This window comes from Taudactylus pleione, unplaced genomic scaffold (genome assembly GCF_031769625.1).
Source record: "Taudactylus pleione unplaced genomic scaffold, aTauple2 ptg001086l, whole genome shotgun sequence".
Taxonomy (NCBI): Eukaryota; Metazoa; Chordata; class Amphibia; order Anura; family Myobatrachidae; genus Taudactylus; species Taudactylus pleione.
In genome coordinates, this window is record NW_028285487.1 from 1,706,601 (window position 1) to 1,778,689 (window position 72,089).

The 72,089-nt window shown below is 44.9% G+C and overlaps 2 protein-coding genes across 4 annotated transcripts; one reads left to right on the forward strand and one right to left on the reverse strand.

Moving 5' to 3' along the window:
• The first annotated feature begins 21,882 nt into the window (after positions 1-21,882).
• On the forward strand, positions 21,883-22,333 carry KCNE2 (potassium voltage-gated channel subfamily E regulatory subunit 2). Its single transcript, XM_088461685.1, has one exon. The coding sequence runs from the start codon at positions 21,883-21,885 to the stop codon at positions 22,240-22,242; it is 360 nt and encodes a 119-aa protein (XP_088317811.1). The 3' UTR covers positions 22,243-22,333.
• Positions 22,334-33,672: 11,339 nt separating this feature from the next.
• Positions 33,673-52,970, reverse strand: LOC148453809 (uncharacterized). 3 transcript variants are annotated; one of them, XM_088461681.1, is made up of 3 exons: positions 52,889-52,951; positions 47,817-47,970; positions 33,673-34,354 (listed from the first exon to the last, which is right to left on the reverse strand). In XM_088461681.1, exons 2-3 carry the CDS (start codon positions 47,853-47,855, stop codon positions 33,902-33,904), a joined length of 492 nt encoding a protein of 163 aa, XP_088317807.1. In that variant the 5' UTR covers positions 47,856-47,970; positions 52,889-52,951; the 3' UTR covers positions 33,673-33,901. The 3 variants fall into 3 exon arrangements, with proteins under 3 accessions (XP_088317807.1, XP_088317806.1, XP_088317805.1); XM_088461680.1 differs by lacking the exon at positions 52,889-52,951 and adding an exon at positions 52,705-52,791; XM_088461679.1 differs by lacking the exon at positions 47,817-47,970 and having other exon boundaries at positions 52,705-52,970.
• Between the last annotated feature and the right edge of the window lie 19,119 nt (positions 52,971-72,089).

The window sequence follows — 72,089 nt, forward strand, 5'->3', positions numbered from 1 at the left end:
TTGTCTTTCCTCTCCATCCTTTATATGTATATTTCATACACCCCCTCCCTCTCACACTCTCTCTCCTTCTCTCTCTCTCTCTCTCTCTCTCTCTCTCTTTCTCTCGTCTCTCTCTTGTCTCTCTCTCTCTCACACACCCATCCCTTCTTTCAGTTATAAATGATCTTGTCTTGACTCCATAGGACTGCATGGTGCGATCGCAGTGTGCGCCATAGCGTACTGTAACGTACGCTGCTGCGGGTAATCACATGGCATGATGCATGTGCACGTTTGCAGCGTGATCGGCAAGGATGTAAGGGGACACATCTGTAGCTATACACAAAGAGCTCTTAAAGTGTGAAGCGGAGTACACACATAGGCGTGCGCAGATGCTTCGGCACTTCCCTCTCCGCCAGTTCATGGACAACCCCATCCACACCTCCCAACAGGAGGACAACCCCGTCTGCACCTCCCAACCCCCATCCGCACCTCCCAACAGGTAAGAAGTTTATGTCCCGGAGGGAGGGGGGACAGGATAGTCCATGGGCCAGCAGAGGGGGAAGTGCCGACACCTGTGCACGCCTATGAGTACTCACCATAAGATGGTGTGACCTAGTGCCTATGCATACATTATTTCACACGTCATATTGCTCATTACACATTATTCCACACACTGTAATGCCCAATACACATTATGCCACACACAGTAATGCCCATTACACAATATGCCACACACTGTAATGCCTATTACACAATATGCCACACTCCATAATGCCCATTACACAATTTGCCACACACTGTAATGCCTATTACACAATATGCCACACTCCATAACGCCCATTAAAAATTATGCCACACACCATAATGCTAATTTGCACATTATTCCACACACTATAATGCCCATTACAAATTATGCCACACACCGTACTGCCCATTACACATTATGCATCACACCATAATGCCCATTGCACATTTTTCCACACACTATAATACCCATTGCACATTATGCCACACATTGTAAAGACCATTACACAATATGCCACACACTATTATGCACATTACATATTAATCCATACACCGTAATGCCCATTACACATTATGCCACACACTGCAATGCCCATTACACATTATTCCACATACATTATTGCCTCTGACACCATTTTATGCACCAGAGTAAGGCTCTAATTATATTTAAATTACCTGCCCATTGTCAGGGGTCCCATATTTGTTGTCAGGGGATTCATGCTCGTTACCAGGGGTTTCATGCTCATTGTCAGGGGTTCCATGCTCATTTCCATGGGTTTCATGCTCGTTGCCAGGGGTCACATGCTCGTTGTCAAGGATCTCATGCTCATTGTTAGGGGTCTCATGCTCATTGTCAGTTGTTCCATGCTCGCTGTCAGGGGTTCCATTCTCAGGGGTCTCATGCTCGTTGTCAGTTGTTCCAGGCTTGCTGTCAGGGTTTTTCATGCTCACTGTCAGGAGTTCCATGCTCATTGTCAGGGGTCTCATGCTCGTTGTCAGGGGTTCCATGCTTGCTGCCAGGGGTTCCATGCTCATTGTTATGGGTCTCATGCTCGTTGTCAGTTGTTCCATGCTTGCTGTCAGGGGTTCCATGTTCATGGTCAGGGGTTCCATGTTCATGGTCAGGGGTTCCATGCTCATTGTCAGTTGTTCCATGCTCGCTGTCATGGGTTCCATGCTCATTGTCAGTTGTTCCATGCTCGCTGTCAGGGGTTCCATGCTCATTGTCAGGTGTCTCATGCTTGCTGTCAGGGGTTCCATGCTCATTGTCAGGTGTCTCATGCTTGCTGTCAGGGGTTCCATGCTCATTGTCAGGTGTCTCATGCTTGCTGGCAGGGGTTCCATGCTCATTGTCAGTTGTTGTCAGTTGCTGTCAGGGGCTCCATGCTCGCTGTCAGGGGTTCCATTTTCGCTGTTTGGGGTCTCATGCTCATTGTCAGTTGTTGCATGCTCACTGTCAGGGGTTCCATGCTCATTGTCAGGGGTCTCATGCTCATTGTCAGTTGTTCCATGCTTGCTGTCAGTTGTTCCATGCTCGCTGTCAGGGGTTCTATGCTCGTTGCCAGAGATTTTATACTCATTGTCAGGGGTTTCACAGGAGAAGATGCAGCTTTCTGCATCTTCTCCTGGCGGTGCCAGCATTCCCGGTAATGCTATGCGCTGTCCAGACAGATACTAGAGGTCCAGTAGGACCTCTAGCATCTGTCTTCTCAAAGGCGTGGCATTTTCAGCAGATTCCATGCCGTCGGCTAGTTCACATGGAATAAGCAGCCCCCAAGCCACCACACTCTCTAGGAACCACAGGGTCTGCAGGAGCTATTGTTAGCCCCTGTATACAATACAAAAAAGGATGATGGAGAAGAGCATTTGGCTGTGTGAATAGGACAATGGATGAGAGGATTTGGTGAGGGATGGAGTATGATGGAGGAGAGCATATGGATGGAGTGAGAGGATGATCAGTAACTGATCAACCATTAAGCTGATCAGACTGTAGGGTGCCTGGGCTTGGGTGGGCACCAACCCTCATTTTCCACACATTGGTGGAGGCATAGGCAATGTAACCATCTCTGGTTTTATTAGTGATGAATTATAATTTAGTTAACTCCTAACACCACTTTTGCTCCAGCAAATTGCCTGCCCATTCTGTGTCATCTGTTTGACAGCTACACCACTATAGATTGTAAGTTCACAAGCTGAGCCCTCTTCCCTCATGTACTCTCTTTGCTTACAGAACCTGCGCCACCATCTCCTCCTTCTTACTATTGTTTTGCAATCAGTGGCTCTGAAACTAGGGGTGAAGCTATACTTCTGTCATCTGGAGAAAAGTCTTAGCTTGGCACCCCCTTTCCCTACCTTCCATTTTACCACATTCTTTCTTATATGCTATCAGACCATCCAGATGCCCTTTATACACCACCACACTCCTTAAAAGTGGCGTAACTGGGGTTGGTGTCACCCAGTGCGCCTACTCACCCTGACATCCCCGTCTGTGTAATACTTGCGCATGCCAAAGGTGGCGTGGCCTCATGCCTGCAAAGTCACACCCCCAGTTGTATGCCAATTTGTGGGAGTGACCATGCATCACGCCCCTATTCTCGCCACGCTGGAAGCTTGCCAAGCACTCTGGGAGCTCCTGGCCAGCAGCCAGCCTCTCCGGGCTCAGTGTGGATGATGCGTGTGTCATCCATTACCGCTGCTTGGTGACACCATCTGAGGAGTTGAGACCAAAATAGCAGAGCAGCTCTATAGTTTTGGGGTCTCCCCCTCGGATGCTGTCACCCAGTGTGACCCGCACCTCCCCTCCTTCCTATGTCCTTATATGCCTTCACATTCTTCCACATGCGTCTTATATACTGTACGTACCATCAGACACATGTAGATACACTTTCAAACTCCACCTCACCATTTAGGGCTGCTTCAGAAAGTTCCTGGGCTGATTTTCCATCCCAATCCACCCCTGGTCTTGTTTACAGAATAATGAGGTATACCAGGCCTCAAGGCAAATAATGTAGCACCCTAGGCCTCTGTCTAATGGAGCCTTCATTAATAATGACCATGCCCATGCTGACATTTGGGGCCAAATTTATTAGCCTCCAATTTGCTCATTTTGATTTTGGCACAGGATTTAAAGCAGCAATAGTTTTAAAGGCAAAACCAGGTTAATTTTTGGAGGCTATTACATTTGGGACCTGGATATAGATTTCTTGACATAAATGTCCCCAATACTGTATCTCGTACTACTTCCATTTTTATAACTGCTTCATCTAGCTTCTAACTGTATTCATTTTTCCTGAGTGGAAATGGCAAACATTTGGGACATTTGCCATTTGCTCCAGGAAGGGGCAGCCTTTATTTTGTATGATGACTAGAGATGAGCGAGTTCGGTTTTCAGAGATCCGAACCCATCTGAATTTTGTAGATCCGAGTCGGATCCAAGCCGGCTCAGATGTTCCCGCCTTACTTGGATCTCTCAAATCGAGGCAAAACCATAGAGAAGAAATCTCGCAGCTTGCAAGCTTTTGTCTCTATATATAAGGGACACGGCGGGCGCCATTTCACTCCGGCTGTGGAGACTGAACAGGGAGGGTGGGTAGTGTAGGGCTAGGGAGAGGTGATGTGCTGTTCTGTCTGCTGTGTCCTGGGCTGGTGCTGATCCATTCTGGGCTGGTGTTGTTGTGCTGTCTGCTGTGTCCATCTGGGCTGTTGCTGATCCATCTGGGCTGGTGCTGTCTGCTGCGTCCATCTGGGCCCAAGTTCTGCACCCCCCCAAAAAATAAAAATATATATTTTTTTGTGTAATATATATTTGTCTGTGTACGTGTTAGGCTTAACCGCACAAGATCTAGCAAGTCGGCAACGCAACCTAGTGCTGCCTGACTCCAGTCATCAATCTGTGCTCTGGGCCCAAGTTCTGGAGCTGGAAAAAAAAAACATAGTATATTTCTTTGTCAATTTCTTTTCTGTGTGCGCGCGACTGCACGTGTGAATTTTGTAACCGCACCTTGGCTACACTATTGGTGCTTGTAACACTGCTTCAAGACCGCAGAAAATATGGAGGGCTGTCACATGACAGGAGAGCAAGGCCAAGAACCCCATGTTGTAGCTGCCGCCAGCGGGTGGCAAGGCCATCAACTTCCTCGTCCTCTATGAAGGCCCATGCCCAGGGCTTAAGTCACGCTTTCGATATGGTAAAGCTACTTTTACTGAAGTTAAGAAAAAAAAATTGAAAGGAAATTTGCCTTTAGATAAAAAAAAATGGCAATATGCCATTCACTCCAGGAAGTGGCAAGAAAAGGATAAGGCCTTGGCCTTTCTTTATGAAGACTGCTGGTTCTGATTCTGATAGCCCTTCGGAAAAAAACAACTGTGTGCCCTGAGAAATTGAAATCACAAATCCCAGAGGAGAGTGCAAGTGTGTCCGTGGTTGCCATGTGTGAGCCAGACCTAAATACTAGTATACTGGAGGATCCTCCAAGTTCCAACATTTGTGTGCCCTCTGTAAATGTGGGGAAGGGCAGTCAACATCTTGCAGATGTAGTCAGTGAGGATGCTTCTGTGGAACTGCACATGGAGGAGGAGGATATTTTGGTAGTTGAAGGTGCTAAGGATGATGAGGATGTTGATGATTAAGATATTGGTGATGCGGATATTGATGCCGAGGATGTCCTTTGTGTAAGTAAGACAACAGCTGTTGCCCATGGATTGAAAAAGCCTAAGCCCATTGTTGTCATGCCAGGGCAAAAGACAAAAAAATCCACTTCTCACGTGTGGAATTATTTCCACCCTAATCCGGACAACAGTTGTCAAGCCATATGTAACCATTGCAAAGCAAGAGTGAGTAGAGTGAGGGACCTAAACTACCTAGGAACCTCCTCCTTGTTGTGTCACTTGGAGTGTATTCATCAAATATCAAAGTGTATGTCGCCAAGTTCCAAAACTCAAAACGTAACAAGTCCAGTGTCACCTACTGCTCCCTCTCTGTGGGATCCAAGCACCTTCGATCTCCAACACCAACACCTGCATCATCATCAACATCCTCATTCGTGATCAAAAGTAATTTAAAAAAACAATTGACTATTAAACAGTCCTTTGATAGAGGAAATAAGTATAACAGCTGTCACCCAGGTTCACAGCGGATCACTGACGCCATGACGGCTGTGCTAGTATTAAATGGTGAAATAATAAAAAATTAGGATGATAGTGTGGAGGAAGTGCAAAAGGAGGATGAGGGGAAAATTTGTGTCCTATCTGACGCTAATGTGGATGTTGATGATAAGGATGTGGTAATGATAAAAAGAAAGCCAGAAAAGCAACATCTTGGTTGTGGAATTATTTTAATCTAAATTCTGACAACAGTTGTAAAGGCATCTGTTCCATTTGTAAAGCCAAAGTTAGCAGAGGATGGGACGTTAACCATCTAGGCACCTCCTCCCTGTTACGTCAGTTGCAGCGAGTTCATGCAATTTGTTTAACAAAATTATAATTTGTAAATTAATAACAAGCAGTCCAGTATCAGCTACCAGCAGTTTGGATCATAACATGCAATCTCCACCGCCAACACCCTTATCATCAATCTCCTCCTTAATAATTGAAGGTAGTCCTTCCAAAAAATGTTTTGTGGGGGCCCCAACAAACCAAGGAGTTCAGCCACGAAAGTGTCAGTCCTAGTGGCCTAGTGGTCAGTCCTAAAGTGCTTGGTTTGTTAAACTGTGCATGTCCTTTTTAATATCCCACATAAGAGTGGGTGGGAGGGACACTTCCATCTTGCACCTCTTTCCCTTACATTTGGCACAATTTGGGGCATTGCTGACTGACATTATTATAATTTATTAAACTGCCATCCTGTCTGCCACTGCTGTGTGGCAATGTTTCATAGATGTCTGATATTTTTTTAAACTGCCGTGCATTTGTGCCGCTGCTCTGTTGCTTACTTTAGCCAGCCAGCTCGCTGCAGCCTTTGGCCTCTATTGGTGAAAAATAGTGAAATCAATATTGTGAGCTGTGAGGTAGTTAGAAATGCCTAGAAATGCCTGGAAATCATTGTTATTAAGGTTAATAATACTGGAAATAGGAACAAAAACAGGCCCAAATTATGTGGTTTTAGATGTTTATATATATTTTTGGAAAAAATACAGATCCAAAACCAAATCCAAAACCTTAAAAACAAAACTCTAAGGAAAAAAATCCAAAACCAGATTCAAAACCAAAAGCAAAACACGGGTGTCGGCGCACATCTCTAATGATGACTAACATTCAGTGCCGGACTGGGACTAAAAATTGGCCCTGGCATTTAAAGCACACAGGCCCACTTCACGTCAGCATCTGGCTCCTGGCATCGACTCCTCCCCTTAGTATTCATGACTCCTCCCACTTCTTAGTCTATGCTCTTACAAATATAATTAATATTAGAACAGCATACAAGTTATACATCATTCTCCGTATTATAATATACGCACACTACAGAGCTCTTCCTGCAGCAGATTCAAACATGTGCCATAGTCAGATATTTGGTTGGTTCTGTTAGGTAAAGCTGGGACTTCATTGGTGGAGGTCACACACAGAAGAAAAGGGATGGCATTACCCAATTGCCCAATAAGCTCTAGCTTAGCAGTTGTAGAGGATTAGATAGAGTTCACAGTAGGAATTTTTAGGGCAGGGATGCTCAACACAGAGGAGGACACATCTGTGCACTAAAGCACAGCCATAACTACACATTTTGGTGTCTTGCTTTATGTTCACTTTAGGATTATGTAAGGGCATTAGTGATCACAGATGGATGGCACATCTGCGCGAACACCAGAAAAGGGGCATAATCTCATGGCATGCCAACCCCCCCTGTCCATCACTCATACAAGAGAAAAGGAGACAGCTGATGGTTGAATGAGTATAAACATTCAATCATAAACACCCAATCCACAGCATAATGTGTGCCCAGTGTGACTTACACAAGGAGAACACAGGAAACAGACATTTGGATAGAAAATAATAATATACAAAATTAACCTCACATTTACTACTGTATTACCTGCTCAGCAATATGAGGGAAAGAGCCACACTCACACTCCTCATCGTGCAGCGGACCTGACTGCACTCATGTGAGAGGGGCTACAGAGTGTGACACTGAGCCGGGATTCACACAGAGACAGCAGGCCTGATGCCGGAGCCTGCAGTGATATCACTGCCCAACCCCTCCCCAAACAGGCCTATACTACACAGCAGGGCCTCCCCGATTCAAAGCATGGCTGGCACATAGCAGGGCCCCCAATTCATAGTAAGACAAACAGTAGGGCCCCATTCATAGTATGCCACACATTAGGGCTCCTCATTCATAGTATACTACACAGTAGTAGTTCCCCCATTCACGTTATGCCACACAGTAGTAGTGTCTCTTATAACAAATTATTTTACACAGTAGTTATGCCCCATATAAGACATTATGCCACACACAGAGATGCCCCTTATAATACATTATGCCACACACAGTAATGCCTCTTATAAAGTCACACAACTTAGTTCTGTCCCACCATTGACTGAGATGGATAGAAGAAAAGAGAGAAGGACTGGTCCCAGCTCTAGATTGGGGGTAATAATTGGTTATGTAAGTGAAATTCCTATCAAGCAATATTCATATGAATAGGTGCACCCAGAAGTAAATGGTACAGTGAAAACGAAAAGAGGAGAAGTACGTCTCTATGGGGCACACTAAGAAGAATTAGGGGCCCATTAATCATTCTATATTTGCGGCTATATCCCCAAAAACATCATCGGGGGTTAACTGAAATTATTAAGTTTCCCCTGCATGAAGGAGGGACTGCAGCAGTTATCCCTCCATTCCCGCTGGCAGCTGTATCCCCGATTGGTTTCTATGGGGGAGCGATGCTGCCAAATTAACCAACATCCGAAGAGCGATGCATTCCAGAGATTGGCCCCTGCAGCTAATGCCATCTGAAGATGGCGTTGCCCGATGTAGCCTATGGGCTACATTGCGCATAATCAGTAGGCGGTGGGTTCCTCCAGATCCCTCTCTGGCACTGGCGGTCGTGCATGTGCAGTTAGTGGGACTGCACATTCACAGCAGCCCCGGCAGCTCTCTGGGCACATCGCAGGGACAGGCACCTTTCGAAGCCCCTGTCCCTGCATGTGCCGGATGATACGTACAGGCACTATGATCACATTTTGCATTGCAATCATAGGTGGTACTGTCATGCCCAGATCGCATTGCAATTGCCATCATTAATAAATGGGAGCATAAATGTAGTATTGCTAAAAACAATTAATTTTATGTTTGGACTAACCTCAATGAACATATATATAACAAATATAGGCATAATGAAATATCTGGGCTGAATGTAATTAAGCCTGTGGATCAGGAGTCCAGTATATTTAGAGCCAATTAAAATACAAAAATACTAGACAAAGTGTAAAGGCGGAAATGAGATATGTTCGGCATCCCAGCGCCGGCATCCCGACCACCAGGATACTGAAGGTAAGTAGCAAGGTTTGGGGGGAGGGTTAGGGTTAGGCACTAAGGGGGGATGGTAAGTAAAGGGTGCGGGGAAGGGGAGGTTAGGTGCAGGCACTAGGGAGGGTAATGTAAGCATACCGACCAACAAGTGTCGTTATGCTAACCCTGCGGGATGCTGGCATCGGGATTCTGACCACTGGGATCCTGACTGCTGGCATCCTGTACCTAACCTGGCGAAAATATGTGGTGGGTGTGACAAGGGGAATGAAACAATTGAAGACAAGATTAAAATAATGCCACACCAGCCTGCATACCATATGTACAATTTATAGTGGAATCCCATTCTTATATTACACCTGAAAATCTGTATAATGCTAGTAGGTATTTTATATTGTTAGAATAACAAGTACACTAGGCACGGGATAAATTCAGTATCACGACAAAAGGGATGCTGGTGATAAGAACACTGACACCGGAATCCCAAAACTTGTCAGAATCCAAGCGCCGGCATCCTAAAGGTAAGTAGCAGGGTTGGGGGAGGGTTAGGGTTAGGCACTAGGTGAAGGGTTAGGCACTAAGGGGGGAGGGTTAGGTTTAGCCACCGGGTTGGGGGAGGGTTAGGTTTAGGTACTAGGGGGGAGGTTAGGTTTAGGCACCAGGGAGGAAGGGTTAAGGTTTGGTTTAGGGAGAGGGTTAGGATACCGATCGACAGGTATCAGTATCCTAAAGGCCCCAATACATGGTGCGATTTGCAAACGATCCAATCTCGTTTGCAATTTCCCTTGAATTCCTGAACTCTCCCGGTCATACGATATTGTGCCCACACTCTGAACAACTGTCCAAACAACCAAACGATATAGATGGGTCGTAGACAACTGCAGTATGCAGTACTATCAACCATCGTACATAGCATTGTTCATTATGCACACACAAGGAACGATGCGTGTCATATTGTATACGATAGGTCGAAATCTTTCTGCAGGTTCAACTGATCAGCAACGAGGGGGGGCGTGCATTGGCATCATGATCATCCCTACACACAGCACTTTTTAAATGATTGGTCATTCCAATCGATCGAAAGCGGCCAAATCATGTAAAAAAAAAATCACACCATGGGCCTGATTCAGCAAGGATCGCAAGAGCTAAGATGCACGAAGTCGGACGATTTTCACGTTCTGCACATGCATCGCAGTGTGCGTATACGAACTAGACACTGCGATCGGGAATGAGATCGCAGTGTGTACGCAGACCCATTGCAGAGTGATTGAGAGGAAGTACCGTTTGTGGGTGGTGACGGGGGGGTGGTCCGGCGAACGCAGGCGTGTCAGTGCATTGGGACGGCATTGTAGGGGCATGCATAAATTAGCCACTGCAATACCATATGCAAATTGATCCCTCGTGGTGTACACTGAAGTTAGCATTTCCTGAGTGAGGTCTGACACGCCTTAACTGTGCATCTGAGTCCGCTTGTTTCGCTATGTTCTCAAAGTATACAGCTGTAAGGGGGAGTGGGCATCCTAATGTTAGGCTGCAATTGCAATGCGAATGCAGACATTTACATATCCCCGCTGATATTAGCTACTGCACTGCGTGCTTATAAGCAGAATAGCGATCCTTGCTGAATCGTGCCCCGTGTATGGGGGCCTTTACCCTGCCTGGATGCCAGCGTCTGGATACTGACCACCAGGATCCCGAGTGCCGGCATCCCATACCCATCCCGCTAGGCACACATCATGCAAGTAATGTGAAAAATATAAAAAAAGGAGTCAAGTCCCTGTTTGAATATATCAGATTGGCTCTGCATGAAATCATTCACTGATGTATTTGCAGCTAGTTCACAAATTTTGTCACTACATATACATGAGTATATACCTCCAAAAAAAATCAAATATTGATAAGTGGTTTGGTTTTTAGAGGTATATACTCATGTATATGCAGTGACAAAACAGGGACTTGAAAATGAAAGCGGGCACAGGCTCAGCCTTATGATAAAGGCAGTTAGTCAGTGTACATAGCTGAAAGGCATTGCAGGGGTTAACTCCAGTCACTCTCCCAGTGTGTGTGCCGTTACCTCCAGTCTTGTTATCTCTCTCTTTATGCTTCCTTACTGCAGTCAGTGCTGTGTCCCATTAGCAGCTGCAGGTGTCTGCTTTGAGTGCAGGGCTGCGTGGGGGTGGAGGAAGCATAAGGAACCATTTCACACAGGCGTCGGGACTCGGGAGCTGCAGAATGCTGGCTGAAGAACTGTCAGCTGACACCGTTCCGGTGACATCACAAAGGGGGTGGGGCTTAACGCATTTTTCGGCTCCGTATCCTCCTAAGCAGTTTCTTCAAAAGCAACGGCTGAACCGGCCCATCTGGCCATCGGCCCTTCTGGCATATGCCAGAACTGCCAGATGGCCAGTCCGGCCCTGCTAACATTTGTGTTTTTTCACTTTCCAGAAGCCTGTCATTGACATGCCACAAGTCGGCAACGTGACCTCATCACTGGAGGCCTTTCTCACAGTCTTTGATGAGGCTCACCATAACATAACCCACAGAGATGGAAGGTCACCGAGGAATTGGGGCCACGACGATGTTGTTGGAGCCGTGACGTTCATCATGGTGTTTATAGCCATATTTTCTTTCTTAATTGTTTCCGTTTTGGTGATTGCAGTCAGATCTCGGTCTCATGACCCATTGGAAGAACAATATATGAATACCTGCAATATGGTGGAGTCCGGCGCAACAGGCCCAGTCTATTTCCAAAGTGCCACTTGCCTGATACATGAAAACAGAGCAGCAGAGTAACTCAAACTGCGGAAATAAAGGTTGCTATGATAAAAGCATGTCTAATAGTCTAGAATGCATATTGCATATTGTGGAAGAAGGTAGTGCTCCGTGATAGGCAATATGACATGTCAAGTCTCTACTATGCAACCACATATGTATAATAAGCCACAATATATATTTAAGGAAGACCTTTCATTTACATTACAGCCTGTCTTGCCTCCTCATTAGGAAGGGAAGGGGGGGTGACACCACTCTCAGGGTCAGATGTACTAATCTCTGTAAAGTAATAAATCGGACAGTGATAAACTACCAACCAATCAGCTACTAACTGTCATTTATCAAACGGGATGTAGTCAGCATCCCGGCGTGCTGGATGCCGATGGTCAAAATACCGGCACCAGGACCCCAACAGCGTTGGGATCCTGGCTCCAGTATCCTGACCGCTGACATCCCGAAGGTAAGTATCAGGGGTTAGGGGAGGCAGAGCCAGCTCCAGGGCTAATGGCACCCTGTGCCGGCCGAGTGCCCTGCGCTCCTCATCGCTCGTGGCTGAAATTGGAGGCGTGGCCTCAGGGTTGGCTCTAGGGGGTGTTCAACCTGAGCGGTCAAACAGGGGCGCCCTCTATGGGTGGCGCCCCTGTTTGACCGCTCAGGTTGAACACCCCCTAGAGCCAACCCTGAGGGGAGGGTTAGGTTTATGGTTAGGTGTTAGAGTTAGGCACTAGGGGGAAGGTTAGGCACTAAGGGTGGAGGGTTAGTTTTAGGCACTAAGGGTGGAGGGTTAGTATTAGGCACTAAGGGGAGATGGTTAGTTTTAGGGTGCAGGGAGGGGGAGGTTAGGTTCAGGCACACCAAAGATGGAGGGGTAGAGGTAAGGGTTAGCGTTAGGGACCTTACCTTGTAGTGTCGGCATTCTGACTGTCGGGATGTCGCTATCGGTATTCTGACTGGCGGCATCCCAACCGCCGAGATCCCATACCCAACCCTTTTCAAACACAACCTGTAACATGACAGTTAAACTACCGGCCACTCAGCTCCTAACTGTCATGTTACCGGCTGTGGTTGAAAAATGACAGTTCGGAGCTGATTGGTTGATAGTTTATCACTCTCCAATGTATCACTTTCCAGAGCTTAGTACATCTGCCCCTAAATGTTTATGCCATCCCTTAACAGTAAATACACAATTATATGTATGTACGTGAAAGACTGAAATTAAAAAAGTTATTAATTGTGATTACAAGAATACTGGAGCAGGGTGGTCACTGTCAAGGAAGTGTTTAAGGGTTCCTTCCTCCTGCTTCTTATCGCCTTTAAGGACTGAGGAGCGCCTCATAGTCTGGCTGATAGTAAATATCCAGTGATGGTCACTATCACAGAAATCTCTGCACTTGTATCAGGTGTGAGTTCTGTTGGATGCAGTGTCTGGGTTCCGAGGTTCTGGATAGCCCATCTTCCCTACCACCTATACAGTGGCACAAATCCATCCCAGACGCCCGGGGGCAAGTTATTTGTCGCCCCCCCCCCCCCCCCCGTCACAGCCGCTGACACTGTAATGTAGCAATTCATATGCAGACAAGCTATAGATAGAGGAAATAATCAAATTAGTCTAATGTGTACTTAACAGGTATGTAAATATTCTATGTGGAATTATATTCCATTTTGGGAGACACTGTAAATGTAATCCACTGATAAGATGGGTACTATGAATTAATACTATTATTAATATAAACCAATCACATATAATTTAGTGGACACCATCTATATTGTTGGAGTAACAGTAAATAAATTCCTTGTAATTATTAATACCTGTACAAAGAAATCACCTGCATGTCTGTATTAGCAGCTGTAATGTTTATTATTCACATAGCCTATTGTACTACTAGGGACAGATATCCACCAACATGCCCTTGTAGGTCTAGGAACGTGTTTTACATTTTACTTAGGTTCAAACACTGTTTCCTTTAGTCACCTTAGCATAACATCAGCTACAGTATCTGATATGCCTAGTGTAATGAGTTTGCTCTTGGTGAACTGTTACAATTGTATCTAGACCAGAGTATTACATAGTTTAATTTTATTGTAGCACAATGAGAGAGAATCATACAAGAGGGATTTTCCCTAGGTATAATTCACGGTTCAACACAGTACTTGTATCCATCATATATTTCATTCATGTCACAGTGTATATATGAATGCTGTGGATTTTATCACTGGGATCCGTAATAAGTGGCTATATACTATGCTATTATCAGCAGGTCTCTGTGAGCTGCAAGGCTGCTGTATCAATACACTTTGGGCCTGATTCAGACTCGCAAGCGGGTCGATGGTCCCCCACTGCGCATGCACACACTGGAGCTGGATCCAGATTGCGCATGCGCGAGCCCCAGTGAGCGATGGCAGCTCCTTCGCTCCTGGGCTCACTACAAGACGGGCGGCTGTCGATATTGATTGACAGCTCGTCCCGTTTTGTAGACAGGGAGGGGAAGTGGCTGTGTAAACAGAGGCGTTCCCGAAGGAATGCCTGCCGTTTGGGGCCGGCCCTACTGACATCACCATTGATGTCAGTAGTGAGCTTCCGGCTCTCAGTAGTGAGCTTCCGGCTTGCGGCAGACGAGACCCTACCACAAGGGTCTCGTCGCAAGCCCGATGCTCGCGATGATCGAGACCATCGCAACCATCACCTGGGCGCTCGCAAAAACCGTGGATGGTCACCCATAGCTTAGCTAGCAGCCAGGAGGCCGGTTCCAATTTAAAAAAAAAAACGCCCTGATTCAGAGCAAGCGCTCTGAAAGAGCATCCGGCTCTGAATCAGGGCCATAGACAGACATATTAGTAAATCTATTATAATTTCATGTCTCACCGCTGACATGAAATTAAAATAGATTTACTAATATGTCTGTCTATGTGTATTGATACAACAGCCTTGCAGCTCACAGAGACCTGCTGATAATAGCATAGTATATAGCCACTTATTACGGATCCCAGTGATAAAATCCACAGCATTCATATATACACTGTGACATGAATGAAGTATATGGTGGATACAAGTACTGTGTTGAACCGTGAATTACACCTAGGGAAAATCCCTCTTGTATGATTCTCTCATTGTGCTACAATAAAATGAAACTATGTAATACTCTGGTCTAGATACAATTGTAACAGTTCACCAAGAGCAAACGCATTATACTAGGCATATCAGATAGCTGATGTTATGCTAAGGTGACTAAAGGAAACAGTGTTTGAACCTAAGTAAAATGTAAAACACGTTCCTAGACCTACAAGGGCATGTTGGTGGATATCTGTCCCTAGTAGTACAATAGGCTATGTGAATAATAAACATTACAGCTGCTAATACAGACATGCAGGTGATTTCTTTGTACAGGTATTAATAATTACAAGGAATTTATTTACTGTTACTCCAACAATATAGATGGTGTCCACTAAATTATATGTGATTGGTTTATATTAATAATAGTATTAATTCATAGTACCCATCTTATCAGTGGATTACATTTACAGTGTCTCCCAAAATGAAATATAATTCCACATAGAATATTTACATATATGTTAAGCACACATTAGACTAATTTGATTATTAACTCAATAATTAACATGCAGTGAGACTCTTGTGTTTTTTAATCACAACTGTCTTTATTTTTCTAAAACTCACCAGTTTATGTTTCGTACATGTGTGTCCTTATATTTCGCTGTTCGATAACAAATATTTTTAATAATGAAATAATAAAAGTCTGATTTTAATTAGTGCGCCACCTAAGACAACACTTTCTCTTTCTACCTTGTTATTATCCATGTTTAATTGTCAGTGGCAGCACCCCCAATAATGACATCACTGATAAAATCATAAGTGCATATATCAATTGTGTATTAATATGGGGTCCATATTTCAGAAATGGTGAAGATCACAATATTACAGGTGCAGTAATCAACTTCATTTTTCTAGTATATAGATAGAGGAAGGCAGCAGCTGATGGTCTGACATGGAGCTCTCCACTAGTGTATGGTGGCTTCTCAGGTGACGGGGAGAGGTGCCATGTATTGGGCAGCTGTGACGGTACACTCTGGGTATATAATTACAGCCCTAAGTGGGGTGAATATATTGTGGACAATGTGCCCCTTCAGAGCTGGAGCCCAGCAGTAGGTGCCTCTATTGTCTTTATAGTTCTGCCCCTGCACCTATACCTGATCTGATCACAATGTGCCGCACTGTGATATCACATTATAGTATGGTCCATCCTATAATGGTGCATGTTAAGATCAGTTAGAGGCCATAAGACAAGAACCTAAGTAGCTTACAGATAGGAGATTGGGGAAGAGCAGATGCTTATACAGTTTCTATAAGGCATCTTCCAATAATAAAAAGTATAAAATCAGGATAAAATTACCCCAAGACCACAACTCCGAGCAACCTTATTTACTTGTGGTCAAACCTACTTTTTTTGTTGTTGAAAAGTTAACAATGTGATTGTCTATCATCTGTCCTAGTCAGTAAGGCACTGCTTCCCAACTCCAGTCCTCAGGGTTCCAGCACTCAGAACAGTGCATGTTTTCCAGGTCTCCTCTCAGAGGTCCTGATCCTGAGTGCAATGCAAGTCTAAAAGCGGGCATTTGGTACTACAAATCGTCAGACTGCGCCGCGCCAGGCATACTGTGCGCACCTTGATGGATGATATGAGAGCAGACAGTTCGCTCTGTGCCAGGGGAGATTGCTCCAGCTATGAAATGGGCATTTCTGGGCGGCAATAGGACAGCTACGGTATGGACACACAGAGGTCTGTCAGGAGAGTATTGTGAATGTGTACTGTAGGCTGACTGACTTGCTTGTCCGAGGTGCGCGGAGCGAGATGGGAGGCCTGCTTCTGGTGGATCTCTTGTAAGCGCAGATACTAATGATGGTGGCTGCGGGTGGGAGAATCTGGCTGCCGCAGCCGTCCGCACTTGCGGCTGCTGTGCATCTGCATCAGGCAGAGAAGCACAAGTGAAATAATTAGCACCACCTGTGGACCTTTTAAAATGGGTCAGTAAGTAATGACTATACTTGTTCTTCAGAAAGGAGATATGGAAAACATGCACTGATAGGGTTCCCTGAGGAAAACACTGCGGTAGTCTGAACTCTCCACTAAAAAAATACAAGAGGCATATTTATCACATACCACATCTTTAATGCGGTTTTGATGTCATAATAATGACTAAGGGCCTGATTCAGCAAGGATCGCTATAGCGATCGCAATAGCGATAACGCACGCAGCAGAAGTGGCGGAACTAGAGAGTGGTGGGCCCAAGTGCAAGAATATGCTTTGGGCCCCTCCCCCGTGTGTGTATCTTGATGAAGGGGATGTAACCCCGAAATGCTGAAAATAAAACATGTTTGTTCACGGAGGTAGAAGTTTCTGGAGTGCCGCCTATATATACACATAATTACATTATGTCCACATAAAATACATTGGAAAAGCCAGATGAAAATTAAGTACATTAAAAAGTATAATTTACATAAAATACATTGAACTAGCCATTTCCACGTAAAGTACCACATTACCCATTGTGCAGTTCAGAAGGGTGAGACTTCACCTGCATCTCTCAGCCACAACCCCTGCATCTCTCAGTCACAACCTCATCCCCTGCGTCTCTCAGCCCCAAACCCTGCCCGTGTCTCACAACCCTCAGTCCCTGTGCCTCACAACCCTCATTCTCTGTGCCAAACAACCCCAGCCCCTGTGTCTCACAGTCCCCAGCCCCTGTGTCTCACAGTCCCCAGCCCCTGTGTCTCACAGCCCCCAGCCCCTGTGTTTCACAGCCCCCAGCCCCTATGTCTCACAGCCACAGCGTCTTCATCTCCAGCCCCTGTATCTCACAGTCCCCAGCCCCTGTCTCACAGCCCCCAGCCCCTGTCTCACAGCCCCCAGCCATGTGTCTCACAGCCCCCAGCCCCTATGTCTCACAGCCACAGCGTCTTCATCTCCAGCCCCTGTCTCACAGCCCCCAGCCCCTGCTCACAGCCCCCAGCCACTGTCTCACAGCCCCCAGCCCCTGTGTCTCACAGCCCCCAGCCCCTGTGTCTCACAGCCACAGCGTCTTCATCTTCAGCCCCTGTGTCTCACAGCCACAGTGTCATCTCCAGCCCCTCCCCACAGCGTCTTCATCTCCAGCTCTCCCCCCTCCCCAACCACCGCCAATACTGTGGGTCTCCTCCCTAGCCAACACTTACCTGCTACCAGTGGAGGATCCAGGGGGGGGCGATCGGAGCATTCTCCCCCCCCCCTAGCGTTTTTGCCTCTCTCTGCTCTTCCCCCTCCTGCTCCTGTGTTGGGGCAATGTATACAGATATACACAGCTCTCCAGTCCTCCTGACTAGGACACATCAATATCAGGGGAGCAGCGGCTCCTTTCTCTGCCCTGCCCCTTGTATCAGGTGCCGGCAGTACTCACCCCCCCACCTGAAAAACAAAAAAATAAAAATTTACCCACGTTCATAGCCACCACCCACTTGCAGCATTATGCTGCGATTCGCGGGTCTATGGGGAGGGGGAAGAGCCAAAATGATTAGCATTTATTAGAAACTGCATCATTGTAGTATCACCCACTCCCCCAGACCTGCGAATCACGTGATTATGCCACTGGCGGCGGAGCCTTATGATGGAACTGGCCGGCATCGCCCTCATCAACAACCTGCTGCAGCATCACAGAATAGGATCACAAAGTAAGTGAAAGTGTGTCTGTGTTAAATATGCCCCCATTTTTTGTAGATGTAGCCTTATGCAGTCAAGTGATTACTGTAAATGTGTAATGCAAAACATTATAAATAAAGCATTATAAAAAAAGTAATACCTTATTACAGACAAGAGTTGTAAAACAGTGGTCAAACAGATAAATTACATTATTCTATATAAACAACAGTCATTTAAAAGCCCCAAGGTCATGACCTCTGAATATATCACATGGGCAGAATAAAAAGTTCAGAATCTCTGAACAATGAATATTTAGATCTTATACTAATATTTGGGCTAAGATAAGATAAGGCTGGGCAGTTTATATAGCTCAGTGCTACATGTGACTGACAGAAGTATGGAATGACCAGCAGAGAGGAATTCATTGCATCTCATACAGTAAGTATTCACTATACATCTACATACTGTATGATATAGGATTCAGTATTTGGACAAGAATTAAAGATAGTTTTATATATTGCAAATAAATTAAATATACATCCAGAGATGCAATACGAATCTTAATTGAGTTTTTTTTATAAAGCAACCAAAAAAATAAACAGAGAAATTATTCAATTTCCGGGTTCCTTAAAGGTAAAACGATGGCTCCAGTCTTCAAAAAAGACCCCCAAAACATAATGGGACAAATGTAATAGGGTGAGTATTTAGAAAATGTGAGAGTTTAGCAGTAAACTCTCACACTATTATACTTGTTGTATTTTCAAAATGGGAAAACATTTGGATGAGACTTTAAGGTGGGTATTTATCAAAGCTGGGAGAGAGATAACATTGCGAGAGATAAAGTACCAATCAGCTTCCAATTTACATTTTGCAGGCTGTGTTTATAAAATGAAGGTTAGGAGCTGATTGGCTGGTAATTTATCTTTTACAATTTTCTCTCTCTCCCTGTTTTGATAAATACCCCCCTTTATCGTGAGAGTAGTTTAAAAAGTGTCAGAGTTTTCTCTCACATTTTCTAACTTCTCATCCTATTACTTTTGACCCAATATCGTTAATATAGACCAGGTCAGGATGCCACTTCTGGGGATTTATATTAACGTACTGTAATGTATACATCAAGTACAAAGTTACTAAATGAAAAGATTAACTGCGTGGTTATTGAAAATGTGATCATTTAGCTGGTGTTGTAGCTTTGTGAAGTCCAATTTTATCTTGATCAAATTTTCTTCAATAACAATATCTTAGTGTACAGGTATGGGATCTATTATCCGGAAACCCGTCATTACCAGGAAGTTCAGTTAAAGTGAACGTTTAATAAATGTATTATAAAGAGCACTGCCAGGGTCATTTTGTGGAAAGATGGATAATTCTTAGCTCTAATCTATATTAGTATTAGCCAGCAGTCAAAACTTTAATTTTTCCTATTGTCTATCAGGAATTAAATTACTTATTATATTATTAGTTTTATGGATTATTATTTTACTATGCAGTTTATTATTTTGGTCAATGTAAATTTGACTTCAAAGTGAAACATTGTACAGTGCAGGTCATGATTAGAATCCAGCAATAGCTCACAGAATGAACATTGCTTTATAGAAATAGTCATCCCAACATGATTAGTAGTACTATGTGGCTATGAGACTGCACCGTGACCTGTGGTTTTACATTGTGCCATAGGGCTATATACAGTATCATAGGCAAACACAGGGGGGGTTTCCGTCTGCCTGCAAACCCCTCTCCCCAGCACACACCATGACCACAATAGAAATAATACTATAATAGAATGTTACTAGTGCTGCATGTTCTTCTCATGATCACAAATGAAATGAATAGAACCACCTGTGGATCTTTTAAAATGTGTCAGCCGGTAATAAATATACCTGTGCACCAACTAGGACATGTAGAAAACATGCACTGTTAGGGGTGCACTGCTATAGACCATCTATAGTGTTAATTATTAATACTGTATAATAATACACTATCCAGTACATAAGGAGACCGATATGTACATATATGTCCAGGGCAGTGCTAGGTTCTTCTGCTGCTCCCCCAGACTCCCGGACTTGCTCCAATGCTCAGGAATGGAGCCCACATCTGAAAAAAAAACACATTCAGCTCAGGCAGGATGGCCCTACTGCCATATCTAATGGGTTACTGTGATCGCTGGTCCTGTATATGCTGGAATTATTACACACAATATACTTTGTATGTAACATATTAAACTGGATAAGTGCTAATTATGCCCTCTTCATGGACAGGCCACACTCACTCTAAAATCAGGCATTTGGAAACCCCCCTCTAGAAATCCTGCGTTTGCCACTGAGTATTCAGATTTTAGAGCTGACCTGGGAATGGTCTATGCTGGTCCTTAGGACTGTATGTATAGTCATGGAGACCTATGTGACATACGTAGTATAATCCTGTAGCTATACTGTATATATTTTCCTGCTATTACTTTTATTAACCAACAGCTGAAGCCTTCTTTGCAATACTATTTTCTATGTACAGAGCACAATCTATATGCTTTATCTCAATAGTGTGTTTTACCAAAGGCTTCTTTTGTAACTTTATAACCCCATTTTTTTTGCCATAAAATCTGTCTCTGTTGCCATATCAGTTCCTCACAAATGCGTACTAAACCTAGTAAATAATTAAATTTTATATATTAATATTTAATATAACTAAATTGATGTTACGACCTGCTTTCTGGGACCGGCTCAAACGTTGCATTTGACCCCATCAATCTCTAATACCTTACATTGGATTATATAGTGGCACATACGGTATATGGCAGCACAGCACAGTATATAGGGGTATGCATTAAGAGACACAGCATTTATAATCACCATCGTTGTAGTTGTAGCATAACTAGCATTGCTGGAAATGTTAGTCTAATACTGACGCATGGGTTGAATTAGGATTTCTCCGATTTTGCATGTTTGTTTTACACCCATACATGAAGTTCGTAGTAAGCCAAGTACTGTTGGCATATTTTAGAACCCGACATACATTAGATGCCAGATTAGCAAATACTGCAGTTTATGTTTATATACGATTTATGGTGGTTTAAAAAAAAACAGAAATCCCAGAAAAAAAAAAAAACATACCTGTAAAACCTTCCCCTATAGCCTAGAACAGATGGCACCTATAGGGCCCTAATCATCTGCCCCTAGTTGGTTGAAATTTGGACAACTATAGATTTTTGTTTTCTTTGCCTCAGCTGGCTAACAGTCAGTTCTCCTGGGACAGACACCATGGTGAACACTGAACAAATATATCAAGCAGAGCAAGTGTATAGAGAACATTAAAAGGATGAAGATTTACATACATGCTCCATTCCGTATGAAAAACCATTACGCAGTAGAATGTATTACACATTGATTGTTGATTGTCCTATCTGCATATATATGCTTCTATGCAATAACAAACTTGTCTGGTTCCCGCAGAGAATCAACAAACATGTTCTTCAAACCAGGTAACTTGACAAAGACGTTGGAAAATGCCTTTAAAAAAGTCTTTGAAGATTACATGAACAGATGGCGTAACAACATGACGCAGGAGGACAGTGAAATACAGAACACGCTGAAAGCAGAGAACTTTGACTACGTCATCCTCTATCTGATGGTCATGATCGGGATGTTCTCCTTCATCATTGTAGCCATTCTAGTCAGCACCACCCGGTCAAAGAGACATAAACACCTGGATGAACAAGATCCCTACAGCAAATATATTGCCAACGACTTCCCTGATAGGAAGAGCCACGTAACTATACTAGAGAACTCAGGTGCCAAGTCATATAATGCCCCTATGTCACAATAAGTGGTGGAGACTGTACCTGCCCTGAAAATAACTGACTGACTATCAGCAACATGAGCATTCAAACAAAGACTTACGTTATCCTTGCGGTTTTCTAGTACTGGACATCATAGCCAGACAGCTGTTTATTCTCATTATGCTGAAACCAAATGGTAAATTGTATATCCTCATTATAGTGTTAATCATTTTTATCTCTCTTATTAAATGGATCTGTGTATCAGGATGAGGAAGATCTCCTCAAGGAGGGAACTTACTGTAGTATGAACGTTGTCCAAACTGAGCTCTAGTTATTCTCCATGACTGGTTGCTTAGCATTTAGTGGTTCCACTTCTCATGCACTTCTCTAGCGCTGCCCTCTTCCCTGGAACTCTCTACTTCCCTCCTTGAGACTCTACTACAGCTTCTCAGGTTACTGAAAAATGACCACATGAGAGAATCTTACTCAGAGTACTCTTGGCTTCCTGTACTGTACATCAGAGCTGTGCAACCTGTGGGTTGACTCATAATCACCCTATCAGTGTTTCCTGAGTTATAGATGTGCAATACATTCTTTTTTTTTGGGGGGGGGGGGGGCGGGGGGGAGGGGTGCTCTCTTCAGTCTGGGAACATTGGCATCCAGATTAATGACACACTGACACTTGGAGGTCCCAAAACAATGGCCCACTGGCACTTGAGGGTCCCAGATGAGTGTCCTACTGACATTTGTGAGTCCCATGAGAGTGTCCCAGTGACACTTGAGGGACCCAGAAGAGTGGCCCAGTATCACTTGGGGACATTCTTTTAAAAAAGTCAGGCAATATTGCTTTACACCACTTGTGCTTTCACTCATCACAAAGTGTCCATTCTATCACACAGCAAACACCTTGTACTCCTCATTGCACTTCTTTGCTTAGATTGTAAGGACCATGACTAGTAGTTACAAATACTGAATAATGATAAATGGTGTGCCAAAAGTGAAGGGCAATATTTTATTTACTCTATATACATATATTTGCTTTGCACATTTTCTTTGTTGATGAACCAATAGCGCCACATCATTTGCATTGTAATTTAGCCAATGTTCTGTTATTGTAGATGGACTATGCACCACCGTATTGCTGCTCCCATCTATACAGGGAAATGAAGCTCTCCATGTAGAATTACATATGTAGCCACGCTCATGCATCGCGGCATGGATGGCGCAACTAGCGTGCCCGTGTCCATGGCGTGCGCATGCATATGCTTACGCACGCCATGGACCAATGGGGAGAACGCCGGCCGTGCCTAGCCATGGTGAACACTGCGCTATGCTGTGATGTGTGTGCCTGTGCGCACGCATCGTGGCAACGACGCGGCTACATCTGTACTCATGCACACCATCAATTATGGATTTTATTGTTATGTATGTAAAAGGGAAAATAACCTTTTCTCCTACAACAGCTTAGTGGCAGACATTTTTGTTATCTTATCTCACCACAGGGGAGGTGTATCAAGCCTTGGACACAGTGGAGAAGTATCCATAGCAACTAATCAGCTCCTGTCATTTATCTAGCAGAGTCTATAAAATGACAGTTATACCCCTTTCAGACATACAACCCGGGAAATTTCCTGCTCAGACCCGGGAATTTCTCCTGTGCAAATTCCCGGGTATTTGGTCGAGACCCCCCTTTCACACTGCAGTGTCTACCCGGGAAATTCCCAGGTAGACCCCTTTCAGACATAAGCCAGGTTTTTAGTAGTAGTCCCCTCCGCCCTATGCAGTGCCCCTAGTAGTAGTCCTCCCCCCTTGTAGTGCCCCCAGTAGTAGTAGTCCCCCCCTTGTAGTGCCCCCAGTAGTAGTAGTCCCCCCCCTTGTAGTGCCCCCAGTAGTAATCCACCCCCCTGGTAATGCCCCTAGTAGTAATACCCCCCTAGTAGTGCCCCCATAGTAATCCCCCCGCTGGTAGTGCCCCCAGTAGTCCCCCCACCCCAGTATATAGAGACTTAATAAAAAATAAAAAAAATCACTTACCTGAAACTCCCGCTCCTGGTCCCGCCGCTAACAGCTCCTCCGGCCGCTTTCCCGGGACTTAAGTCCCGGGAAAAACCCTGGTCGATTGCAGGGGCACCTTTCAGACAGACTCGGGTACCCGGGAATTTGGCCGAGGCAGGCCAAATTCCCGGGATTCTCGAGATGTCTGAAAGGGGTATTAGAAGCTTATTGGCTACTTTGGGCAATTTCTCCACTTTATCTCTCGCCAAGCATTAATTTGATACATCTTCCCAGGCATGGGAAATAAGACACCACAACTAAATTGTACCTTTTACTGTGACGTAGAAATATACAATCAAACCAGCGTAGTCTACTAGCATACCCTCCAACAGGGCCGTAACTAGGGTGGCACAACATGTGCCACTGCACAGGGCACCGCAGGGCAGGGGGCGCTATTCGGGCCTGTCAATTTTATTATTGTGTATCATCACTGCAGCCATTTGGATTCACACTGTATTTGGCAATGACACCTGGATAACAGTGGTACAACGGGATTGGTACCCCTTCATCTTTGTCCAATCAGATATGTCATGTCCCTTACCCATGAGGCCATGCCTCTTTATTAGGGATGCATCTTATGTCCCTATTTGAGAAAATGTAGGAAGGGGGGAGGGGGGGAGAGTCACTGCTCTTTTTGGCCCAGGGCACCAACAAGTCTAGTTACAGCTCTGCCCTCCAATATGTCCCCTTCCATCAGGTACAAAATGCTCTGCTCCTGGACTTCCCACTTAATTTATGATTGCTGCCACCTGTGTTGAAACACCTGTCTCATCAATCAAGTAGTTCAACACAGGTGACAGCAATCACACATTAAGTGGGAAGTACAGGGGCAGAGCATTTTATATCTGATGGAAAGGGTTATGTTGGAGGGTCTGTACTAGTCATTGTTAATGAATAATATTTGTTTTATCCTGGCATGCATAGGTAATGACGAAAAAAATGGAGATCTTATTTGCATAAATTACAAGGGATATATAAACTATCTTCCATTTTATTTAAGTGATTTTGCCCATCATATAGACTGAGCAGAGGTGCACCGCACGCTGACTGTCACAGTAGAGAGTCAGTGGCAGGCTGACAGGGTGCGCAAGCAATTTACACAGGAACATCCTCTTGTGTACAAGCTCCGGCCCCAAATCCATTTTCACTCCTCTCCTCAGTCCTCCCCCTGCTCTTGTGAGTGGCTGGGTGCGCTGCACTTTTCTGGCCAAAGTGGATGCCTACCCCCCAACATGACCCCTTCCATCAGGTACACAATGCTCTGCTCCTGGACTTCCCACCTAATTTATGATTGCAGTCCAGGATGGTACAGATTCCCGTCTCGGGCCTAGGGATGGCTATCAGTATGATTACCATTTATGGCGATATGGAAAGTGGCCATTGATGGTTACCAACTATGCAATGGATGACCATCAATGGTTTAAATAACCGATGGTCATCTCTATTCTTTGACTGGCTGGCCAGTGGGCCAATCAGAACCTGGGGATGGGGCTTTGCGGGTGTCAGGGGCTCCGTGTAAAAAAAAAAAATCCATTTGACTTAGACATCAATGGAGGAAAAACATCTGGTTGTCCCCATCGATGGCAATAGCATTCAATATCGGTCATGAATCATCGATGGTCAATGGCCATCCCTACGTTGGCCCGGTTGCACCCAGGGGGCCCACCTACCTCCAGCTGCCCGCTTGCTATTGGGAATGGGAATAGGAGACCGTTGATGAAATCAGTGTGGTACCCACGAGAAGAGCAGATGGGGCACCGCACACCAAGACTGGTAGCAGGGGACAGAGGACGGTAAGATAGAATGGATACAGGAGCAGAATTGTTCCCGGCCAAAGCTGGGTCGGAGCAGCTCGTGGCCCCCTGAGAGAGGGGAGCACAGGGGTACTCACCACCTGCCCCCCCACCTTAATCCAGCTCTGACCAAAACAGAGTGCTTTGAAAATGTTGTTGATATAAAGTTTGCTACTTAAAACAGTTCTATCTTTTCTTTGCTTTTTTTTTTTTTAATAATGAATCATAGAACAATCTACAACTGCTCTTCCCACCTTAACGCATAATACACTTTTTGTTTTAAACTTGAATAAGATGACATTGACATATAACATTTTTCAAAATCCTATCTCAAAGAACAGGATCAAAATTTGTCAGGGGGCCCAAAATCTTGCACATCCATGAACTGGCTAGCTAGCTTATGGTGGCGCTCATAGGCCAGTGCTGTGTGCCTCCCTGCCCCCACACTTGTATATCTGCATGTGACCTATTCATTAAAACATAATTATCACATGTGATAGTTATGGCTTGAACTCGCTGCGAGTTCAAACACAGTTTAGGAGGCATTCATCATGCCTCCTGCCCCAAACTATCACTTCCAAAAAATGCTGTTTCTATAAAACAGTTTTCGTAAGAGAGAAACTTTTCACTGCCTGTCTGCAAGCTCCGCAGCTTGAAGACAGGCTGTGTACTTCACTGCCCCCCGCCTCCCCCGCGTGGGTGTACAATCCGAACCGTGGATGTACGATACTCACAGGCTGCTGCATAAACAGCAGCCTGTGAAGGTTATCGGGGGCTGAACGCCATCTCAGAGTGGCGTTCAGTAACCGCATCAAGTTCCAAAAAGATGCTTTTTTAGAACTTGATGAATGACCCTGACACTTATTTTTTACAAAAGTATGTGAAAATGTTAATTGTCACTCTCGTGGGTGCCCTGCCCACCATGAGGACACAATCATTATGTCTGCCCTTACTGGTATGCTGATAGGCAGAAGTATGTTGTACAATGCAAATAATCACATGCAAACACCGCCCCACAAATACAGGTATCAATGACCTTGTCTTTTTGTCTTGTTTTTTTGTTCGTTGTTGACATCTTAGTACATGGTGCAGTTGCATTAGCCTCTTATCTACCACTGAGAACACAACCTGCAAACACTGGCTCAGCATGTAACCTTGAATAAACTATTTTCTTTAATATAAAATGACTAATTTTTTTCCTATTGGAATAAAACTATACAAGGAACTCAGGGCCTGATTCAGACCAGGACGCTCTTTATGTCCGCTCGCTGGCTAAAAGGGGCCGGCTATTTAAATCATGTGCTTGCACTGCGTCGCATAAAGCCGTCCACTACGTAATAGCGAGCAGCCGCACTATGTGCTCGCACCTGTATAAAGACGCCCCTTTGCCACTCGCAACACACGTCATCTCCGGCAGTTGTAGGATTAATCGGGAACATCGAGAGCCATCGGAGCTGCTCGCAGCGCTTGTGGTAGCCTTTTCCCACCACAACATTGCAAGCAGTTCTGGCTAAAATACAACCTAGTCATGTGTGTAATGACGCTACTTTGCTAATTATGCACACCCATTAAACGCCGTTCTGACGGTCGGGCACGCCTGCGTTCGCACATCCACACCCCCGTTTTCAAGCACCTTCCCCTGTTACCACCCACAAACGGCACTGTCATTCAAAATAGCGGCCCGACTGCGGGCTACGGGTGAGCACTTTCTCATCGCAATGACTGGTTCACGCACGCGCATTGCGACTCATACGCATGCGCAGATTGTGAAAAATCGCTCAATGCGAGCGAGCGCAGCATAGCGTCCGGGTCTGAATCAGGCCCTCAGTGAATAGTAAGTAACATATATGAAGTTTAAGTAGGCTGGGAAGACCAGAAGCGTTGTACAGTAAATGGATGAAATCTAAAATCAACAAGGGCTGACTAAATGCAGGTTTTAAAGTAGAACGCCAACCAGTTGTAGCAAAAACACATTCTCCCCCAACTAGCCAAACAGTGTTGGACCAGTTTGCAGAACCTTGATAAATGGAGGATCGTTAACTCCAGGCTCTTGGGCAAGGATAAAGGTTTGAAACCAGCACTGATTAGGTCAATAGTTGCCAGCTATCCCTAACTACCAGTGAACGCTCCAATTTTTAAAGTTTTCCTCTTGGAAGTTTTTATGAGAGGTGTGTCCCTGGTTTTCAGTATTGGCCAGCTGCGTCATAAAATGCACCTTTTTTAGTCTGTCAGATAAAATTCCTACTTTCCAGGCTCTATTAGTTATTAAAGCGACGTATTTAGCTTTCAATTCATCAAACCAGTTAAGGTGGTTAACTTGTCCGTTGACCTAGAGATTGGCCGACCAGGTGGCTGATAGGTACGCCAATACAAACTTACCAATCTGCCGCTCAATGTAGGGCAGATACAATACGTCTGTGAATGACGTACTGTAATTCACAGACCTATCATCTGTACACACCCGCTGATGCACTAGGAGATATATTGTTCTTCGGCTGATTGAACGCCATATCACAGTGTGTACCAAGGGCATGCGGTCAGGGTAGGCAGAGCCTCCCCTATCACACTCCCCGTCATGTTCCAGAGTTTTGATATAAAAACTGTACACTGCACCTATACATGTGTGCCTCCCCAGCCATTGACCTCACCGCACGTCACTGGTGTGTACCCAGCATTACATATATCCTGCTGGAGATTGTAATGATACATGTCCACTGAGATAGCATCAAGAGCAACGTGCCCCTGGGAATTAATATAAAATGTTGTCAAATGTGGACATCTACCTTGTTGGTCCCTCAGCTGTCTGAGGTGTCGGAATTTCCAATCCTGGATTGTACCGTGTGCTGTAATAGAGGGTATCGGGCTGAGAGTTATGAGCTTGGGTTACTGCAAGAAAAAAAAAAAAGTTCCTCTTTTTCCTCATTTTTGCCAAACGTGTTTAGGACGGTGCCTATTTATCAAAGTGCCCAGCCACGTTATGCATGCGGAAACAATAGTTTCTAAGTTTGCCTCATTTTTAAGTATTGCGCTGTAATCAAGCTGTGATCACAGGAGATAGCGTGGATATCTCCTGCATTCATTTAATACACAGTGTGCAAAGCCGTCCCCGCACAGTGTATTGGGACTGTGTAATTACCCAGCTTACCAAGCTCTGAAAACTAAAAACTTTTCAGAGCTTGACTGCGGGAACAAGCGTCATCTTCTTCCTAGAGCAAGTGCAAAAATGGATTCCTCTGCAGTCTATGGCCCGCACAGTGAACAGTAACACTGCTGAGACAGAACCCCTGTGTGTAAATTTAAACTGCTAGTGTCACCGCCCTCCGTATCCGAGCATCTGGGTCGCCATGGGAGGAATGGTAAAATGCTCTGATAGGTTTGACAAGCTCATCACAAATTGCAGTGAGCTTTAATGAAAAGTTGCGCACCGTCTAATTGCATATTTTGATAAATAGACCACTTAACTGCTCATGACTGGCACTGATGGTAAAACACACCTGATTCATGCAAATAACATGTAAAGGGGTACAGTTATAAAAATCCTTTCCTAAAAACACTGTACACGCAGACCAGCTTAAAATTAATGGACATCCATCGAGCATACTTTGTCCTATTAAAAATGTGAGTTTAGTAGTAATCGGATAACTCCAATTGTTGTGGTTCGCCAGGGACGGACATATACCACCGTCTTGGGCTCTGCCCCAAAGTAATAGAATTTTGGAACCAAGTTCACCAATATATTCAACAAACCCTAGCAATAACTGTTCCCCTTTCACAAAACTGGATATTTTGGGGCGAGTTCCCGAAAGATCCTTCCTATAACATAAACAGGGGTAACAAATTGCTCTTGGTTAAGATAGCAGGGGCAGCTAAGAAAACAATTCTATCACAGTGGATAGAGCCCACGACACCGAGCCTAAGGCTATTCCTGCCCAGAGTTTCATATCTATTCCATATGGAATGGACAGGTACGTCTACGAACAGAGAGGGCGTGGCAGAAAGGTTTTTCTCTATTTGGTTACCATACATAAAGACCCAATCCCCAGAGTTGAATCGAACACTCAGAACATGTTTCCAATTAACATCATGGTAGAGTACAACATGATGGTCTTGGATGGAGGTGTTCCCTTCTGAGACTAGATACGTATTCTTCTCGACTGTCTTTGAGGGGAGCTCTTAGTCTATGGATCAAGTAACTACATACAGTGTGTCAATTCTTCAATGTTAGCTCCTGTATATGTATGGAGCATTGCTAAATATTCTATTGACATTCTGTTATGAGAGACCTTATTATTTTGTGATGTTGCTTTCAGAAGACACTATGTAATAATTGTATTTGTTTTTTCAAGCCAATAAAAATTATTATTGAAAAAAAAAAATTAATGGACATAAGTGACCCATCAGTGCAGTTTTTATAAATGTTCCTTACACAGCACTATGTTCAGGTATGCTGTAATAAAAGTGTCATAGTTATACTTACCTTTTGGATATATCAAGTCTTTGTTCGGCAGATAAGCTCCACCCACTTATGGGTAAACCCCTCCTCATTTGCTCTCTGCTGGTGCACATACAGACCTACTTTGTAGGTATAGCACGTGGATCTGACCCCTTGCAGGCCTAAATGGGGTGACATTCCATTTTCAGTGAATTATGTATGTAGTGGATTTTATAATGGTAAAGGGGGCATGTAAGGTGGCATAATATTAACTGGAGGGCGCTGTCATGTTACATGAAATTAACTGAGGAACTGTCATGTGGCACAATATGAACTGGAGGCACTATAATATGAACAAGGACACAGTAATGTGGTATAATATGAATTGAGGGGAATGGAAATGTTGCTCTGTTTGAACTGTGGGTACTACAGTGTGGTATAATATGAAATGGGGGCAGTACAATGTGGCATAATATGAAGTGAAGGCACTGCTATGTGGTATTATGAATAGAGGACACTTCAATTTCACATAATACAGCCATGGCCAAAAGTTTTGAGAATGACACGGTTTTCACAAAGTTTGCTGCTTCAGTGTTTTTAGACCTTTTTGTCAGATGGTATACTGAAGTAAAATTACAAGCAAAATTGTGAGTGAGCCCACTCCCTTGGCTGAGGAGAAGCAACCCCACACATGAATGGTCTCAGGATGCTTTACTGTTGGCATGACACAGGACTGATGGTAATGCTCACCTTTCCTTCTCCGGACAAGCATTTTTCCAGATGCCCCAAACAATCTGAATGGGAATTCATCAGAGAAAATAACTTTACCCCAATCCTCAGCAGTTCAATCCCTGTAACTTTTGCAGAATATCAGTCTGTCCCTGATGTTTTTCCTGAAGAGAAGTGGCTTCTTTGCTGGCCTTCTTGACACCATGCCATCATCCAAAGGTCTTCATCCTGTGTCATGCCAACAGTAAAGCATCCTGAGACCATTCATGCATGGGGTTGCTTCTCCTCAGCCAAGGGAGTGGGATCACTCACAATTTTGCCTAAGAACACAGCCATGAATAAAGAATGGTGCCAAAACATCCTCCAAGAGCAACTTCTCCAAACCATCCAAGAACAGTTTCATGACGAACAATGCCTTTGCCAGCTTGATGGAACACCTTGCCATAAGGCAAAAGTGATATCTAAGTGACTCGGGGAACAAAACATCGACATTTTGAGTCCAAGGCCAGGAAACTCCCCAGACCTTAATCCCGTTGAGAACTTGTGGTCAATCCTCAAGAGGTGGATGGACCAACAAAAACCCACAAATTCTGACAAACTCCAAGCATTGATTAGGCAAGAATGGGTGGCCACCAGTCAGTATGTGGCCCAGAAGTTGATTGACAGCATGTCAGGGTGAATTGCAGAGGTCTTGAAAAAGAAGGGTCAACACTGCAAATATTGACTTTTTGCATAAACTTAATGTAATTGTCAATAAAAGCCTTTGACACTTATGAAATGCTTGTAAATTTGCTTCAGTATACCATAGTAACATCTGACAAAAAGGTCTAAAAACACTGAAGCAGCAAACTGTGAAAACCAAAACTTATGTCATTCTCAAAACTTTTGGCCATTGCTGTATATACTGGGGACAGTGTATGCTATAATGTGAATTGGGGGCACTACAATGTGGCATATTGAGAACTAGGGCACTACAATGTGGCAATTAACTATGTCACTACTATGGGGCATACCATGCACTAGGCCACTACTATGGGGCATACCATGTAGCGAGAGTGGTTCCAGTGGAGCATGAGCCCCGGGCGCCAATATGGACAGAGGGCGCCATCCAGGGTTCCGGAATTCATGGAGCGCTATAGTATGACGGCCGCCTATTACTTTTATCTTGGTTAGTTTGCTCTATGTTAAAATAAGTTACGGATCTGAGATCTGTTTCTACATTTCATGCTCCCTCAAGCTGCCCAGATTGTCTCCCCTCCGGCCCTCCCTCCTCTGTGATCATCTTCTGTCACCTCCCCTTTCCTGTCAGATTGATTACTTTCACTTCTCACCTCTTTAATTCCCTCCCCTCTCTACCCTGTGATTGGCTCTTTGCCCCTTCCCTCTCCTTTCTTATGGGCTACTGTCACCACCCCTCTCTGATCGGCACTTTTCTCTCCCCTCTCCTCTTTGATCCCCTCCCTCCTTCGCTCCTCATTCTGTGCTTCAATGGACTTAAAAGTGACACATCTGAGGTAAAATCCTAAACTTCAGTTATAAGGTATGAGTTTAAAAAGAGTCACTGATTTGCTATATAAAGTAATGGAGGTATTCCCAGGCATAACCAGACAGTGTTATTTGAAAGGTATTTTAAAAAAATATTAGGAGACCTGAAATAATAATAACGGCGGTAGACAGAACATAATTAGTAGTACTCACATTAATATAGGTGCAATGTATATTTGTGAAGTAGGAGCATAGCTGAGAAGGGAGCTTCCCATAGGTGTTCCCACTCCAGTGATCGCTGCTCGGGGCAGTAATTGCAGTAATAAGCTGTGCACCCTGTGATATCTCACTCTAGCACATATACTCTGTCACTTTAAGTTAAATGATCAGAATATATAATACAATCTCCTCTATTGACTAATAACTATGATTTAAAGGAGATAAAAGTCAGATCCTAGATGCTATACATAAATAAGGCAGTACCAAAGCAGCTACCCCTTAATGTCGGATAATGCATCACCAAAGTATTCTATTCCCCCAACGGTACCTCCATGCCCAGCGTGGTACTGCCACTGTTTGCTGCTTTTCTCTTCACTTCAGTATCCCCCCACAGGCTGGCCATACCCCACTGGCACAGTTCAGTACAGGGAGGGGGCGCTATGACATGCACTTTCTCCGGGCACCATGGTTCCACTCTACTCCTCTGGCACTAGGACACTACTATGGGGCATATCATTCACTAGGACACTACTATAGGGCATATCATGCACTAGGACACTACTATGGGACGTAAAATTAACAACTGCTGCAGAGAATGGTGTCTATGTAGAAGCATTAGGGTGGGGGTACCTTTAAAATGCTGCTATAGAGCCCACACAGTTTTGGCTATGCCCCTGCATGGGTGAAACGCCTTATTTGCTGTGCAGGTTTACTTAGATAGAGTTATCCAAAACTTCTAAGCTTCTAAATGATTTCCATGTGTAGAATTGTGAAAATGAATTTATTTCTCCTTTTTTGACATCAGTGAAAAAAATTGGTGGGATGCGTTTTTCTTTTAGATTTCCTTCTAGATAGTTCTTGTGATGTTCCAAAAAAAAAAAAAGTATTGCTTAATACAGGTTATCTTATTGAGTCATAATTTGATGCAAAATGTTCTTGTCTCACAACCCCAACACTGTGTAATGAAATAATGTTACAGAGACAAGTGTGTAATCACACCAGGGATTTAGTGCTGCCCTCTGGGCTGGAGAATGGGCATTGCTCGCTATGATTCAACATGGGAGACCATGGAGGAGAAATGTTCTGCGTTTGACCCAAGCACAGCTCATTGGATGAGGTCACTGGGACACTGTTACTGCTTGCATGTCTTTGGAGCGTGACCTTGTACATATCGGGGGGCGAGTCACACATGGTGACGACGTGTGCGCTGTCTTCTGGCTTGTTTTCCACCAGCATGATTTTGGTCAAGAGAGATTTCAACACGATTAGAATACCGATGAATCCAAAGATGTAGAGCCCATCTCCAATGGACAAACCTATTTGATAGTCACCAAGGGTCTTGTTTGGAAGATGATGGGAATGTTGATCAGCGCAGCTTGGAGAAGACGGGTGGACATTCATTCTCTTCGACCAATTGATTTGGTCATAGCTGAAATTCACATCTTCCTATAACAACAATAAAAAAAAAAAAAGAATTGCTGGACTTAACAATAGAATACAAACAGGAGCGGCTCTAGGCCCGGGTGAGCCGGGCCGTCGCCCGGAGCGCCACTGTATCCGGCGGGCGCAAGAAACGCCCACCCTCCCTCCCAGCGCTATAGTGAATAAGTAAGCTCAAGGGGAGAAAGCAGAGGAGGGAAGGGGCAGCAACACATGACGGCGCTGGGCGCAGCAAAGCCTAGTGCCGTCCCTGAATACAAACACTATTTTAGACCTTGTTCACACTGAAGGTGCTCACACACATACTGATCTGCCCACGATCAGCCGATGTGTACAATTTCCCTTGAAACTCTCCCCGGCAGCTCTGCACACGATTAGTGTCCAATCTTCAAATGATCTCTCCTGAAGTCAGACTTTTTACAGTGTATCGGGTCCTATATTGTCAGATCTGCCCTAATGCACGGCAGATATGAAGATGCGATGTGCGACCAGCGGGGACGCGCATCACATCGTGAGTGGGGACTCATGATTTCCTCACGATTTGGCCATATTTTACACGATCTGCCGTTCCAATGTGTCGGAATCAGCCAGATCATGTAAAATATCGCTATGTATGTGGACACCTTTACTTACTGCATTTAGATTAGAATGAATAGTTTCCGATTAGTGCACACGCACCGTGGCATTTGAAAATGTTAACAGTGCATTTAAAACAATAAAAGGTGACATTGTCTATTTCTCATGTATTAATAAATGCTTCCATAGATTATGTTGGTAGAAGTACAATGTAAGTAAAATGCGTCAATGAAGTAAGACACATCTAAAGCGAGCGTTTAGGTGCATATCCACTAGCAGATAGAAGAACGACAGTACGATTACAACATTGTAATCGTACAGTTGTTTCTCATAATGAGCAGTGCCTACACTCCCTCATTTCCGAACATGGCCAATTTGTCGCAATCGGCAGACTGACCTGCAAGTTCAGGTGATGATTGATGTCGGAAATGATATAATGCACGATTAATGAGCGATTACGATGTCGTAATCGTTCAATTGCTCATTTACATCGCCTAGGGGATACGCTGCATAACTATATCTCCCATGTGTTTTATACATTTTCCCAAAGCATTTGAGCAAATGAGCTGGTAAAGGCCCGCTTAATATTCAAAACAAACAAAAGGAAAAAAAAAAAAAAAAAGACAAAAGCGGCATGAAAGTGATACCTTTGATCAGTTATTTAAAAAAAAAAAAAAATTATGCAGTTTTATGCGTAATTTTATGAGTTGTTGCTATGTACTAATAGCCTAATGCAGGAGATTTCACAGAAAGACAACATTATTATTATTGAGAACTATGGCCCTCATTCAGAGCCGCACGTTAACAACAGTACGCTCGTTCCGAGCGATGTTTGCACATCTGCGCATGCGTACGCTTTTTAGTACGCATGCGCGAACCAGTCAGTGCGGCCGAAAATCCTTTGTACGCTATATAGCGAGTGCCGGCTATTTTGAGTGACAGAATGAGGCGTATGTGGGTGGTAACAGGGGAAGGTGCTTGAAAATGGGGAGTGGAGATCCGAACGCAGGCGTGCTTAAAGGTCAAAACGGGCGTTTTATGGGTGTGTATATTTAAAACAGCAGCGTCATTGACCACGTCACTGGGTTATTTTATAGCCCGAACTGCACGCAAATTTGTGGTAGCAAACACCAACCACAAGAATAGCGAGCAGTTCATACGCTGGTCGATGTACTCGATTAATCTAATAAATAGCGGACATGACGTAGGATGCGTGCGGCCAGGGGGCGTTTTTAACAAATAAACGAGCGTATGTTTTGCTCGCTCGTTCAGACTTAGAGGCGTGAACAGACTGCAATGTGCGTACGGATCATTTGAATAGCCACCCCTTGTTTTTAAACGAACGACCGCAAATAGCGTACGGCTCTGAATGAGGGCCTATGATCTGACTCCTATTTATCAAACTCTGAAAAGCGAAGCTTTTAGGAGTCTGGCCCCTTTGGTTTACTCCATCCTTAGATGGTGTAAACCGCTTTAATCCTATGGAGGCATTCTCGCAGGAGAGGGATCTTACGATCCCTCTTCTGCAGCCTCCGGCTGTTTCTGGAAGATGACACTGTGTGTATGCGCAGTGTCAGATTCCCCAGGAGGAGTCTAGTGGTCACTCTAGGTGCTGATTAGTGAGGAGGGCATATTTAAATTTTAAAGGGTAAAATTGTATGCATGATGTATGGTTACAGTACAGTAGCTGCAGCAATACATCACGTCTAAAATTTTGTCCTTCACAATGTAAATATTACCTCATTCCTGATCAGCACCCTGCACCTAGAGTGACCACTAGGAGTCTTTCACAAATGTAAAAGACTCAGCTAATATGCCGGGTAAGTAACTTGCAGGGACAGCGGTTAGCGCTACCACTGTCCCCGCGAGGTACACTTAGTACATAGTGGAGATATTTTCATTGCAAATAAAACTAGCCATTGCAAAACAGACTTTTAATAATGGCGGCAGTGCCGCCATTATTAATACATAGGCCCCTAAGGGGTATATCCATTTAACTGCAAGATATTGCTTGCAGAAACTAACACCGATATCGCACACAATTTCCAATTAATGCAGCTATGCGATCTCTCCAATTGAAAAAAAAAACTTAAGCGGTAATTTTGGCTGTTAATAATCTGGTAAATTATCCTGTACCTTAAATAACCGAAAACAAATATTGGATAACAGTATGTCTATTACTGGTCGAAAGCAAAATATTTGGGGCAGTATATCACCCCAAAAATGACATGCAAGTAATATTATTAGCCAAATTAAGCTAATGAAAAACTTCTAATTGCCTAATTAATCATTAGGGAAGGAGAGGGGGGGGAAGGGGGGGGCAGGAGTTTTGAACCAAGGGGCTAACTCAGCAGTGCAGGCAAGTACACCACTGAATGCAGATTCCCGATAATCGGGAATCTGCGCATGCGCAGGACCCATTCTGTGAGTGTGCAGAATGGATCCTGCCAACACGCACACTAGCCCTTGAATGCCTCTGCCTGATTGACAGGCAGAGGCATTTTAGGGGCGGTGTGGGGGTTGACGGTGTTCCTGGAAACGGGGCGTGCCCAGAGAATGCGTGGACGCGTGGGCTTGCAAGCTGGCCAGCCTGAGTAAGCTGAGGCTTACTCAGATGGCCGGCCGCCCGGCGCCGTCCACCATCGTGACCATCAACCAGCAAAGGTCGTGATGGTGATCCCATTACTGTGACTTGCAAGGATCGCATTGCATTGCAAAGCTTCCTGTGTTCAGCTTTGCAATAGCGATCCTTGCTGAATCAGGCCGCAAGTCCCAACATTTTATTTGAAAATACGGACTTTCCCCAACTTTGCACCCACAAGAAAAAAGCTGCTCTAAATCCCATTGAAAATAATTGCGGCTAAATTTGACCGGATAATTGAGAAACATCATGCTAGGTGTACACGGCTGCAGGGACAGAAGGGCCACGGCGGGCAGGCACAGCATTGTGTGTAATGAAATCACCGCATCATTAATTAATATGCGCAACACGGACCAGGTGACGGGGGTGCCCAGGGAAGGGGGAGGAGAGATGGGGGTGCACTGGCCAGCTTGATTTAGGTTTTATTTTGCTTAATTGCTCGACCGACGCATATGAAATTTAGATGCAGCAGCAGCCATGTCGTTTTGTGCACCTTCAAACCTCAGGCCCCACTCTCATCGGGTTTGGCCATACAGATACTGTACACTTGTAGGTAGCAGACATGGAGTGGAGTATACAGAGGACCAGCCATGATATTGCCTCATGTATGGAGGCAGTATCGCAGTTATTAAAGGGTCCTCCACAGAGCTAAGTAATACACAGCCATGTTCTACTGTGGCGCTCAGAGTGACAAGATGGCTTTGCGCATGTGCAGATAACCTAACGGCGGCCATCTTGGTAAAGTAGATGCTTCAGTCATGCAGCAACATGGATGCAGCGGCGCAGTAGCACACTCCATATTCTAACAATCTTCTCTTTTCATTCATCATAATATAATGGATATTATTCTGTGTTTTTGATAAGGGAAAAAAAAGACATTGAAGAGATGCCAGGCTTTGCTACAAACGCTCGTGACAGAGTGCCTGTGGCCTGAGTTGATAAGGAAATCTGTTTAGTTTCTAGCCAATTGCAAGTGGTCAGCATGAGAAAATACATGTGATTGGCTGAGCAGCTAATGGGACCCATCACACCAGGTCACAGTGACTCACCCAGGGGTGCTTGCAGCAAGCATAAGAGTCATCTTTATTGGGGCATATTTCTCTCACATTGGATTACAAAGACAGAAGAATTACCCTTTATGTTAAATTGGGCTTGTGCAGTGTTTTATTCTTTATTTTGTTTAAAAATGTGTGTTTACTTTTTAGCCTCCCTGTCATAATGAGTAAAATAATACAAATAAGTTATTTAGAACAGAGATGTGTCATAAATATCTGCTTTGCATTATTCCAGGGGTAGCCAACCACGGTCCTCAAGAGCTACTAACAGTTCACGTTTTCCAGACCACCTAGCTGGTGCACAGGTGTATCCGTTACTCACTAACATATTTGAAAAGATCCACAGGTGTAGCTAATTATCTCACCTGTGATTCTGTGAGGACATCTGCAAAACATGCACTGTTGGTAGCTCTCGAGGACCAGGGTTGGCTACCCCTGCATTATTCTAATCATTCTCTACAGTTAAAATCAGTTGGGAGGCAGGGAGAGCGCTGCCTCCCGCTGACAATACAAAAGTGCAGAAGCGGGGGGGGAGGGCCATGTCATGGGCTGTAAAAGCCCATTGAAAAAAATAGGGCCCACATGAAAGCATGTCCCTGTTAGTCAGGCAGATGTGATTGGACAGCGGATCCATCACTGGATTTGCTGTCATCACTGGGTGGGTAGTGGGCATATGCGGCGGGGACATGGCGGAGGTGCGGGCATTAACAGCAGCGGAACTCCGGATATAGCTGGCATGCCGTAAGGCCTTGATCCGAGAAGGGTGCTGTGCCTCTTACTTATACCCCTTTCAGACTGACGACCCAGGAAATACACAGGTTTATCAACCTGTGAATTTCCTGGGTCTAAATCCTAGACCCTGGTACAGAGAGCAGGGTCGTGTGTGTTCATACTAGGGGTGTGTACCGGCCACTTTTCGTGATTTGTGTTTTGGTTTTGGATCTTTCTTCGTGTTTTGGATCTGGATTGGTTTTGCCAAAACCACCCTTCGGTGTTTTGGGTTCTGGGTTGTGTGTTTTGGATCTGTATTTTTTTTTTAAAAAAAGCATAAAAACAGCTAAAATCACAGAATGTGTTGATTTTTCTGCTCCTATGCTATTATTAACCTCAAGAACCTTAATTTCCACTCATTTCCAGTTTATTCTGAACACCTCACACCTCACAATAGTGTTTTTATGTCCAAAAGGTTGCACCGAGGTAGATGGATGACTATGCTAAGTGACACGAGTGGGCGGCACAAACACGTGGCCCATCTAGGAGTGACACTGCAGTGGCAGACAGGATGGCAGTTTGAAAAACTAGGCCCCAAACAGTACATAATGCAAAGAAAAAAAAGAGGTGCAAAATGGAATTGACCTTGGGCCCTCCTACCCACCCTTATGTTGTATAAACAGGACATGCACACTTTAACAAATCAATCATTTCAGCGCCAGGGTCTGCCACACGACTGTGGCTGAAATGATTGGTTCGTTTGGGCCCCCACAAAACAAGCTGGCAATTAATCTGGCCCTGCACAAACTGGCTCTACGGAGGCAAGATGTCGTCCTCATCCTCCTCATTCACCGATTCCTCACCCTCTTCAGTGTTGTGTACATCCTCATCCTCACAGAGTATTAATTCATCCCCGCTGGAATCCACCACCACAGGTTCCTCTGTACGTTCTGGAGGTTGGTCTCCCTGGAAAAGTTGATAATTCATTTTTATGAACATCATCTTCTCCACATTTTGTGGAAGCAACCTCCTACGCCTTTTGCTGACAAGGTTCCCGGCTGCACTAAACACTCTTTCGGAGTGCACACTGGAGGGGGGGCAACTCAGGTAAAATAGAGCCAGTCTGTACAGGGGCCTCCAAATTGCCTCTTTTTCCTGCCAGTACATGTACGGACTGTCTGACATGCCTACTTGGATGCTGTCACCGATGTAATCCTTTGACAGACGCATGCTTGTCGCTGCTGCTTTAAGGATGCAGGTGCGGCTACAGCCCACACATTTCACAAAGAGAAAAAAAAAGAAGAATTTTTTTATTGTTTGTGGAGCGCACTTTGAGGGTTACATCACCCTTTAACAGACAGACGCACGCTTGTCGCTGCTGCTTTGAGGATGCAGGTGGAATCTAGACGGGATTTGGAACCGGGGACACACTACCTCCATCAATTGTCTAAATCCCACTGCACTAATGGCGGATACCAGACGCACGTCTAACACCAACATAGCAGTCAAGGCCTCAGTTATACGTTTTGCTTCAGGATGACTGCTGTCGTACTTTATCCTCCTCGCTAAGGACTGTTGGAGGGTCAATTGTTTAGTAAAAGTAGTGGTGTTCCTACTTCCTCTCTGGGATGATGAACAACTCCCAGCAGCAGCAACAGCACTAGGAGGAAGTGGTTCTTGATCTTTCCCTATTTTATTTTTATCGGAGAAAGTTTGGTCCTCCATTTATGTTATATTGATATATACGTGCGGCTAAGGCGCACACAAACACAGAAAATATTTTTTTATTTTTGCTGGAGAGTAGTGCACTTTGTGGGTTATACCACCCTTTAAGAAATGAGCCAGCCGGCCTTTTACTTATGGGACACAGGCGCACGCTTGGCGCTGCTCCTTTGTTGATGCACGTGCAGCCACAGTGCACACAATTCACAAACACTGAAAAAATAATTTTTTTTTAGCACTTGGGGGGAGCACCCCTGATGGACAGAGCACCCCCTGGACAACACTACAGCACCCCTTTAGGACTGGGACACTGCACAGGAGTTTGGAGTGGACACAGCCCCTATGGACAACTGACTGCACAACACAGTCCAGCCAGCCCCTATGGACTTTGAAGTAGTGGACACAGCCCCTATGGACAACAGCAGCACAGCGCAGCACAGCACAACACTACACTGCACTACACTACACTACAACACTACACAGCCCAGCCAGCCCTAGCTCCCACCCTCCCTCTTCACTGTCCACAGCCGAGTGAGAAAATGGCGCTGACGCGGGTACCTTATATAGGATCCAAAACCCGCGAGACCCGGAAGGCGGGATGATGACGTTTTGCCTCGATCTCAGATCAGAGTCAGGCGGGAAAGGTCGGATCGGCCTAGGACCGGCAGGGCTCGGGGGGTTCGGATTTCAGAAATCCGAACCCGCTCACCCCTAGTTCATACATAGCAAAAACCCGGGTTGATGGATGCTCACATGCAAAACTTGGGTTTTTGCAGTATGGGGCATATTCAATTACAGGTGAGAAGTCAGAGGACGGACTTTTCGCCATTATCGCTGCTTTTTCTGGGGATAAAGTATCGGGTGCGTGCCCGCGTATCTTTGTATTCAATTAGGAATCTGGGGAATCGGGACCCGGCAGAAAGGCAAGTAGCGAAAACTCCTGTTAATTTCTGGAAATCAGCCTGTCACCCCCCCAAATATGGTCTGACATGGGGGATCCCCCGAATTACCCAGCTAAAGGAATTAGGGCTTTTTAAACGGTGTCAGCAGGTGTTTTTTTGCATATTTAAATTAGGGGTGAGGTGGTTCGGATTTCTGAAATCCGAACCCCCCCGATCCGAGGCCGATCAGAGTCAGGCTTGACTTTTCCCGCCTGACTCGGATCTGAAATCGAGGCAAAACGTCATCATCCCGCCTTCCGGGTCTCGCGGGTTTTGGATCCTATATAAGGTACCCGCGTCGGCGCCATTTTCTCACTCGGCTGTGGACAGTGAAGAGGGAGAGGGCGAGTTAGGGCTGGCTGGGCTGTGAAGTGTAGTGTAGTGTAGTGCTGTGCTGCTGTTGTCCATAGGGGCTGTGTCCACTACTTCAAAGTCCATAGGGGCTGGCTGGACTGTGTTGCGCAGTCAGTTCTCCATAGGGGCTGTGTCCACTCCAAAGTCCTGTGCAGTGTCCCAGTCCTAAAGGGGTGCTGTAGTGTTGTCCAGGGGGTGCTCTGCCCATCAGGTGTGCTCCCCCCCAAGTGCAGAAAAAATATATATTTTTTCTGTGTTTGTGAATTGTGTGCACAGTAGCCGCACGTGCATCAACAAAGTAGTGCCAAACGTGCGCCTGTGGCATAAGTAAAGGCCCTCTGGCTTGACCGTTAAAGGGTGCTGTAACCCCCAAAGTGCACTCCAAACAAAATAAAAAAATATTTTCTGTGTTTGTGAATTGTGTGCACTGTGGCTGCACGTGCATCAACAAAGGAGCATCGCCAAGCGTGCGCCTGTGTCCCATAAGTAAAGAGCCGGCTGGCTCATTTCTTAAAGGGTGGTATAACCCACAAAGTGCACTACTCTCCAGCAAAAATAAAAAAATATTTTCTGTGTTTGTGTGCGCCTTAGCCGCACGTATATATCAAACCAATATAACATAAATGGAGGACCAAACTTTCTCCGATAAAAATAAAATAGGGAAAGATCAAGAACCACTTCCTCCTAGTGCTGAAGCTGCTGCCACTAGTCATGACATAGACGAATAACATGCCATCAACGTCGTCTGCCAAGGCCGATGCCCAATGTCATAGTAGAGGGCACATACAATCCCAAATGACAAAGTTCAGGAAAATGACCTTGAAAAAAATATTTAAATCATCTGAAGAGAAACGTAAACTTGCCAATATGCCATTTATGACACGGAGTGGCAAGGAACGGCTAAGGTCTTTCCCTATGTTCATGATTAGTGGTTCAGCTTCACATGACGATGGAAGCCCTCCTCCCGCTAAAAAAATCAAATGAGTTAAGCTGGCAAAAGCACAGCGAAGAACTGTGCATTCTAAGAAGATATCACAAATCCCCAAGGAGAGTCCAAGTGTGGTGGCGGTTGCAATGCCTGACCTTCCCAGCACTGGACGGGAAGAGGTGGCTCTTTCCACCATTTGCACGCCCCCTGCAAGTGCTGAAAGGAGCACCCACAGTCCACTTGCTGATATGCCAATTGAAGATGTCACTGTTGAAGTGCAACAGGATGAGGATACTGGTGTAGCTGGCGCTGAGGAGAAAGTTGGCGAGGAGGATTCTGATGGTGATGTGGTTTGTTTAAATCAGGCTCCGGGGGAGACAGTTGTTGTCCGTGGGATGAAAAAGCCCATCACGGTCATGCCTGGGCAGAAGACCAAACATTCCACCTCTTTGGTCTGGCAATATTTCTATCCAAATCTGGACAACAACTGTCTTGCCATATGTAAAGGTGAAATAAGTAGGGGTAGGGACGTTAACCACCTAGGAATATCCTCCCTTATACGTCACCTGCAGCGCGTTCATAAAAAGTTACTGTCAAGTTCAGAAACTTTGGCTAAGACTGTAAGCAGTCCAGGGACACCTAAATCCCGTTGTCCTGTTGTATCCAAGTGCCTGCAAACCACACCGTCAACTCCCTCCTCGTCAATTTCCTCCTTAGTCAGGATCGGAAGTAGTCCTGCAGGCCATGTCTCTGGCATGACTGACTCTCCTATCCAGGATTCCTCCGGAGGATCCTGCAGTGCTACGCCTACTGCTGCCGCTGCTGCTGCTGCTGCTGGGAGTCGGTCATCATCCCAGAGAGGAAGTAGGAACACCACTACTTTTACTAAACAATTGACCCTCCAACAGTCCTTAGCGAGGAGGATGAAGTACGACAGCAGTCATGATGAAGCAAAACGTATAACTGAGGCCTTGACTGCTATGTTGGTGTTAGACGTGCGTCCGGTATCCGCCATTAGTGCAGTGGGATTTAGACAATTGATGGAGGTAGTGTGTCCCCGGTTCCAAATCCCGTCTAGATTCCACTTCACTAGGCAGGCGATACCGAGACTATACAGAAACGTCAGAAAAAGTGTCCTCAGTGTCCTGAAAAATGCGGTTGTACCCAATGTCCACTTAACCACGGACATGTGGACAAGTGGAACAGGGCAGACTAAGGACTATATGACTGTGACAGTCCACTGGGTAGATGTATCACCTTATGCAGCAACAACAGCGGCGTCACCAGTAGCAGCATCGCAGAAATGCCAGCTCGTTCCAAGGCAGGCTACGCTGTGTATCACCGGTTTCAGTAAGAGGCACTCCGCCGACAATCTCTTAGAGAAACTGAGGGAAATCATCGCCCAGTGGCTTACCCCACTTAGACTCTCCTGGGGATTTGTGATATCTGACAATGCCACCAATATTGTGCGGGCATTACATCTGGGCAAATTCCAGCACGTCCCATGTTTTGCTCACACAAACTTGGTGGTGCAGAATTTTCTGAAAAGCGGCAGGGGCGTGCAGGAGACGCTTTGGGTGGCCGGAAAATTTCTGGCCATTTTCGCCATTCAGCGACTGCGTGCCGAAGACTGGAGCGCCAGCAAACACTCTTGAACCTGCCCCGCCATCACCTGAAGCAAGAGGTTGTGACGCAGTGGAACTCAACCCTCTATATGCTTCAGAGGATGGAGGAGCAGCAAAAGGCCATTCAAGCCTATACATCCACCTATGACATAGGCAAAGGAGGGGGTATGCACCTGACTCAAGCGCAGTGGAGAATGATTTCCGTGTTGTGCAAGGTTCTATAACCCTTCGAACTTGCCACACGTGAAGTCAGTTCAGACACTGCCAGCTTGAGTCAGGTCATTCCCCTCATCAGGCTTTTGCAGAAGCAGCTGGAGAAAGTGAAGGAGGAGCTAAGACGGAGCGATTCCGCTTGGCATGTAGGACTTGTGGATGAAGCCCTTCATTCGCTTTGCAAGGATTCCAGGGTGGTCAATCTGTTGAAATCAGACCACTACATTTTGGCCACCGTGCTCAATCCTAGGTTTAAAGCCTATGTGGTGTCTCTCTTTCCGGCCGACACAAGCCTGCAGAGGTGCAAAGACCTGCTGGTGAACACACTGTCAGCTGAAGCGGAACGTGACACGTCAACAGCTCCTTCTTCATTTTCTCCCGCAACTGGGACTGCCAGGAAAAAACTTAGGTATCCTAAGCAATCCGCTGGCGGTGATGCAGGGCAGGCAGGACCAAGTTTGGACATCTGGTCTGGACTGAAGGACCTGGCAACAATTTCTGACATGTTTACTATCACTGCATATGATACTGTCACCATTGACAGAATGGTGGAGGATTACATCGGTGACAGTATCCAAGTAGGCATGTCAGACAGTCCGTACCTGTACTGGCAGGAAAAAGAGGCAATTTGGAGGCCCCTGTACAAACTGGTTCTATTTTACCTGTAGTTGCCCCCCCTCCAGTGTGTATTCCGAAAGAGTGTTTAGTGCAGCAGGGAACCTTGTCAGCGAAAGGCGTAGGAGGCTGCTTCCACAAAATGTGGAGAAGATGATGTTCATAAAAATGAATTACCAACTCTTCCAGGGAGACCAGCCTCCAGAACATACAGAGGGACCTGTGGTGGTGGATTCCAGCGGGGACGAGTTAATAGTCTGTGAGGATGAGGATGTACACAACACTGAAGAGGGTGAGGAATCGGTGGATGAGGAGGATGAGGACGACATCTTGCCTCCGTAGAGCCAGTTTGTGCAGGGCCAGATTAATTGCCAGCTTGTTTTGTGGGGGCCCAAACGAACCAATCATTTCAGCCACAGTCGTGTGGCAGACCCTGGCGCTGAAATGATTGGTTTGTTAAAGTGTGCATGTCCTGTTTATACAACATAAGGGTGGGTGGGAGGGCCCAAGGACAATTCCATCTTGCACCTCTTTTTTTTTTTTTGAATTATGTACTGTTTGGGGCCTAGTTTTTCAAACTGCCATCCTGTCTGCCACTGCAGTGTCACTCCTAGAACTATTGTGAGGTGTGAGGTGTTCAGAATAGACTGGAAATGAGTGGAAATTAAGGTTATTGAGGTTAATAATAGCATAGGAGCAGAAAAACCAACACATTCTGTGATTTTAGCTGTTTTTATTCTTTTAAAAAAAAAAAATACAAATCCAAAACAGAAAACCCAGAACCCAAAACACGGAAGGGTGGTTTTGGCAAAACCAATCCAGATCCAAAACACGAAGAAAGATCCAGATCCAAAACACGAAAAGTGGCCGATGCACACCCCTAATTTAAATAGGTGGTGAAGAATGGCATTTAGCAGTCTTTTTGGTGAGAAATTAACTACTCTCATCAAATTTGGGGTACATGAAAATGGGTGCAAGCATTTTTTGAAGTCCCTAAAGTAATTTTTTTTTAATTCTTTTAAAATGCACCTGCCGCAACCACCCACAATGAAGAAAACACCTGCCGCATACTTGGGGAACCCCCGGAGTCTATTTCACTAGTTTTTAATTGCGTCCCCAACATTTTTTTTCACCCCCAAAATGAAAGTACATTTTTTGGGGTGTCCTAAGGAATTTTTTTGAAATTTTTTGACACAGATTAAATTAAGGGGACATTCGCTGCAGGCTATTTTTTTGTATTCTGCACCTGTAAACCCCAATTCTGCACTTTTTTCGCCATGTATTACATGGTAAAAACTCATCCCTGTTTTTTAATAAAGACTTTTCGCACCTGTGAAAAGTCTTTGTAATTGAATATGGGGATAAGTGAAACAGGCGAAAATGACGTCATTGGCGATAAATTTTTCGTTATAAAAGTTTTCGCAGCCTAATTGAATATGGCCCTTACTGTAAAAAGGGTATTACTAGCAGAGCTTCTATCATGCATTTCAGTATCGCATTCTTTCCAAGATTCTACATCCTAACAAACCCAGGGAAATTAACGAGTTATCAAATAAGAATAGGGAAAGCTTCATGCTGCTTGCGCTGGAGGATTTTGCACAAGTTTTGTGCATGTTAACCGCACAATTAAGGTATAGACACACATATTATAATATATATATATATATATATATATATATATTTATTAGGGATGTGCAGGCTCGGATAGGTTCGAGTTTGCACATTGAGTTCGGATTTTTCCCTCCAAAAAAACGGAACTCAGAAAGAGGCTAAACGTCATCTTACATGGACGAACATCATCATTCCTGGACTTTTGTCCAGGAAAATATATATATATATATATATATTTTTTTTTTTAAGAAAATTCCGGCACTCGTGGCGAAAAAGGCTTTGAAAGGTGTAGGTGCCATCCATGGACCACCAGGTCCTATATAGTCAGCAAATAATGGTGGCACTCCACGACTAAGTAATACACAGGAACAACAGCTTTAATACATCAATCCAACGTTTCGGGCATCAGCCCTTCATCTGGGATACACACATATAATAATACAGTGCACATAAATAGACAAACAATTAAAAATTACCTGATCCAGGTGAGCCGGAACTTCAGCGTCCACCTCCATCAGCCCCGACAAACACGCGCCCAAGAAGCAGAGTCGCGGTCAGCGTGACGTCATCAGGAAGTGACCGCGAGGTAACCGGATCACCTGCGCCGCCCATGTAGGCATGGCAACAAACCTGTTGCCAGAAATATAGAGACATTATCAGGGGAACATCAAACAATATACAAAGCATCTTTAATCAACCTAATATAGATTCTTCATTGAACACATATTCATTGATTACGCTATAATGGCTTCATAATCACTAGATTTAAATCATATTATGTCCACATAAAAACAACAAACTATAATAGATATACCAGCTATATATAGAGCATACAGTACTGCAAACTAAATATAACGAAAATATCCGCATAAACAGTCTGAAAAACAAGGTCATAAATATAATATAATAATATCAGATGAACAAGCAAAAGAGTGTAAGGAGCACAGACTAATATGCCTATAGAAAACATTGCAAGCCAAGGGTTTCATTAAGCCCCCTGGGTGCCATGGTATCAAGTTTAAAAATCCAACGACACTCTGCTTGCAATAATTTCTGATATCTATTACCACCCCTAATATTAAGTGGAATGTGGTCAATGATTTTAAACCTTAAATCCGCCACTCCATGTTTCAAAGCTATCCAATGCCTAGCGACTGGCTGTTCGCTAGGTCCTGTATTGATCCCTATACGAATAGCCGACCGGTGTAGTGCAATACGCTCTTTAATTTGGCGTTCTGTTTTGCCCACGTAGTTGAGTCCACATGGGCAAAACAGCATGTATACCACAAATGTAGTACTACACGTCACTGGGAACCTAATGGAGAATCTCTTACCCGTGTGCGGATGATTGAAGGTATCACCCAAAATTACCGCCCTACATGTTATACATCCCAAACATCGATGATAACCATTTTTTAGAGAAAAAAAAATGTTGGGGTTTTTTCTTTTTTATCTTAGCCACATCAAGTGTCTAAATGAAGGGCTGATGCCCGAAATGTTGGATTGATGTATTAAAGCTGTTGTTCCTGTTTATTACTTAGTCGTGGAGTGCCATTATTTGCTGACATTATATATATATATATATATATATATATATATATACACATACACACACATATACACTGTATATATTTTATATATTTATTAGGGATGAGCGGGTTCAGAAAACCGTACCCCCCCCGAACCCCCCGATCCGAGCAGGGAACTGAGTCCGGCTCGGGTTTTCCCGCCTGACTCTGAACTGAAATCGAGGCAAAACGTCATCCCACCTTCCGGATCTCTTTTGGATTCTATAAAAGGTCCCCGTGTCGGCGCCATTTCTCACTCCGGCTGTGGACAGTGAAGAGGGAGGGTGGGAGCTAGGGCTGGCTGGGCTGTGTTGTACTGCTGTTGTCCATAGGGGCTGTGTCCACTCAGTCCATAGGGGCTGACTGGGCTGTGTTGTGCTGCTGTTGTCCATAGGGGCTGGCTGGGCTGTGTTGTGCTGCTGTCATAGGGGCTGGCTGGGCTGTGCAGTCAGTTGTCCATAGGGGCTGTGTCCACTCCAAAGTATATAGGGGCTGGCTGGACTGTGTTGTGCAGTGTCCCATAAAGGCTGTAGTCCTAACGGGGTGCTGTAGTGTTGTCCAGAGGGTGATCTGTCCATCAGGGGTGCTCCCCCAAAGTGCACTCCAAAAAAAAAATTTTTTTTCTGTGTTATTGAATTGTGTGCACAGTAGCTGCACGTGCATCAGCAAAGTAGCGCCAAGCATGCGCCTGTGTCATAAGTAAAGGGCCGTCTGGCTTGACCGTTAAAGGGTGCTGTAACCCCCAAAGTGCACTCCAAACAAAATAAAAAAATATTTTCTGTGTTTGTGAATTGTGTGCACTGTGGCTACATGTGCATCAACAAAGGAGCAGCGCCAAGCGTGCGCCTGTGTCCCATAAGTAAAGGGCCGGCTGGCTCATCTCTTAAAGGGTGGTTAAACCCCCAAAGTGTGCTCCACAAAAAAGAAACAATTCTTCAAAATGTATACGCAGTAGCCGCACATGCATCAACAAAGGAGCAGCGCCAAGAGTGCTCCTGTGCCCCATAAGTCTGTTAAAGGGTGGTGTAACCCCAAAGTGCTCCAAAAAATAAAACACATTTTTTTTTTCTGTGTTTGTGACTTGCGTGTGCTGTAGCTGCACGTGCATCAACACAGTAGCAGAGCCAAGCGTGCACCTGTGTCATAAGTCAAGGGCCAGTTTGGACATCTGGTCTGGACCAGGCTTGCCTACCCTCACGATTTGGCCGGGAACCTCCCAATTTTCGGGTGCCGCTCCCGGCCCCCCGGGAAGGCAGGCAAGCCTCCCGCAAGCCTCCATCCCTCCCTACCCCCCTGCAGAGTTACTAGGGAAACCCCCGCAGCAGGGGGCCCGGTGACGTGATTCGTGCTGAATCGCTTCATCGTGGCCCCGCCCCCCCGCTTTACAATGCCGTTAACTCCGGCATTGTGATAAGGGGGCGGAGCCACGATGACGCGATCTCGCGGCTACACCACCGGCCCGCACTGGCCACGCCCCGCAATGGTGTTATAGTGCGGCCACGCCCCCTGTTGTAAGCTGACATTCAGCCCCCTCCCGGAAGGAGGGAGCTTAATGTCGGCAAGTATGGTCTGGACTGAAAGACGTGCCAACAATTTCTGACATGTCTACTGTCACTGCATATGATACTGTCACCACTGACAGAATGGTGGATGATTACATTGGTGACAGCATCCAAGTAGGCATGTCAGACAGTCCATACCTGTACTGGCAGGAAAAAGAGGCAATTTGGAGGCCCCTGTACAAACTGGCTCTATTTTACCTGAGTTGCCCCCTCTCCAGTGTGTACTCCGAAAGAGTGTTTAGTGCAGCCGGGAACCTTGCCAGCGAAAGGCGTAGGAGGTTGCTTCCACAAAATGTGGAGAAGATGATGTTCATAAAAATGAATTATCAACTCTTCCAGGGAGACCAGTCTCCAGAACGTACAGAGAGACCTGTGGTGGTGGATTCCAGCGGGGACGAATTAATACTCTGTGAGGATGAGGATGTACACAACACTGAAGAGGGTGAAGAATCGGTGGATGAGGAGGATGAGGATGACATCTTGCCTCTGTAGAGCCAGTTTGTGCAGGGACAGATTAATTGCCAGCTTGTTTTGTGGGGGCCCAAACGAACCAATCATTTCAGCCACAGTCGTGTGGCAGACCCTGGCACTGAAATGATTGGTTTGTTAAAGTGTGCATGTCCTGTTTATACAACATAAGGGTGGGTGGGAGGGCCCAAGGACAATTCCATCTTGCACCTCTTTTTATTCTTTGCATTATGTACTGTTTGGAGCCTAGCTTTTCAAACTGCCATCCTGTCTGCCACTGCAGTGTCACTCCTAGATGGGCCACGTGTTTGTGCCGCCCACTCGTGTCGCTTAGCATAGTTATCCAGCTACCTCAGTGCAACCTTTTGGACTAAAAACAATATTGTGATGTGTTCAGAATAGACTGGAAATGAGTGGAAATTAATGTTATTGAGGTTAATAATAGCATAGGAGCAGAAAAACCCACAAATTCTGTGATTTTAGCTGTTTTTTTTTTAAAATACAGATCCAAAACCCAGAACACGGAAGGGTGGTTTTGGCAAAACCAATCCAGATCCAAAAGAAAAACACGAAAAGTGGCGGGGAGAGGGGGAGGGGGAGAGGGGGAGAGGGAGGGAGATTGATTGTATTGGTGGTTTGAAGGATTGTGTGTGTCTAGCACACATACAGTTTCAATGGATAACTAACCAAGAGACAGATACTGAATAAAATAAATGAATCAATAATTTTTATGAAGTATTTTTCAGTGGTCTCACCTTTTACCGCCATCCTAGTGATACTAGCGTTTGTGGGCATTTGCAGAACATATAAGCTGTGTACACACGTAAAGATTTTCTGTCCAACCATCCAACTAGTTGATTGGTTGGAATGAAAATCTGGTAACGTATGGGAGTAACTGATGATCAGCAATTTGCTCCTAAATGCCAGAAAACAGATGAAAATGGTCGTCAGACAAGTTTGTTAAATGTTTGACCTAAACAATTTGTTCAAGCAGCAGTTTTTGTCCATTTTCTGGCGTTTGGGAGCAAATTGCTGATTGTCATTTGCTTTCATACAGCACCAGATTTTCATTCCAACCAATCAACTAGTTGGATGGTTGGACAGAAAATCTTTACGTGTGTATGCAGCTTCCCATATAATTAAAAACATTTTAGCATTCTTTTGGGAAGAACATTAACTTGCCATAATATATGGATGACCGTGAGATTCAATCATTTTTATACCTTGTAGTGTAAGTTCATGACAAATCCAGCTCTAGAGTCAGATTATTGTCACAATCACACAATTTAAAACACATACAATTACAGATTAATTTAGCAATAGAATGGAGAAGATTCATTGAGTGGTAAAGACACAGCTGGCCTCACTGACACACCAGCCACTCCCGTGTCCAATGCAGCAAAGTCTAATGGTGCATACACACGTAACGATTTTTTGAACGATTTGTCGTTAACGATGTCGTTATTGTTCCAAAAATTGTTCAGTTTCTGAGTGATAACGATGAACGATAATTGTTCGAGTGTGCTCCCGTTTGTAGTTCATCCTCCATTTCAGACTGTCCAACATAACGATTTTCATTAAGGGAAAGAACATTTTTCGTTCATCGTTGTAAAAATCGTTCATTACACTTAAAAAAAATCATTCACTTTTTCAAGGGAAAATCTGACAGAAAATCGTTGGTTACTAAATCGTTGTGTGTGTATGCACCTTTAATGTTAAGTATCAGAATAATGCACCAAAAATAAAAGAAAATGATTTAAACCCACCTCGCCTGTGTGCTCTGGAGCAGCGGCCATTGCAATGAGAAGCAATTCCTTTAAAACAGTGCTAAAAACCAGCATTATTTGCACTTTATAGTGTAGACTAATAAATATAAAATTGAATGGTATTCTTAATATATGTGTTTCCATCCCTGCACACACCACATACACAAATGTCTGCAGTTCCTACTTGTTTTACAGGCTGCTCTAGTGGGTTCCTCCAAACCACCCCCACGCTGCCTCTCCCCACACAGTAGATCCAGCTTGCAACTCCCATAATGCTCTTAGAAGAACAATTTTATTTTCTGAAACTCTGGTATGGTGAAAAACCTGGTCTACAGTGATGGAGGTCAGGCTTTAAGGATAACCATAGCTGAGCCTAGATGTCAGGGAGGTTTTTTTTATGTTTTAGAAGAAAATTAAGTCACTTTGATGGAACATCAAAATTCACAATGTCAGTAGTTTAAATTTTATATAGGCTTACCATATCAACACTTTAAACCGAGACACTCATGAATTACACAGGTTATTTGGCTCATTAAATCCAGGCTTGAAGTCAGCCAGCCACAGAACCTGTGTAATTCATGAGTGTCCCAATTGAAAGGGATAGTATGGTAAGCCTAGATTTATTTTTATACCATAGAATAAGCTAGTTTTATGAAATTGATGTCCAGTTTTAGTGCCCCAACCCTGCAAACCAACTGTGTCTTAAATGAAAATGCTTTATACAAAAGCTGGCGTTTGAGCTTGTGTGCTGAGAATGTTGTTTCATGTGTTTTAATGTGGGAAATTATGAAGATAATGAAAACTATCCTGTTTCTGGTTTGGCACCCTAACAGCCCAGGTTTTTAGGATATCCATGCTTGAGCACAGCTGTCTTAATTAGACCCTTAGTCAGTTTGATTTAACCATCTGTGCTCAAGCATGGATATCCTTAAAACCTGGACTGTTAGGGTGCCTGGAGAAAAGAGTTTGGGAACCGCTGCTGTACACTTATCTACACTCTGGGATATATTTACTAAAGTGCGGATTTTTAGAAGTGGAGATGTTCTCTATAGCAACCAATCAGATTCTAGCTATTATCTACTAGAAAGTGCTAGATACATGATAAGTAGAATCTGATTGGTTGCTATGGGCAACAACTCCACTTCTATAAACCTGCACTTTAGTAAATATGTGATAACCAGAACCAAGAATAGCTGGTGGCTTAACAGTTTCTTTATTTGCCCAAGCCTTTCAGAGAGGCAAGTACCCCTACTGTTCTGAGCTCCTAGGAATATTTAGACATGGAAAATAATTACAAGCATTATAGACAGCTCCGCTTTATTTCACAGGAACAGGGTGAAAGAGGTCTTCTTGTAATAGCAATTTCTGGCATGGAGTAGTAAATTAATGCACTATACATTTCAGAATTTGGCATACACCAATCATATAACAGCATATAACATAGCATGAATAACAGTACTGTTAAATACATTCTATATTGAACAATCTTAGGGCCTGATTCAGACCCACTCGCGAGCGGCTGTCCGCTCGCAAGTGGGTTGATGTTGTGCACTGAGCATGCGCACGACGGAGGGGGCTCCGTCGTGCGCATGCGCCAGACGCGACGAGCGAAGGACTTTCCTTTGCTCGTTGTGTCTGATCAAAGGGGGTGTGCTGTCGATGTTGATTGACAGCACGCCCCCTTTGGTGGGCGTGCCGGGGGCGTGCCTCCCTGACGGGGGCGTTCCCAAGGGAACGCCTCCCGTCAGAAGCCGGCCCACTGACATCACTAGTGATGTCAGTGGGAGTGATTTTGGCTCTGATAGAGCCAAAATCACTCCGGGCCTTGCGGTTGAAAAACTCAACCGCAGGCTCCGGCTCGCAGTGGCGATGGTCGCGATGGTCACGACCATCGCGGCCATCAAACTGCACGCTCGTATAGGCTGTGGGTGGTGACCCACAGCTATACGAGCGTCCGGGAGGACGCTCCATAATTATGGAGGACGGCCCTCATTCAGAGCGTGCGGCTCTGAATGAGGGCCTTAGTTACTTTTTGGGGAACTAAATAATAAATATTTTAATACTGCTGTATTAACCAAACAGATAATTGTCTCTGGAGCCTAGACTCTATTTGTGAGGTCGTTGGTGCACAATATTTCCTTTTAGCTGGTTTAAGATTTAATGATACTAACAGATCTTCTATTGCATATTATGGTATTGCTGGGGCTCTTTCAGATAATTAGTCAGTTTCTTACTTAAACAGCTGCAGCTGTTGCCAAGTGCTTGTTATTGAAGGAAAGTTACACTTTAACTTCAAAATTACTATATCTGGGTATCTTTAGCAGAAATCAGCTCAGTGTAAAGTTCAATTTGTCCTTTATGGTAAAGGGGGTGCCTGATGAAGATTCAAGTGCTTAGATTATAGCTTTCTCTCCTATCTGTGAGATTGACAGCCCTTTCTCTATCCTACCACCTCCTACGCTGATAAGCCTGTATCTGCTGAGAGGAGTATAGGGTGGCAACTAGAACATAGACTAGCAGGGTTCTGGATACAAAGTTGTGCTCACCACTCCAACACTGCTCCTGAGGTATATGAATTTCCAATAATCGCTAAACAGAAATAATTGCTTTCCAGACTTACATTGTGGTTCCAAAGCACAAAAGTTCTTATTGCAATAAAAAGAAAGTTACACGCTTTGATCTAACACAATTAGCGCAAAATACAATTAAATACAAAGGTACAGCCGATACATACGCTAGCGCTCTGGATCCAGATCTCCCGGCATCAAACATGAAGCCTCCGTCAAAGAAAGAAAGAAGATGACTGACTATAGGACCGAGAGCGCTAGTTTATATATCTTCCAGAGAGTAGACAATACAATAGAAACGAGCTGGCATAATTTCATTGGTTTTTGCTCTTGGTTCTTTTGGTACGATGCAGGTCATAAGTCAGTTTGTCCAGTGATAGTTCAGCCCTCCAACGGCTCTTTGTGGATCTTTCCCTCCGAAGAACTGGTTTAAACTAGTAAAGGACACTACATACAGATTTTATATTCTAACCACTAATTTCCTATAATTCATATCTTGCAGACGCATGATGCGATCTCCTTGCCGATAGAACCGGAGATCTGCAAATAAACAGTGATTCAGAATGGTACCAAACATGACTTGCCTCTTAGTCTCTATACTTTAAACATCATATACTTTACATTTCACAACATAAGTATTAGCTAATAAAACCTTTAACATTAAGCTTAATGCTTGGGAACCTTTTTATAAGAGATTGCATGTGTGAGAGTGAGAATATTGTGTAAAGTCGCTAGTATGCGTTGTGCGTCTATGTGTTTTGTGCTTATCTGTGCTTTGATAAACAGCACAACTGTGCATTGTGCGTCTTGTATATTTTATATGTACTATTTAATGTGTGTATAGGTTATAGTAGGACTTTCAACAATATGCGATAGCAAAGCAGATGCACGATGCTAATAATCTAATATAGTATCATAAACGCAATGGTTTCATGCTGACGACCCAAGATGGCGTCGTCAGGGGCGACACAAAATGGCGTTGCCAGATATTAATTTACAATTTGGTCTCAGCCAATCATCTGGCTTCGACAGGTGGGTCTCAGAGCCAGAGATCCGATTCATTTCAATATAGCTGCTCCAACCTTCCCCTGCTATCACCAGCCTCAGTCTCCCAGCGGTTCCACAGCATTGCTGCTGCCTGTCAGCATTGGCTTGGTTCAGACAGCATCTTTTGCCGACAGCTCCAACCTCCTGTCCACCTCCAGCACTTGTAATGCAGCTCCGCCTGGGTCCATCTCCAGGCAGTGGTGATCGCCCCCCCATACACAAAGCCCCGATTCACAGGCTCAGGCGGGCAGCCGACTGCTGCCTGTCATCTACAGTGCAGGTGAGCAGTCTGCCACGGTGCAGCACCAGTATTTAAAAATCCCAGGACGCGCAGAACAGCCAATCACCAGTGATTGGTTGGGGAGATGCTGCCGGCGGTGACTGCCTGCTGCTGCGGACACACAGCAGCCAATCACCGCCGGCAGCATTCACCAACCAATCACAGCCAGCGGTGTCTCTCATCCAATACGTGTCCTGCTCCTAGAGTCTGTCCTCGGTCCCTGCCTTCCTCGGTCCACCTAAGAGGCTGGTGAGGAGCAGGAAGTTAGAACATGCAGCTCAACTGCCGGGCAGATGGCAGGCAGCACCGCACAAGCACCAAGCATGATCAGCTCCCTGCATACACCCACGAGGTCTCAGTCTCTCTCTACCCCCCATCCCCCTCACAGTAGATTTGCCACCATGGGGTATATTTACTAAAGTTTCTGCAGGACATGTGGGACTGGAGGAGCCTGCTTGTGGAGCATATTATTGTGGGGGGATCCAGGGGGGAGTTAGTATTACTCTTAAACCGCCCCCTAAAAGTAAAGTCTAGATCTGCCACTGCCTCCAGGTCTCAGTCACTCAGCTGCCAGATTCTGTCACTCTGTAGGGTTTACAATACACAGTCATTGCCTGCAAAAACTCTCCCTTCAGAAGGCTACTTCAGCTCAGCCCGTCTCCAGCAGTGCGGCTCTGTCTCACTTGGCAGCTGCACCAGCCGCACCAGCACTGGCTTCCTGCTTTATCAGCTTCTGCAGTGCGAGCCCCTTTCCTTCCCGCTGGGGCTGTGGGACACCGCACAGCTGGTGCGTGGCCATCCAGAACCTTCTCTCACACCAACATTGGAGATAGGGGTACATATGTTTCTTCCAAAGGGTTTCTGACCACATAAGTGGACACCATAATAGTCATAATTACACATGTCCGTTGTATGGGGTATCACAAATATAGCCGTTATTCTTGTTGAAGGGGCAGTATTGCTTGGTGCTAGTGCATTACCAAAAGTTACACCTTCTGGTTATACCACCACCATCATCATCTTCTGCCTCATACTAGTCATTTTTGGGGCTACATCTACCGTAATCACTATCATCTTCAGAGTGATAGTTTATTGTCTTCATTGAATTTTATAGTAAAAGAACATTTTCTGTCATTCCCCAAGGCCCTGGTATTTAAAGCACACAGACCCAGCTCGCATGAACACCTGGCTACTGGCATAGACTCCTCCCCTTACTATTCCTGACTCCTCCCACTTCTTATTCTATGGTATTACAAAAATAATTAATATTAGAACACCATACAAGTATACATAATTCTCTGCATTAAAATACACACAACAGGAGCAGGGGATTCAAACATGTGCCATAGTCAGATATTTGGTTGGTTCTGTTAGGAAAGCTGGCAATTCATTGGTGGAGGTTGCACACAAGGATCAGGAAAGGCATTTTCCCAATTGACCAAGCCCTAGCTTAGCAATTGTATAAGATTAGATAGTGATCACTGTAGGAATTTTTTAGGGCAGGGGTGCTGAATGCAGAGGATGAAACATCTGTGCACACCCCCGCACTGCCGACACAGCCAGAAAACCTGCACTAAAGACACCGCTGGCACCCCTGCACTGCCAACATCACCGGTACCCTTCACTAAGGACACTGCCAGCACCGCAGCACTGCCATTCCATTTACTGAGGACACCGTCAGCATCCCCGCTCTGCCGACACTGCTGTCACAGTAAGTGCACTATTGGTGTAAACAACCCACACTGTATAACACACTGTATCCATGTTGGAAATTAGAAACTGAACTGCAACATGTTAGTGCCACCCACTGTGTCACTTAGCTTAGTCAGCCAGCTAGTTGGATGCAACCTTTTGGCCTTAACTAGATGAAGCAAATAATATTGTAAGGTTGTCAAAATTTATTGGAAATTACTGGAAATACTGTAAATGTTATTGCGGTTAATTATACTGTAGGAACAAAAACAGACCCATTTTATGTGATTTTTAGCTGTTTTTATGATTTTTTAAGAAAAAATCCAGATCCAGATCCAAAACCAAAACATGAAAACAAAACACGGAGGAGAGGTTTTGGCAAAACCAATCCAGATCCAAAAACCACGGTAGATCCAGATCCCAAACCAAAACACCGGGGTCGGCACACATCTCTACTTAAGACCAGTCCTGAATGTCAAAACTTTGAATCGATTTTTAAAAACAAAACAGTTTTGCATGGAAGGCATTTCAGACATCCCTTACCTTCTCACAAAGGACTGCTTCTGTATAAAAATAGACCTAAAATAAGCTTTCCACTCTATATTAATACACCCGAATCACAGACGTCTTCTCAGGTTCTATTGGAGAGACAATTTGTATCAGTGGACAGTGACGGTTTTTGGCCTTTACACCGCCCCCTACACCTTTACACGGGTGATGAAAGAGGTAGTGTCTCACCTGCGCCAGCAAAGGGGTTCAATGTGTAATATACCTAGACTACATACTTTTGATACACGCAGACCACGATACCCTTTTAAAGCACAAGCATTTAACCATTTCTCTGTTATCAAACCTGGGTTTCATGCTAAATATCCCAAAGTCAGTACTGACTTCCACCAAGAAAATCACCTTTTTAGGGTTCCGCAACAGAAATGGCTAGACACAAAAGATTATATTAAAAAATTATCCCAAAAGCACAGCATGACCCTCCGTACTTTAGCAATAATCATTGGGAAATGATAGCGATGTCTCTGGGGTTTCGACGCATTCCGCTATTATGCAGAGAATTGCAACGCCTCTAAGAACTTTGATTCACGCCCGATATTCCTGGACAGACCCCCTCATATATCCCCCCTCCTGCATGACGATCACCACGGATGCATCCCTAACAGGATGGAGAGGTTTCTCACAAGAAAAAGCAGTAAGGGGCGCTTGGTCAAAGGAAGAATCCCGCTTGTTCATAATCATTTTGGAACTACGTGCAGCAAAATTAGCCCTACAGGCTCTAGTCCCCATTCACCTTACAGGGGCTTGTATCCAGCTATGCCTGGACAATACAATCGCAGTGTCCTATATAAACAAGATGGGCAGCACCAAGTCAACATCCCTATGCAAGAAGGCATTAGAAGTTTGGGATTGGGCAGTCCAGAGAGATTTTCTTCTTGTCGCAGTTTATATCCCAGGGGAGTTAAACAAATTAGCAGACTCCCTATCCCGGAAAAGGATCTCTCTACATTCGGTAGCACTGAAAAGTCAAATCTTTCAGAAAATAGTTCACACATTTGGGAGATTACAGATAGATCTCTTTGCCAGTCCCACGAATGCTCAGATTCAGTGTTTTGTTTCCAGAATATGGACAAAAGTGGTGGAGGATGGATGCAATGTCCTTTCCTTGGACGGATCTGACTTGCCCCTATGCTTTCCCTCCCCCCGCCCTACTCCTGAAAGTCTTACAAAAAATCAGGGAGGACAGAGTGCCGTAAATTGTGGTAGTATACCGTGTATGGCCATCCAGAGTCTGGTTTCCTCTGTTATGAATAGGTCCGAAAATTCCACTAGGGATATCCAAGGAATGCTTTCAGGGGACCCTAGACCTGTTAGAGACACTTCCCCAATGTATGTGGATGGCAATATTACTAGGCTGTTAACAGATGTACCTCTAGCATCATCCACAGAAGCCCTAATAAATGCCTTCTTAAGGCCCCGGACAAGGGCTAGCTATTGTACAATCATAAAAGAATATAACCTTTGGCAATCCAAAACAAACCCCTCTCACCAGTCTTCACTACTCCATTTAGCTTTACATTATCTGGCCTCTAAGTATGAGTCAGGCTTGGCATCAGCTGCCATTAAATCATATGGTTCCGCTTTAGCTATTATGATTCCAAACTTAACGAGCAACAAACTATACCTATGTTTATTAGGTCCGACCCTAGACTTTCAAGGCACAAGGAGAGCCCAGAGAGGAGGCTTCTTGCAAGAATCCCATGATACCCCTCGAGAATCATCATCCGGTGAATGGAATATAGGTATACCTACCTTTCTAGGCCCATAGTTGAAAATATTCACATACTTGGGACATTGAGCCTTTCCTCTCCTTCCTGGCATCCTGGGAAAAAGACTCCCAACATTTTAATTTTATCCCGTAAATTAGCATCTTTGTTAGCTCTAGCCATAGTACCCAGAGGAGCGGAACTAACCCTGATACACATCTCAGATCCCTGGTTGGCACAGACTCCTGCAGAGTACCACATTATCCTAAAAGGTCACACCAAAACCTCATAATTTAATAATCCCATAGTTGAATTCGATGTTATCTACGACTATCTTCAGAACCTAACCTTTGTGTAGCTTTGTGTCTGTCCTCTTATCTTGCCCTGACTGCCCCCATGAGAGACAGTATTACGCAACTCTTCATTACATGTAGAAAACCCTTTCACCCACAAGATCCTCCACTATCAGAGGATGGATTGTAGCATCCATGAGGGAGGCGGGTGTAGATACAAACCAATTAAAAAGTCACTCCTTACGGGGAGCGGCAGCCACAAAAGCGGCAGCTAAAGGCATCCCATTACAATCAATAATGCTAGCACCGAGATGGTCCTCAGCTCGTACATTCGCTAAGCACTATTGGAGACCAACCAATCTACAGAAGATCGAGTTTCTCAGAGCAACCACCAGATATGTGGTAGTCTGCCCACCTGCTCTTGCTAGGTGGCAAAACACTAGTTTGCAGGAATCTATGACCTGCAAACTGGATTTGTTTTAGGGAACAGGATTGCCACCTAGCAACAGCTCCCATCCTACCCATCCTTTCTCCTTTGGCTAAAGTTGTTGTTTCCTCTGGATAGTCTATGTTTAGGTATTAATAGTTTTTTTTCTCATATTGGGGTCTACTTACTAAGCAGTGTTAGGAGGCTGAGTGAAAAGTGATAAGAAAGTGATAAGGTGCCAGCCAATCAGCTTCCAACTGTCATTTTTCAAACACAAACTGTGAGATGACAGTTGGGAGCTGATTGGCTGGCACCTTATCACTTTTCACTCTATCTCCTAACACTGCTTAGTAAATAGACCCCATTATCCCTCAAGGCGCAGCAAAATCCCCGAAGAAGCCTCAAGCAGTCACCAATAAAGACCAGAATTAGACTACCAGCCAGCATTGTTCCGAAAATCCGCAACCAATGCCATTTCCATTTTCTTTATTTCTTTCCAGTTTTGATCTATTGATTAAGCAGTTTCCAAAAGATATCTGTTAACATTCAATAAACTTGTTCTTGCTTGGAAATCACTTGTGTCCTAGGGGCCTATTCATCATACCTTAAAATTCAATGGAGGTAATTAGGTGTAGAACTCGCATGGTGTTCTACCTAATTACCGGAGGAATTCATCATTCCTCCTCCCCATAGCTATCTATTCCGAAGAGCTGACATTTTTGCAATGACAGCTTTTCGGGAGATAGATAGTTTTCCCTCCCTACACTATCTTACCGCAGCTGTAATCAGTGCTGCACATGCACCATTACATTCGTAAACCCAGCGCATGCGCAGCACTACTTACAACTGCGGTCATTTTGTGTACCCCCCCAATCCCCCTTCCTCCCTACGCTCACCTCCCCCCATCCCCGCACTTACCTGGTGCGCAGCAGCCTCCGGCTCCATCCTGCTGGTCTGACATGTGGTCTCCCAGTAGCACAGAGAACAGTTTAGAAAAAAAAAAAAAAAACGTTTAAGTTTTCTAAACTTTATTGTGTTCTGCTGGGAGAAAACAGTGTCCGAGCAGACGCCGGAGCCAGAGGACAGACTAGAGCGCCGGAGGGAGCTGCGGGGGACCTGTCCAGCTGGAGGCAGGTAAGTCTCACCTGCTATTTGTCACCTCACAGTGGCGGATAGTACCTCCATCAATTTCTGAAAATACATCATTTTCGGAATTTGATGAATACCATAATTTCCATATCCTCATACTAATGTACTAATGTATGGGGAGTGTGGAAATTAACGCAGGGGGACTTAGCACAGGAGATATCACTGATATCTCCTTGCTAAGTGTGTTCATGAATACTAAAATAACGTTAATTAATTAAAATGTCCTTAAAAACTTTATTTTAGTGTTGATGAATAGGCCCCCTTGTCATCTAACACAGATTTAGGGCCTGATTCAGAGTTGGGAATAGAGTAAGATATCTCTCTCAACTGATCATCTTGGTGAAACCATGCTGCACTGCAGGTGGGGCAGATTTAAAATATGCAGAGAGATTTAGATTTGGGAGGGAGGTGTCCAAACTGACATCTAAATTGGAGAGTAATAATAAAGCTGTGCAGTATTTGTGGGCTACATGTAAACGCAGCCAGTATTTACCCTACATGCAAAAAAAAATTATGTATTTACACCCCTTGCATTGCAACATGTATTGTCCAGGTACACACTTAAGTGCTATCTCTCTCTCTATTCCCAACTCTGAATCAGGCCCTTAAGGTGCCCACACACATAGCGACATTTTACACGATTTGGCCGATTTCGACGAATCGTGACGACGAATCGGGTAAAAAAAGTACAAATCGTGAGTTTATACTCACGAGCACGATGCCGATGCGCGTCCCCGCTCGTCGTATATCGCATCTTCTGATCTGCTGTGCAGTAGGGCAGATTAGCCAATCTGGGATACAATGCATTGGCTGCAAGATAGATCTTTAGTCAGATTGGACATTTTTAACTCCAAATCGTGATCACGACGGCAAGGAAGCTCCCATGAAAGTTCTTGAGGAAATTGGCCATAAAATTGTATCGTGAGGACATCGGTATGTGTGTGGGCACCTTTAGAGTGCAGAGAATCAAGCCTAAGATTTACCTGTGTTTTTATTTTCCCTTATCCCTTCTAGGGCTGGTTTGCCACCAGCGAGCTTACGAAAAAAAATCTGACCAGCAGTGCCTGTGCGCATGCATGTGACCGCGGGCATGCACATGACATAACGTTCACCTGACGTGAGCATGCGCGCACGCACGCACCGCTCAGTGTTATGGCAGGGAGTGAAAATTCTATCACTTTTCCTCTGCTGGGGTCTCTGATCCAGTGAAGAGAGAGAATGGAAGAGCAGGGGTGGGGATGACCAGCAGGAGAAAATAAAGGAAGGCAGCCCTAAGGAGAAGGTGCTCAGACAGAGATGGGAATTTACTTGTGCAGCAGGCCAGCGATGTAGCCACCCGGAGTGCAAGACAGGGCCGGTGGAGTATCCCAGCTGTGATGGCTGGCTCAAGATCCCTGGCTCAGGATGCCTGCTGGAGAGCCCGGAAGCTGCAGGCAGTAAATGGAAGGTCTCACGGTGGAGACCGGAGTTCACCCTGTCCGGACCCCAGCTACTGGAGTGTTTATGCTACTGCCATAATGGATAGACCCCGCGGTGAGGGAGAAGGAAGACCCCTGGGACTGCTGACTGTGCAGTGGAGAAGACCCACTGGAGGAAGCGAGGAGCCTGCACCTACCGACAGGAGGACTGCAGAGAGATGGATCCACCTGCAAAAAGACTGGAGGGACACCACAGGTATTGAGAGATAGGAACCCAGCTGAATGACCCCAGGGGAGGAAGAAGACCAGAGCCCTGGCACTTGTACTGAGGAGGAACACAGTACTGGAGACGTGACAAGGGACTGCCGAGTGTTGTTGCTAGAAACCAGGGTTGAAGACCTGCAGAGGAGCCACCTGCATCACTTGTGGTCAGTTGCCGGCTGTCGGTAAAGAGCAGAGTTGTTCTTGCAGCCTGGTGCGGTGATCTGCATCCCGTGTCTACGGTTCCAGAGACCAGGAGTCGGGCGGTGGGCAGTAGAGCCCCTACAGGTGGTGAGAGACCTGGTCACTCTATGCCCCTTTGTGTTGGTCTAGCATATAGAGTTACAGTTACCCTTCTCTTACCCACCCTTCACCTTATCAACCTCTTTGCCCTCAAGGTGCCTATCTGTTTGTAATCTAGGGTGTTCCTTTGTATCTTGGGCAACAAGGGGCATGTATCACCTGTTTTGTTGTCACCTACTTCACTTGGCCTTGGAGCTTAGTTTATACATACCTGACATTCTGCATGGAAACCCTTCTCTGATATTTATTAATTAGGGGTCTATTTACTAAGCTGTCTTAGGAGACAGAGTGAAAAGTGATAAGGTGCCAACCAATCAGCTCCCAACTGTCATCTCACAGGCTGTGTTTGAAAAATGACAGTTGGGAGTTGATTGGCTGGCACCTTATCACTTTTCACTTTGACTCTTAACACTGCTTAGTAAATAGACCCCTTAGTCAGTTAAATAGTTAATGGAGTTTTGCTGTCCTTAGATTGAAGTCCCACTTGTTAGATATCTATCGTTGCTTATCTGTCACAAGAGCTTACACTTCACTGACACTGTGTATTCCCACAAGGCCTAAAGTTGTTTAATTCATATTTTCACAAGAGCTTGCACTTCATTGAATCTGTATAAAACTGCAATGTTTATGGTTATTTACTGTGCGCTATTGAAGAGGAATCGTTTCTATATGGTACAGTTTATACCATGGGTGCCAATCATTGAAGATGAGACTCCAATAATATTATTTCTTTACTATATTTATAAAGATATTATAAATATAGATAAAGTTCAATTAACATACGTTATATATATATTTGCAAATACATGCATGCGTATGAATTAATGATATTAAGATTCCAGTGAGTTCAGACGTGAAGTTCAAGCTCTGATTTCTGATATTTATTTACAGGCAATTCAAATTATACAGAATGAGATATACACAGTAGTGACATATATACTAGTATAATTATGCTTCCTAAGACATAAAACTTAATAAACAATTAACAAACTTAGGACCTCATTCAGAGCCGGACGCTATTTGCGCTCGCTCGTTCAGAAAAAAGGGGTGGCTATTCAAATGAACCGTTCGCTCTTTGCAGTCTATTCACGCCTCTAGGTCTGAACGAGCGAACAAAACATGCGGTCGTTTTTTGGAAAACTACGCCCCCTGGCCGCTCGCATCCTACGTCATGTCCGCTATTTATTAGATTAATCGAGTACATCGACCAGTGTCTGAACTGCTCGCTATTCTTGTGGTTGGTTTTTCCTACCGCAATCTTGCGAGGAGTTCTGACTATAAAATAACCCAGTGATGTGGTCAATGACGCTGCTGTAATTAATTATGCACACCCATAAAACGCCCGTTTTGACCTTTAAGCACGCCTGCATTCGGATCTCCACTCCCCGTTTTCAAGCACCTTCCCCTGTTACCACCCACATACGCCTCCTCCTGTCACTCAAAATAGCAGGCATTCGCTATTTAGCGGACACACGATTTTCGGCCGCACTGACTGGTTCACGCATGCGTATTACGATCCGTACTCATGCGCAGTTGTGCAAACATCGCTCGGAATGAACGAGCGGCCGCTTACGAGCGGCTCTGAATCAGGCCCTTAGACAATTAATAACAACATAGATTATATACTTGCAAGTATTATTAGTTACCGTACTTCCTCCTGCACAAACTTTATGTTCTTCTGGACTCTGTGTTACATTGTGCTGACCTCTCTGTTCTCCTCTGTCCTTTCCCTGTCCTCCTTCAACTAACTAAGCTGTACTTCCAGTGCTGTCTTTATCCCAAAATCTTTACATGCAATTTTGCCATGTCCCATTCTGTCCAATGTGGCAGATAATTACAGGTTAGCCAGTGAAACTCCAAGGGGTTGTAAATCATGGCCCTGGTTGGATATTTCTGCTCAAACAACCATGGTGTCATAAAATGTGGTATTTGTTTATTCATCAAAAGATTTAACTTTGATTATTTGATGTGCGAACAGAGCTGTTTTGCCTAAGGTGATAGCATCAATAGATGTGACCTCTTGATATTAAGCCTGGACAATGGATGAACTGGTTTCATGATTACACACCTGTGCATACCAGTGCCCATTCCATTATTTATGACATAAACAGGAAAACTTGTTCAAACCGTCCTAACAACAGTGCTAGATTTGATGTACAGTAATTCCCTATTTGACACATATATACATACAAACACACATGAACTCCTTGCTACGAAATATATATACTATTCACTATGGTGTAAACCACATTCAATCATTAATGGTATTTTAATTCAGGCAATATCTCTAGTCCTCATATTATTTTAATCCTAATGTTCAAGTATATTTTATTTTACTTATATAATTAATTTCCTTAATCACATAAGGTAACAGCGCTGTCACAAGAGCTTACACTTCACTGAAACTGTGTATCCCTGCAAGACCCAAAGTTGTTTAATGCAGTTGCTGCAAGAGCTTGCACTTCATTGTCTCCGTATACACCTGCAATGTTTATAGCTATTTTATGAGTGCGGTCACAAGAGCTTACACTTCATTGGAACTGTGCTGACCATCGGGCTTGCGATGAGGCCCTTGTGGTAGGGTCTCATCTGCTGCAAGCCCCAGTGAGCTTCCGGCTCTAATAGAACCGGAAGCTCACTACTGACATCACTCGTGATGTCAGTAGAGCCACCCACAAATGGCAGGCGTTCCTTCAGGAATGCCTCCGTTTGTCCAGCCATCCCCCACCTCGCCTACAAAATGGGGCGAGCTGTCGATCAACATCGACAGCAGCCCCGTTTGTTCTCTTGCTCCGGGGCTTGCGCACGTGCATTGCGCGAGCCGCGAGTGCGCAATGCCCCACCATCGACCTGCTTGCGAGCGGGTCTGAATCAGGCCCACTGTGCATCCACCTAACATAGGGCCTGATTCAGCGAGGAACACAGTTCCTGATATTGTTTAAGATACTGGTATAATGTTTACCCGATTTTTCTGTTTTGACTGCAGATATGTCCCAAGACTGGTTTATACCACTAAATGGCAGATTTCACTTTCTTTAGTTATGTTATAGCTGGAAATGTAGCAGGTCCTGTGTCAATGTTAAAGTATTAGTTTTGTTACCTGTATGCAGAGAAGTGGATTCCCTACTCTGGCCACAAGGTGGCAGACACTGCCTATTAACAGTAAATGCAAGGTACAGTACACTGCTGTAGTCAAGTAAAATTCTCGAAACTGATCCAGGATATATTCATCTTGCTTTGCATGTGGTTGTGAAATGTTGCCTCCGGAATATGGGCCTGATCAAGCAAGGAACGCAGTTGTTTACACGCACACAATCGGCCGATAATTGTGTACTGCGCATGCATATGCAGCGCAGTGTGCATGCGCGAATAAGCCACTGCGATCGGGACTGCGATCACAGAGGCTACGCAGACCCATGGCAGAGTGATTGACAGGAAGTGCCGTTTGTGGGTGGTGATGGGAGAGTGGTCGGGCGAAAGCAGGTGTGCCAGTGCGTTGGGAGGGCATTGCAGGGGCGATACCTGCCCCTGCGATACCATACGCAGCCTGAGGCCTCATTGTGTGTTCCTGAGTGAGGTCTGACCTGCCTTAACTGTGCGTATGGGTCCGATGTTACCGATTGTTTTGCTGTGTAAGGGGAAGTGGGCGTCCTTATGTCAGGCTGCGATTACAATGCAAACATTTACATATACCCGCAGATATTAGCAACTGCGCTGCTTACGTATAAGCAGAATAGCGATTCGTGCTGAATCAGGCCCTGTGTCCTTTCATGTTCCCAGTCCTACCCCAGCACATCAAACAGCTGAGTTCTCCATAGTTGTCCCAGGTCTATTCACAGACTGTAAATTCTATGAAATGTAAATTCTCTTCCCTCATGTACTTCTCCTTATACTTTCTTCTACTCCTTACTCCCCACAAGGGCACCTAACACTTCACTGCTGACTCCCTGCTGCTTATTGTGAGTGTTTTAATCGCTAATGAAGCAATGTGTATAAACCATGTCCTTGTCCTGCATTGTAATAAACTGTAAAGGCCCCCATACATCAGAGATTGATTGCAGCAATCGTGCAATTTGCAATCGATTGTGTATAAAAATCTTTCCCTTTTTCAATCGATTGCAGATGTATGGGGGCCTTTAGTCACTGGTTTCTTGTTCACTTATTTGCATACTTGCCAACTCTCCCTGATTGTCAGAGAGACTCCCTGTAATAGTAGCAATCTCCCTGACTCCCTGAAGAGTGTAGCAACCTCCCTGATTGTGCCTTACCCCCATTATGTAGCTGTTACATAAAAGACAAAAATAGAGATATATACATTCAAATGGGATCATTAGTATTCTCTACATTGGGTTTAAGGCACAATGATCCCTATGGCCAGGGACGGATTGGGCCGCCGGGAAACCGGGCTGGTTCCCGCTGGGCCAGTCACCTCAGTGGCCGGCGTTCAGCCAGCACTTGCCCACCCACCGCTGCCGCGATCAGTGCTCAGCTCCGATCGGGCAGCTCTTTACTTCTGCACTGCAGCACATGCGCTGTTGTGCTGATAGGGGGAAAAAAAAGGCTGACGGGGGAGCTGCTGCGCAGCCGCAGCAGCACCTCCCACATGCCTTTGCGGAGCCTGTCAGTCACCACTGATGGCTCCGCCTCTGTTCAACCCCTCTGCGGCCCAGCTCCCCACCTCCAGGCAGCAGCCCTGCACAGTGACGCTGCGCGACCGAGACAGGCGGTGGCCAGACAGAGGACGGAATTGTAAGTAGTGGCGGCGGCTGCACGAGGGGAATGGGGGAGGCTGTTGGGAATGAGAGTGACACACATGGGCTGGGTCACACAGGGGCTGCTGAAACATACATGGGCTGGGGGGAATAAGACTGAGACACACTGGGGCTGACAAACTGGGGCTGGGGGAAATGAGGCTGACATTGGGGCTGACACACATTTTGGGGCTGGGGGGAATGGGGCTGTGACACACACATAGGGGCTGTGGGAAATGAGGCTGACACTGCGGCTGAGGCACACACTGGGGCTGAGACACACTGTGATTGGGGAATGGTGTTGAGACACACTGGGGCTGGGGGAATGGGGCTGAGAGCTACAGGTGGGCCTGGGTATGGAGAGGCACTGGGGGTCCTGAGAGACATATGGGATCCCAGAGAGAGACATGAAGGCCTGGAGATGGAGAGACACAGAGAGCCTGGAGAATCACATGGGGCCTGAGGATGGAGAGACATAAGGGGGTCTGGAGTAACACTGGGGCCTGGAAAGACACCAAATGTTTGATCAGGGAAATTCATATTTTCCCTGCACAAAAACTTCTGTTACTATATATTATCTGGTTATGATAATGACATTGGTTACATTTCTACATAAACAGGCATCTTCCAGACAGTGTGATCTACATGAATAGTGAATACCGGCTGAAGACGCTGCGCAGAGAGGCTCAAATTCTTCAGCGTTTCCCCGTTGCAGGGAAATTACAATATAGGTAAGAAAAAAGACTTCCAAACTGACTGGCCTGTACCTAGTTCAAAGGGATGGGGGTCCCCAAAAAGAGTGCATCATTCACCAAGATTTCTGTTGCTGACCCTGCTCCAGTCAGTGGCTTACAAAAGTCCCTCCAGGCCCTAAGAGGAAGGAGTATCCTGCCCTCCTCCACAGTCCCCCTCAACAGACCCGCCCCCATAAGGGCTGCTTTCAGAAATTTCCCAGGCTGATTTTCCATCCCAATCCGCCCTTGCCTATGGCTACATGCATTATCTGAAAAGTATCAGTGTATTTTCATCAACAAATATATTTAGTAACTGCTTTGGGGCTCGGTTACATTTGGATGTAAGTAAATTTTATGACACGCCTCTCAGATGTAGCAGGACACGCCCACTATACCGCTGCGCTCATAGGTGCTGCTTTCATAATCTCCCTGAAATGCTTTTTCAAAAGTAGGCAAGTATGCTTATTTGTCTGTGTACTTTGTAAGATGCTGCGGAACACTTGTGGTGCTATATAAATAAAGGATAACAATAAAGTGTGAATAGGGGCTCGAGGATGCAATTTACGCCAAAATGTAGGCACATAGATTGTATACATAACAAATATGCAATTTGTACTATATACCACAGGTATCTAATTAGTAATTTACACTAATAGCAGAAGATACGCTATGCACCTTATTACTTCAGTGTAATACAGTGGGCATTGATTGTCCATGGTCTGACTCTCGTTTGCCACGGGGACCTGTAAGGAGCAAGTTGTCATCTCATGAGTTTTTTTTTGTTACCTTTATAAAGTGCCAACATGGACCAGAGAGGGCTTTCCCTCCCCCCCCGTGCCCCCTGTTCGGAGAACAAGAATTAGGGATCAGAGAGGAAACCCCTGACCCCCTGTCCGTAGGTAAGCAGTGAACTGGAGAACAAGGGTTACATTTTTTTCTATCAATTCTGAATAGCTTATTACAGGTCTCATTGGGTCCCAGTTGTAATGACATGCTGGCACTTGTGGTTCCACTTAAACGTGAACTGGGCAAACTGGGATTCTTTAGTGCACCACAGGAAATTATAATGTGGGCTTCGCTGTCGTGCTATGAGCATGGGGCTGACGTCCTGGGGAGGTGGGCCTGCATTTAATTTTTCAGGTGTGATCCCCTCTGGGGTATACAGACCCGTAATAGGGCTGGTTGGTGCTATTATACTGGGGCCCCACACTGCCATAGCACCAACCAGCCCTAGCATGCTGGGACCCCACCAGCACTGGTGGTAGCTGGAAATATGTGAGGACTACACACTTTTTGGACCCTTGGTTTTGTCCAATACTAGCCTAGGCTATGAGTGTTAAATATATTATTATTTATTATTTATTTATTTATTTCCAAAAAACAAGGACATCAGCACGGATCTTGTATAGTTCTTGCATCACACTGAACAAGAGGAGCTTCCCCTCTACATGACACATAAGGTGCAGTAACACACCCTATTCCATCTATCTAGATATAGGGTCTGATTCTGGGCTGCATGTACTAAGCATCGATTCCACGTTGCGGTACATCCTGTCTCGGGTACATATTGCTGTTGATTATCGCTGTATGTACTTATAAAATCGCAAATGACAGCTCTCCCAATATCAGCTTTCCTTTGTGACGCCCCCGGATAGAGGGACTTCGGCAGTGGGTGGGGCACTGAAAATTGTATTACTGAAGCCCCGGCGTCGCCGTGGAATGTGTCAAAATGTGGCATTATGTTTGTTTTTAAAGGGCTGTGCATCAGAATGAACTTTTGCACATATGAAATGCACCTAACACCAGTAGCAACATGGTGTAAGTATTTATTTGAAAGAGCAAGTTGTGCAATCGCCTAAACCAGAGGTTCCCAAACGCGGTCATCAAAGCTCCCCAACAGTCCAGGTTTTAGAGATATCCATGGTTGAGCACAGGTGAATTAATTAGTACCTCAGTCAATTTGCTCAGCCATGTATATCTCTAAAACCTGAACTGTTGGGGAACCTTGAGGATGGTGTTTGGTGAACCTCTGGCCTAAACAACCCGATGCCATCCTTCCCAGAGATCGTTCTACCTCCAGTGTGTATAAGCAAGAACATTTACTACATAGCCATAAAAGTATGGCTGAAACAGGCATGTAATATACGTGATTAATTATCTACTGTGTGTCTGGCATGTCTCCTGCTCCGA

Bases quoted from the DNA above. Each gene is read 5' to 3' on its own strand.
- KCNE2 (XM_088461685.1), top strand. From the start codon at position 21,883: ATGTTCTTCAAACCAGGTAACTTGACAAAGACGTTGGAAAATGCCTTT.
- LOC148453809 (XM_088461679.1), bottom strand. From the start codon at position 52,848: ATGGAAACACATATATTAAGAATACCATTCAATTTTATATTTATTAGT. The intron at 34,355-52,704 runs GTGGGTTTAAAT...TTGTTGTTATAG, and splicing joins CTCCAGAGCACACAGGCGAG to GAAGATGTGAATTTCAGCTA.